At 43.2% G+C, this 60,948-nt stretch overlaps 1 protein-coding gene and 1 non-coding gene across 2 annotated transcripts; one reads left to right on the forward strand and one right to left on the reverse strand.

Annotated features, from left to right (window-relative positions):
- The first annotated feature begins 28,481 nt into the window (after window positions 1-28,481).
- Window positions 28,482-60,727, forward strand: CNMD (chondromodulin). The gene is made up of 7 exons (XM_023551237.2): window positions 28,482-28,553; window positions 29,089-29,229; window positions 35,428-35,568; window positions 45,153-45,266; window positions 49,481-49,634; window positions 52,938-53,101; window positions 60,084-60,727. The coding sequence occupies exons 1-7, from the start codon at window positions 28,482-28,484 to the stop codon at window positions 60,297-60,299; spliced, it is 1,002 nt and encodes a 333-aa protein (XP_023407005.2). The 3' UTR covers window positions 60,300-60,727.
- Window positions 44,865-44,935, reverse strand: TRNAR-UCU (transfer RNA arginine (anticodon UCU)). Its single transcript has one exon. It is a non-coding gene; the product is annotated as a tRNA-Arg (tRNA).
- Window positions 60,728-60,948: the final 221 nt, after the last annotated feature.

The raw sequence follows: 60,948 nt of genomic DNA on the forward strand, positions 1-60,948 counted from the left end.
GATGAGGCTTATTATCTGGGGAAGACAAGGTTCACTCTTTGGAGAGGATGAACAAGTGAGGCATTGGGCTCAGGGACTTAGGCACAGGGGAAGAGACGGCAAGGTAAGATGCTACTAAGAACAGGAGAATTAAAGAAAATTACGTGGGCCGAATGAGAGAATCTTCAGCCACCTTCTTTTTTTGCTCCCAGAAAGCTGGAAATAGGCTTATACCCTCAAGACAAGAGTAGATAGAAATTGCTCTCAGAGAACTGACAAGCCCAAGAAAAAGAGCCACACATAAAGACATTGGGTGTCTCCAACGAAAAGTCAAATCCCCACCTACTGACCATACCAGGTCATAGCCTGCCCAAGCCTAAGGAGATTTTGTTTAGTTTTCCCATACCTCACACTTCAACATGGATGACAGTCAAGGATCACAGACATGTGAGGAAAACCGTGACAAGAAAAGAGAGAGGCCAAACAAAACCCAGGAAAAACTCACCTGGAAGACATAAAGACAATGCAGGGAATAGAAGAAAACTTCTTTTAAAACCGTAGTTAATATCCTCACAGATATAACAGAAGGTGTTACATCAACAAAGCTAGAACAAAATGCTATTCTTAAGAAACATTTAAGAACAAGAAATAGAGCAGAGATAAAAATTGAATAGAAGAGGTGGAATATGAAATTGCAAAAAGCTCACATAAATTAGAACTTTTTAAAATGGAAAATAAGAGATAAAAAGTGAATGCCCATTCAAAAAATAGTCCCCAAAGTGAAAACCTGGTGGAAGAAATGGTCAGAAAAAATAGTACAAGAAAAAATTCCAGAACTAAAGGATATGCATTTCCCTTTGATGAAGGTAGGATGTGAAAACTAATACAAATGGGAACAATAAATAAAATAAAATAAAATAAAAATAATAAAAGAGCTACTATTTAGCAAGGGTTTGACTTATGCCAGGTTACTTGCTGTGTTTTATATACTTTATATCTCATTTAATCTTCATGATAATCCTGTGAAGTAGATACTATTATTTTCCCCAACTGCAGATGAAAAAACTAAGACTCAAAGAAATTAAGTAACTTTAGGGGCTGTGATTCAACCCAAGACTGTCTGATCTCAAAGCCTATATCCTCCTAACTATTATGCTATTCTACCTTTTGTCTGTTAATACTAACTGGGTGTGTGCATATACATACGGCACACACACACACATACACATTTGCTTTTACTTTTGGGGTAACTGCTAACAACTTTTGTTATTTGCTTTTTTTTATTTTAGTTTTCAGAAAGACTTAGTCCTTTGTGCCACTTCATACTCTCAATTTTTAACTAAGTTGACGATTTTCTGCTTTTCAATTGGGAACCTTGCACACAGAAATGTGAAAAATAGATCAGTCCTTGGGTCTGCATACCACCTCATCTCGCCCTTTAACCTCGCAGCCATTCTTTGGAAGTCAAAATCTCCTAGAAAAGAAAAATCTTCCTTTTTGTCCATTTGATTAGGTAAGAATCTGCTGAAGAAGGACTTTGCAGAGATGCAAAAGAATACAAGTGCTTGTACCTCGCATCTCCTGTGAAATAGACTAGTTTGGGAGCCAATATTGATAGATCTTGAGATAGGAACAAGACTGCCTTTCACCAAGGAATGTTTTATTTGAAATTGCAAAGATTATGTCAACAGTGTCTGTCTTTGAGCTTCTCTCTAATGAAAGAGTATGTATTCAGCTGGGCTGAGCCAACCCTTTCTGAAGAAAGGTAATGACAGAAACTTTGAAGGCATGTTGTCTTTTATGTGAACACTATTGTACATTGGTGCTGAAAAGCATCGAGAAGCTCATAAAGTCGCTCAAAATCTACCATGTGGCTGAATAGAAAGAAGGGAGCTTTTTTCAAAGATGCACATTTATGCAGTTTCTTAAGTTCCGTCTATCTATCTAGGTGCTCTTGATGCGTCTGTCTCCATAGAGTCTCTGAAGCTCCCCTCCCACTCTGAGGATTCAGCATAAGCAGTGCCCAGCTTCTAGCACAGACCATCTCTTTGGTATTTGCAAAGGGTGAAAAGAGCAATGAAGGAAATATACGTCTGGCCTATGCTCCAAACTGATCTTTCTATTTCACAGGAGATGGGAGCATGGGCCAGACATACACTGCTGAAACCAACAAAAGCAAGTTTAGAAAACAAGGAAGATATAAATTACAAAGAAGAGAACAGGCAGGTACAAGGAAAGACCAACTTTCAAGATGGGGTTGTCCTGAGAAGTTGTTAAAAACAGCTCTGTGGTAACATAAGACTATGACTTGCTTAAGCCACTAAAATATAATTATGTTTTTGACTATTTAAGGGATTATTAGAACTTGGGAGATCACCCGTTGATTGATTTAACAAATGGCAACATTCAACAAAAGATAGATATGCAGATGGATGGACGAACGGACGGACGGATGGACAGGCAGACAGGCAGACAGATAGCTGCCGTCAAGGCAACTCCGACTCATGACCTTATGTACCACAGACTGAAATGTTCCTCGATTCTGTGTCACTCTCAGGATAACCAGCATGTTCGAGTCCATTGTCGTGGCTATTGTGCCAATCTACCTCACTGAGGATCTCCCTTACACTTCCTGGCCCTCTGCTCCACCAAACATGATGTCCTCTTCCAGCAATTGATCCCTCCTGGTGATATGTCCAAAGCAAGCAATTTGGGCAATGTTCTGTTGTGAGTCATAGTATTTTCATTGGGTAGTTTTCAGAAGTAGATGGTCAGGCCTTTCTTTCTAGTCTGTCTTAGTCTGGAAGCTCTACTGACACCTGCCCACCATGGGTGATCCTGCTGGTATTTGAAATACCGGTGGCATAGCTTCCAGTATCACAGCAACATGCAAGCCACCACAGTACAACAAACTGACAGGTGGGCAGTGGCAACAATGTACAGAAACTATTCAATTATCTGAAAGTGGATAATCCTGAAGGCATTTCACTGTGGACATTTTTAATTAAGTTGAAAATTGCTAAGATAATAAAGTGTTCTGCGGCTTACCCAGTGTCTTCACAGTATTTCATTTTGAGCTTTAAGATGCCTTTATTAAGTGGATAGGCCTGCCATGACTCTTCCCATTTTACTGAGAAGGAAAGTAAGGCTCAGGGAAGTCAAGAGATTTGTCCAAGGTCACACAATTATTAAAAATAATGCAAAATTAGTATAGTTTACAATATACAAAGCACTTTCAAATACATCATACCCCATGTAACCCTCCTAACAGCTCTATGAGACTAATGGTGCTAGTAGGCCCATTTCTCAGAAGTAAACTGAGGCTCTAGAAGGGGAGAGTGTTTTCCTTTTTAAGGTGAAATTGTTGACAAGAGTAGTCCATACCAGATCCATGTTTTCAGATTCCAAATCTCAGCCTTTTTCCACTTGAATTTGGACCCAGGTCCACTGACTACGAATCCATTGGACTTTTTGCTAAACCACCCACCCTTGAAGAGAACAGAGAAATAAGTCCTCTTCCTCCTTGACTAGCATTTGTTGAGCCAGATATTTTGAGAGCCTTCCCATGCTTGGGCCATTGGTTGATTTTTTTTCAGCTTATTGGGCATGGGAACAATTTAAAAAAAAAAAAGGTTGCTGTCGAGTCGACTCCAGCTCATGGCGACCCCACGTGTATCAGAGTAGAACTGTGCTTCTGAAGATTTTCAATGGCTGAATTTTTAGAAGTAGATAGCCAGGCCTTTCTTCCAAAGTACCTCTGGGTGGCTCAAACTATTAACCTTTCAGTTAGCAGCGGAGCATGTTAAACATCTGCACCACCCAGGGACTCCTGGGTTGGAACCAAAACAGTTAATCTTATCTGATTTGCAACGAGAAGGTGCCAGAGTAACTGCAAAAGTCTTAACAAATCCATAAATAGCACACTATTGAGCATTTTAGTTCCACCCAAGAAAGGCTATAGACTCAAGACCTATGTGTGTCTTGGTGTGCCGTCACTAAGCCCTCCACCACGCCAATGTACTGAAATGGAGGTGTGTGGGTAATGTAGCGTCAAACTCCATGATTCTCAAGTGGGCACCTACAAAATGTCCAGTTGTCCCATGTACTCTTAGATCCCCCTCTGGCAGTAATGTCCATCAGGGTCTGGTGTGGGAGACAAGAAGACATCTGCTAACAAAGTCCAAAGGTTATTTATTAGTCTTCACTTGGCATTTTGTCACTTTTCTTATTTTTTCATTCAAATTAACTTTATTTTGGCATTGATTTTGGTGTCTAGTACAATTCCATTTTTCAAGCAGAATTTAAAGACTGTCATTTCCACACACTTGCACCCAATGAGAAACAGCTTGGGTGACAACTTTTTCTATTAAAGTTCCTCATGACCAAACAATCATGCTTCATTCATCTGGCTTGAAAGACAAGATTGTCAGAAAATCTGTAAACTGTTTCCACACAAACTCCCAAGTGCTCTGAATAGTGCCTCTGTCCAATTCATTTCGCAGATCTGGCTGTAGCACAAAACTTGGCTCAGTAGGTTTCATAAAACCAGTCTTCAGATGCCATAAATGCCCAGTGGGTTTTCTGTTGACTCAGAAAATACTGTCTACTGTATTAAATCTTAAGCAACATGCCCATTAGTTTGGTTTCCACATTCCCGAAATATTAGAAGGGTTTTGTTTGCTCAGGGTATATTTTAAGAAATCAAAATGGCTTCCTGCTGTTAAATTCTTGCGCAAAATAATAAGTACCATTTTTATCTCTCAACATTTTTACTTTCCAAAACACATCGAAGGCAGAGGTAAAAGAAAAAAACATACAATTTGGTTGCGAAATTTCAGAGTTATTCTGTTTCAGTTTATCTGATTCTTAGGTAACTATGAAGACATTCTTCGAATTAATACCAAAGTCAATGGAAATCTTGGTCCCAAGAGAACTGCCGGGGATTTAAAACAGAAAAGAGTTCTCGTGACGTATGTAGCTGGCGTAAATCTGAGAAATCAGCTTATTAGGGAGGTTTCCCTTTGAATTCGAGCATGAAAGGCTGATGGAGCCACTGAGACAGCATCTTGACTCAGAGAGAGGAGGCAGAGCAGGAGCTGAGGGTGGTTCTCAGATTACGCATTTGATTTTTTTTTTTTTTTTTTTTTGCAATTAAATAAAAAGTTAGGAGCCTCTTGATTGGTCACGTTTGTTTTTGTTACATCTGCTCCCAGGAGAGACCGTATTTTCACCATCTGTAAATTGCCAGTGATTCCCAGCTTTCCTTTATGATACAGCATATGTTATCAACAGTTTTCTGTTCCTCATGTACTTCCTATGCTCCTTTAAATCCCTATTTAAAATTGACTTTTGCTGCAGGTGCTTCTATGTGTCAACCCAAACCCAAGTTTGCCTTGGTCTGTTGCGAGTGTGTGTCTCTATTTCTCTGGCTACCATTAAATTCAGCACCTGCTATGTGTCTGCCACTTTATCTGGGCAGTTTCTATAGATGTGTTAGCCCATTTCCACGCCCACAACAACCTTCTGGAATAGGTTTGATGACCCAGTATGATAGATGATTAAACCGAGGCTCAGAGAGGTAAACTAAAGCGCCCCCAGTCACAAAGCTAACGAGTGGTAGAATTGGGCTTTGGCCACAGAGCTATCTGACTCCAGGCCTGGCCTATCCACCCCGTGTGTTGGTGTTCTTGTTGTTAGCTGCCATGGTGAGCCCAGGCACAACAGAACAAAACACTGACTGGTACTGCACCATCCCCATGATGGGCTGCAGATCAAACCATTATGATCTATAAGGTTTCCATTAGCTGATTTTCAGAAGTAGTTCACCAGGTCTTTCTTCCTGATCTGTCTTAGTCAGGAAGTGCCACTGAAACCAGTTCAGCATCATAGCAACACACAAGCTTCCACAGACAGAGAGATGGTGGCCATGCCTGAGGGGCAACTGTGGTGTTTCTTACATTATGTATGGTATCTCCTTGGAGCAGGAAAAGAGTTATGAACAACTAAGAGCCTCAACTGTGTAAAGAGGTCACGTGGATCATGCATTAGGCTCATAGAGTCAGCAGGCCTTCAGGATCATCTAGTTTGAACTTCTACCCAATCAGCAACTCCTTCTACAACATTCCGAGTAAATGGTTTCCCAGCCTGTGCTTGAGCTGTCTCTAAAAGAAAAAACGTGGTAAATGGCTGTGAATACGATTGTCTTTGCATACAAATATTTATCCTGTGGTTGAGCTTCTGCAGCAACATACTATTTGGGAGCAATTGTGCAAACAGCCGTGCTCAAGCTGGTGCAGAGTATTCCCACCAGCAAAACTAGGCACCCAGGAGAGTCCCAGCAACAAGACATAATCAGGAATTGCAGTCCTTGTTGATGTTTATGTGCTTTCCTGGGACTGACAACCTTCAAAGTGGTCCCCACAAGGGCTGAACAGCCTCCTTTGAAAACTGTACAAACAACATGAGAAACACAACACAAATTCAAGAGAAGAAATCACTCCCAATCCCACCAGCCTAACTAATCATCTGTTTCCATTCTTGCCTCTTGTTCGGTCTTGCCCACATGTAAACATGATTTTTAGGGTTGTAATCAAGTATACACGCAGTTTGGTACTCCACATCTCATGCTTCACATTATATCTTAAGCATTTTTATGTTGCTACACAATCTGCATAATTATAATTTTTAGTCACTGTAGGACATTTCGTCAAATTGGTGTAACGTAATTTACTGAACTACGCGCTATTACATTATTCTAGTTTTTCTTTATTATAAATTATTCCACAGAGATCATCTTTATTTTTACTAGTTTTTCCCTTTTTTTGGTTTATTTCCCTTCTTTTGGATTATTTCCTTAGAGTCAAACAATTGGTATACTCTTTAAAAATTAAAGTAAGTTCAAATGGATTCTCTCTTGAATTTTGTGACATACAAAAAATCCAAGTTGTTAGTAGAATCAACATCATGGGTGGTTATTCTTTCACATATTACTTAGTATTTAGAGGTCTAGAAGTTTGTGGAGTTTTGGATGGTGCGAACGCTCGACTGCTAACTTAAAGGTTGGAGGTTCGAGTCCACCAAATGTACCTTGAAAGAAAGGCCTGGCAACTACCTCCAAAAAATCAGCCATTGAAGATCCTAGGGAGCACAGTTCTACTCTGACACACAGAACCGCCATGGGTTGGAATTGACTCAATGGCAACTGGTATGTGTGTAACAGATTTGTATCACAAAAAGCTAAAATCTTATTCTCAATGAGCTTATGTTCTAAAATAAAGAAAAAGAGAATTTAAAAAAAAAAAAGAAAAGAATTTTCAAGTCTTCCCCCAAAAAAGGGTTTTTGACTTTTGTTCTCATTTCCTATTTTAAGTCTTCCACATTCACCTCTTACAGCTTCTCAAACATGAGTTTTCAAGCAAGAGGTTGTTGTCATTGTATTTGTTCTTCCAGCAGATCACCTTGGCCCCAACAGTGGAGGTGGACTGGACAGGGAAGAGGCAAAGCAAGGTGTCCAGTCAGGAAACCACAGCAACAGTCCAGGCAGGAGAGAATGAGGCTCTGAAGTATGGCAGTGAGAATGGAGATGGTCTACCAGTTGCCATCAAGTTGATTTTGATTCATGACAACCCCATATGTGTCAGAGTAGAACTGTGCTCCATAGGGTTTTCAGTGGCTGATTTTTTGGAAATAGATTGCCAAGTCTTTTTTTCCAAGGTCATTCCAGGTGGATTCAAACCTCCAAACTTTTCATTAGCAGCTAAGCTCGTTAACCACTTGCACCACCCAGGGACTCAGGAGGGGAAGATCAATTAGGTGTGTGAATTAGATGAGTTCACTTGTTTGCCAGCTCTTTGAGGCTTTTCAGAAGAATGGTCCTGCCCCAGCCTTAGGTGCATGTAAGATACACACCGGCCAACGTGAGGTCATTTGCGGTACTCCAAAATCTCTGATCTCACCTGCTGGGAAGGACGCCACAGGAGTCATTCAAGTTGGCATTCTATCTCTCCATGAGGCTCCAGTTATGATGCAACCTGCCTAACATGAAACCCATGTTAAGACATTATCCACAATGTGGTACTGAGGAAGGACAATTGGGCTAGAGAGTCAGAGGACTTGAGTCTTAGACCTTGCTGCGTGATTTTGCCAAGCCTCAGTTTATTTGTATGTAAAATGAGGATAATCATCGTTATTCTGCCTGTTTCACAAGTTGGTTTTGAGCATGGTGTGAAATAATGTATGTGAATTCTCTTTATAAATTCTGATTACTACACAGATGTTGGAGGGGTTGGGGAGCAGAAGCAGGGAGCAGAAAGTTGTCCCTGAATGATAGAAAGCAGAACCCTAAATGAATGAGACCCAGAATAGGTGGATTTTGATGAGTGAGCCTGATGGGTTAGTTTTGGAGGACTGAGCAGTGATAGGAATAGACCTGAATAGGATGCTGATAAGTCTTCTGAGCATCTGACACAAAAGGATGCCTGAGGGAGGGAGAAGAAGGTTGACAGAGGAGAGAAACAACCAGTGAATGAAAGTGTGAATTTTGGCTCTGTCTACTTCTAGAGCTGTGCAACCTTGGAACAAGTTACTTTGCCAAACTCAACCACATCTAAAATGGAGATTCATTCATCCACCAAATATTTTATTGAGCAGCTACTGGGGGTGGAACTGCTCTAGGCACTGGGGATTTAAAGGCAAATAAGACAAAGTCTCTTTGCCCTTGTGAAGCGTGCATCCCCAGGGAATGTTCAGCACGTCAGGTGGGGATCCTCTGAGGAGCAGCAAACGTAATCCGTGTATTACTCGGCACCGTGGCTGTGCCTAATCGGTGCTCTAGAATTGTTAGCTGCTATTATCATCTGTTTCACCATTTTTCCTGGGGCTGGTCCTGTTAAGATGCTATATGAATAGAACAAATGAATAGAAATCAAGGATATTAACCCAGAGGTCTATTCATACATCGCATCTGTTTGTATTTGCTGTTGTGGATAGAAATTCCAGGGTCATCCTGCACCGCTCATCTCACTGGGTAGCCAGTAACCGTGCTGTTTAACCATTCTCTGGGCTCCCTTCTCCAATGAGTCCAGAAGGGCATTGCTTATTTAGGAAATGACATGTTCTGCGTTATTAATACATTTCAATATTAAAATTTCACTCGAAGCACTGGGAAAATCATGGCAGGACGGTAATTTAGGGAGGCCAGGTGGCTAATGAATGCTTGGTGCCCAGGAATATCTTGATTCCTCTGCCCTTCTCTCCCAATTAACAAAAGCGCTGATGATCTCAGGGCTGTTTCTGGCCAGCTGGGATAAATCAGCCTGCTGGCAGCTGCTCAAATGATGTATTTTAAGGGCACAGGCCATGTGGCTCTCTATTGCAAAGCAATTGGGGTCACTGTGTTTGCATATGGATTAACTCACTGTGCTGGGATCCTACCCACTTACTGCACCCGCTGTGGGATGACACTCAATAGCTATTCAGCAATGATAAAGAGGAGGCAGACCTAACGACCCTTCAGAATGCTCCCCATCTTCATTTCTCTCCACTCCTGTTTTCATTACTTTCCACAAAGAGCCTTCAGTTGGCTTTCCCTACATACTTTCATAGTCCCTATTCTATAGGATCGCTATGAGTCGGAATCAACTCGATGGCAACAGATTTTTGTTCTTCTGAGAAGAAGTTTCATTCAATTGACAGATAAAGGTATCTGGGTGAGCATGGAGGGAGAAAACCGTACAGATCCATAGAGATGGGATTTGAAAATCATCGGCTTCACCCATTTTCCTTAGTGATTCCAAGGCCAAGATACATTAAGGTTACGCTCATTCCGAATAAACTATTAATTGGATGAACTGTTCTCTGGGGAAATTCAGGGTAAATCCCAGGTGGTAATTGCTCTGGTGTGAACAATCTCTAGAAGAAGTTCTTGAATATTCTGTCCTCATTCCCCTGGGCTACAAACACAGAGTGACTGACTTAGCCTCTATTCAGCCACTGAACAAACTTTCATGCTGAAGACACCACAATAAACACTGGAGAGGTCCAAAGATGTACTAGATGGTCCCTGACTGACAGGAACTTGTCTAATCAGAGGGATTGAGCATTCCCAAAATAATGTCAAAGGTGACATTTTAGGTGCCAACTGTTCCATGATCATTGTGATCTGCGATCTTAAAAAAAAAAAAAAACACAAACCGGTTGTCATGGAGTCCACTCTAACTCATGGCAACCACATGTGTTTCAGAGTAGAACTGTGCTCCATAAGGATTCACTGGCTGATTTTTCACAAGTAGATCACCTGGTCTTCCTTCCAAGGTACTTCTGGGTGGATTAGAACTGTCAATATTTCTTTCAGTTAGTGGCCGAGCTTGTTAACCGTTTGTTCCACTCGGGGACTCTTATGTTATTAGAGACCCTGGATTTTCTGGGCTTGTTCTAATACTTCATTGTCCATGCCATTATCCCCAAAAATCATTGGATTCCAACAGTCAGAATCCAAATTACATTTCTCAGCCTACCTCTTATATCTGGAAGCAAGACAAAATCTTCTGTCAAACCACTAGTTCTGACTTTTATCGAAAAACATATAGCCACTGTTATGAATTGAACTGTGCCTCCAAAAAATACGTTTTGTAAATCCTAACCCCTAAAGATGTGGTTATAATCCCATTTGGAAATAGGTTTTCTTTGTTAAAAAGAGCACTAATGGCACAGTGGTTAAGCCTTTGGCTGCTAACTGAAAGGTCACTGGTTCAAACCCACCAGCCACTCTGCAGGAGAAAGATGTGGCAGTGTGCTTCTGTAAAGATTCCAAACCAAAACCCACACTCGTTGCCATTGAGTCGATTCTGACTCATAGCAACCCCATAGGACAGAGAAGAACTGCCCCAGGTTTTCCAAGGCTGTAATCTTTATGGAAGCAGACTGCCACATCTTTCTCCCATGGAGTTGCTGGTGAGTTTGAACTGTAGATGTTGTGGTTAGTAGCCAAGGGCTTAACCACTGCACCATCAGGGCTCCTTCCATAAAGATTACAGCCTTGGAAATCCTATAGGGCAATTCTATACTGTCCTATAGGGTAGCTGTCTTAGGCTGCATTTTCCAGAGAAGAAAAACCAGTGAAGCTTACGAATATGTGATAGTTGTGTGTCGCCTTTACTGGGCCATGACTCTCAGTATTCATATGTGATCACTCCCATGATATAATCTGCTGCGAGTAGCCAATCTGTTGAATGGGAGTTTCCTTGGGCACGTGGTTTGCATCCAAATATAAGCAGACTTTCTGCTTTTTGCTTGCTTTGGATCCTGCAGCTGCCTCCTGTGCACCTGACCTCCGGTTCTTGGAACTTTAGCTATCAGCTTATCTGCCGATCTTGGGATTCACTGATCTTCACAGCCTGTGAGTGGGAGCCCTGCCCTCTGACCTGCTGATCTTGGGTTCACTAGCCCCTGCAGCTACATGAATCAGAAAAAGCCTTGCAGTCTTGCCTGCCAATCTTGGAATTCATCAATCTTCACAGTCTATGAGCAAGAGCCTTGCTCTCCAACCTGCCAATCTTGGGTTCACCAGCCCCTGCAGCTACAGGAATCAAGAGAAGCCTCTATCCTGACTCACGGACTTTGGACATTCCAGTCTCTACAATCCTGTGAGCCATTTCCTTGGGATAAATCTCTCTCTCTCTCTCTCTCTTAGGCTAGGTTCTTTAAAGAAGCAAAACCAGTAAAGCATATAAGTATGTATATAGAGAGAGATTTATCTCTAGGAAATGGCTCATGCAGTTTGTAGAGGTTGGTAAGTTCCAAGTCCGTGAATCAGGCTTCAGGCTGGAGGCTTGTCCTGACTCACATAGCTGCAAGAGCTGACGAACCAAGATCAGCAGGTCAGACGGCAGACCACTGGCTCACGGGCTATGGAGGATGACAAATCCCAAGATTGTGTTGTGTCTCCAGGTGGGAGCATTCCTCCCTTTGGAACTAAAACCTCTAGACCTGCAGAGCATAGGGTCACAGGGATAGGAAGCAAAAATTTTGCGAGTGGGTCACTAGAGGTAATAGTGAGTAGTACCACTCCCATTAAACCCCTCGATTCCTGGAACCATGAATTCTGGCTATGGGAGAAAGAGCACCATATATTGGACACTGGTTTAGAGCATATATAGCTTCTTGGAGACACTATCCCAACCCTGCAAAGTATTGACACCTAGCTGGTACTGTAATTGTGTCTTTAGAATGCCATTCCATTCTTCTGTTAAGCCATCTGCTTCAGGATAATGGAGAACATGGTAAGACCAGTGAACTCCATGAGCACAGAACCATTGCCATACTTCATTTGCTGTGAAGTGAGTCCCTTGATCTGAGGTGATGTTATGTGTGATACCATGACAGTAGATAAAGCATTTTGTGAGTCCACCAATGGTAGTTTTGGCAGAAGCACTGCATGCAGGGAAGGCAAATCCATAGCCACAGTGAGCGTCTACCCCAGCAAGAACAAAATGCTGTCCCTTCTATGATGGAAGCTGTCTTGGTTATCTAGTGCTACTGTAACAGAAATACCACAAGTGGATGGCTTTAACAAACAAAAATTTATTCTCTTACAGTCTGGTAGGCTACAAGTCCAAATTCAGGGCGTCAGCTCCAGGGGAAGGCTTTCTCTCTCTGTTGGCTCTGGAGGAAGGTCCGTGTCATCAATCTTCCCCTGTTTAAGGAGTTTTTCCACGCAAGAACCCCAGGTCCAAAGAATGCCCTCTGCTCCTCATGCTGCTTTCCTGGTGGTATGAGGTCCCTCTGTCTCACTGCTTGCTTCTCTCTTTTACATCTCAAAAGAGACTGGCTCAAGGCACAATCCAATTTTGTAGATTGAGTCCTGCTTCATTAACATAAGTGCTGTCTATCCCACTTCATTAACATCACAGAGGTAGGATTTACAAGACATAGGAAAATCACATCAGATGACAAAATGGTGGACAATCACAGAATACTAGGAATCATGACATAGCTTAATTGATATACGTATTTTTCGTGGACAAATTTAATCCATGACAGAAGCTATCCAATGTAATCAATCTGCCACCAGGCTGCTGGTTGATCATCTGGAGGAATGGTGCCATATTGGGGACCCAGTGTTGGCCTCTCCTGCTGGCAAACTGGGCACTCGGTAGTGGCTGTAGCCAAGTCGGCCTTGGTGAGTGGAAGTACATGTTGCTGAGCCCATGCATAGCCCACATCCCTGCCACCATGGTCACTTTGTTCATGAACTCTTTGGGTAATGACGAGAGTGGCTGGAGAAAGAGCATGACTGTTTCCACTGATCAAGTCATCCTAACCATTTGATTGTTAAAATCCTCCTCTGCCAAGGTCACCCTTTGGTGAACATTTACAGGAGACACAAATATCTTTAGTTCTTTGGTCCATTCAGAGAGGCGTATCCATATACTCTTCTTCATACCTCCTTGTCTCCAATTTTCCAGTCGTGCTCCTTCCAAGTCCTTGACCATCTGGCCAACACATTGACTACAGCCCAGGAATCACTATACTATTACACATCTTGCCATTTCTTCTTCCAAGCACAGTGAACAATCAGGTGCACTGCTTGAAGTTCTCCCCATTAGGAGGATTTTCCTTCACCACTATCCTTCAAGGAGGTCCCAGAAAGGGGCTACAGTGCTGCTGCCATACACTTTCAAGTGGTGGCTGTGTTTTGCACAGAATCATCTGTAAACCAGGCACGAGCTTTCTCTTCCTCAGCCACAAGGAACTCTCCAGGAGGCCAACTGTGCAGATTGGGAGAGGGCAGGTAATGTGACAGAAGTGGAGACCATGGACATTTGGGCCTTCCTCATGCAACATACTTGTGCCTTCCGGTCCTGTTCGGGCCTAATCTCGTATATACCACTTTCATTTAACGATAGAGTGATGCTGTGCATGTTTGATTTTATGGCTCTGTTGGTCAGACAACATCCAGTTCCTGATGAGCAGCTCCCAGACCACATGATGACTTGGTGGCTCATGGTTAAGCGTTCAGTCTCTACTAAGGCCCAGTAACAAGCCAAAAGCTGGTTCTCAGAAGGAGAGTAGTTATCTGCAGAGGATGGCAGGGCTTTGCTCCAAAATTCTGAGGGTCTGCACTGTGTTTCACCAATAGGGGCCTGCCAAAGACTCCAAACAGTATCTCTATCTGCCACTGACATGTCAAGTGCCATTGGATCAGCCAGATCATATGGCCCAAGTGGCAGAGAGGCTTACACGGCAGCCCGAACCTGCCGCACAGACTTCTCTTGTTCTGGCAGCTTTTCAAGTCACTTGGTAAATAGGCTAGATAGCATACTTAAATGAGGCACACATTGTCTCCAAAATCCAAAAAGGCCCACAAGGCATTGTACCTCCTTTTTAGTTGTAGGAGGGGCCAGAATCAACAATTCATCCTTCACTTTAGAAGGAATATCTCAACTTGTCTGAAATTACTGGATTCCTAGAAATCTCACCAAGGCACCTGAATTTTTGTGGGATTAACTTCCCACCCTCTAGCATGCAAATGTTTTACCAATAAGTCCAGAGCCATTGGCACTTCTTCTTTCCTAGGTCCAGTTAACAGAACATCATCAATGTAATGGACCAACATGACGCCTCACGGAAGGGAAAGGTGATCAAGTTCCCTTCGGACTAAATTATGACAAAGGGCTGGAAAGTAGATATGCCCCTGAGGTAGAACAGTGAAGGTGTATTTCTGGCCATGCCAGCTGAAGACAGACCGCTTCTGGTGTGCCTTCAAAACCAGAATCAAGAAAAATGCACTAGCTAGATCAATAGCTTCATACCTAGATCAATAGCTTCATACCAGGTACCAGGAGATGTATTAATTTGCTCAAGCAACAAAAACCTGGTTAAGTTTATGATAATCCACTGTCATTCTCCAAGATCCATCTGTTTTTTACACAGGTCAAATAGGCAAGCTGAATGGAGATGTGGTGGGAATCACCACTCCTGCATCCTTCAGGTCCTTGATGGTAGCAATAATCTCTGCAATCCCTCTAGGAATTCAGTATTGCTTTTGGTTTACTCTTTTCCTAGGTAGGGGCAGTTCTAATGGCTTCCATTTGGCTTTTTCTGCCATAATAGCCCATATGCCACATGTCATGGACCCAATGTGGCGGCTTTGCCAGTTGCTAAGTGTTTCTATTCCAATTATGCATTCTGAAATTGAGGAAATCACTACAGGATGAGCTCAGAGACTCACTGAATACCCTGTGAGATGAACCTGAGCTAAGACTTCTTTAATAACCTGACTGCTATATACCCCTACTCTGACTGGTGGGCCACAGCAATATTTGGGGTCTCCTGGAATCAGTTTCAGTTCAGAACCAGTATCCAGTAATCTCTGAAAACTGATTATTTCCTTTTTCCTGATGTACAGCCACTCTCATAAAAGGTCATAGATCCCTTTGAAGAAGGCTAGAAGAAAGATTAAGAGTATAAATTTTTGGCAGTGTAGTAGGGACCTTTCTCACTGGGACCCAGCCGCCCCTTCTTCATTCAAGGGGCTGTGGGTCTGTAAACTGGATCAAGCCTGGGACTTGGCTGAGGGGCTGCAACTCTCTTTTCTGGTGATTCGAGTTAGACTCCCATTCCCTTGACCTAAAATTCTTCCGCTGGTACAGTTCAAGTAAATACTTAGTAGATTTCCCATCTATTTCATTCCTAGGGACACCATGACTAAGTAGGCAATGCAATAAGTCTGTATGACTCAGACTATTCTGATTACTGCTTTGACTCCACTGTCCATTATGGTAACCACACCCACCTTGTCTTTGTCAGTTGGGTGCCACCATTTGGCCCTACTACCACGGGGTCCAATCAGTCCCGTTGTAGTTAGGTGTCTTAATTCAGTTAGGGCAGTTCCCACTGTCACGTCTGACTTACATAAAACAGCAAGCACAGCAGTCTTCAAGGATGCTGGGGCTCCCTTTACAAATTTGTTCCTCACTGTTGTGGTAAAAGATGTGTCCTCTGGGTACTCCATGGGTGGGTCAGTGGGTCTAACTTGATAATTCCACTCTATCATGCCAATTTCCCTAAGCCTTTTTGAATACTTTCTTCTACAGTATACCAAGACAGGTCTGGTACATCAATTTGATTTAGTGTAGGCCACCACCCAATTAATGCTTCAGCAAACCAACTGAATAAACTATTAGATCCTTTCTTAACCTCTCAAGCTGAAACACTGAATGAAAAATCTGTGCTTAGTGGTCCCGTATGAATAAACACAGACTGATCCAACTTTATGTTGCTTGCACCATTATCCCACACCCTTAATAGATATTCTGACAATATTCTGCAGGTTTCTGTTTGTACATATTAGAAAAGTCAAGCAGTTCTTTTGGATCATAGCTGGGTTCTCCTGGGTCACACTTTGTATTTTACCTTTTGGGGCTCACTGGGGCTTAAGTCTAGTTATAGATCCAGAAGTAATAATGGGTGGTGAGGGTGGGTCCTGGAAACACTCAGTAGTGTCTTGTAAGGCATCTACCTCAGGCAATACCCCAGGCATCACTTCAGGTGATATTTCAGACAAGGACTCTTCAGGCACAGCTGAGCTGCTCATCAGATGGGGATGGAAGGGATAACAGTTCTACTGTAGGGTGGCTTAGCAGACAAGATTGAATGAGCTCTTCAGATGGGAGTAAGAGGGCTGGTTCTGTTGGCAGGAGTGATTCAATGGAATTTAGGGACTCAGTGTCCCCAGCTTCCTGATTATCTGCCCATATGTCCCCATCCCAAGTTAGACGATCCCCTTTCTTCCCAATCAATGCCCTTACTTTAACTTCATACACCATTCTAGGTTGGAAATTCAATTGGCGCTGTAATTCAGCCACTCTTACGATATGACTCTGCATTTGGTTTTTGACAATATCAGCTCTATAATTACAAGAAATAAGGCTTTCTTTCAGGCAATGAGTGGCAACTTAGAGGTCTTTATGTGGCACTTGAACTGTGACTCTGAAGCCCTGAATTCATCCTTTCTTTCACCACTTCGTCTAGCAAAAGTAGGAACAACCAACCAGCTGCCCTATACTTCTCATTCTGGCAAAATTGTAGAAAAGTACCAAATATGCAATCATCCAGAGCCTCGCTTCTCACCGATGCTTGATCTACTGGTGATGACATTTTGCATATTAAGATCACCACTTCACATCATGGATTAGCAGCACCTGCTTTACTACTGGAGACAGAGTCATCAGCACCTTTAAAACTAGTCAGACCCGAGAACCAATTTAGAAAACTCATCCTTATGATTTTGTTTCTCTAGAAGCATTCTTGGTACAAAATGTCTTAGGCTGTTTTCTCTAGAGAAGAAAAACCAGTGAAGCATGCATGTATATATATATATATATATATACACAGAGAGAGAGAAATTTATCTTAAAGAAATGGCTCACATGGTTGCAGAGGATGGCAAGTCCCAAGTCTGTGGGCCAGGCATCAGGCTGGAAGCTATCCCGACTCATGTACCTGCAGGGCTGATGAACCCAAGATCAGCGTGTTTGCCAGCAGGCTGCTGGCTCAAGTCCAAAGAACCAGAGGTTAAACAATGTCAAGCCAGATACAGGATCCAGAGCAAGCAAGTGGGTTTTGCCACAATGTCCATATATATTGGATGCAGGCCACACCCCCAAGGAAACTCCTCTTACAGCTGATTAGCTAACCATATCAGTCACATAGTAAAGGATGACTACATCATCACATAACTCCCAAACCACCGAGAATCATAGGCCAGCCAAGTTGACACACAACCTTAACCATCACAGTTGCTATGAGTTGGAATCAACTTGATGGCAATGGGTTCTTTGGTTTTTTGTGTTATGTTAATGAGGCAATATTAGTGTAAAGTATGTCTTGAGTCAATCTCTTTTGAGATATAAAAGGAGAAGATTAAGCAAGCAGAGATGGGGGAAGATAGATACCACACTACATAAAGATCACCAAGGAACCAAGGAACAAGAAACTTCCCCCAGAGCCAATAGAGAGAGAAAGCCTTCCCTTAGAGCTGGCGCCCTGAATTCAGGCTCTAGCCTCCCAAACTGTGAGAAAATAAATATCTGTTCATCAAAGCCACCTACTTGTGGTATTTCTGTTATCGCTACACAAGATAACTGAGGCAGCCACTAAAGACACGAGTAGCTCATACCATAAGGTGACAGCATTCATAATTCTGCAATGGCAATTAGCAAGGTGCAAGGTTTTCTGAACGATGACTTTGCAAGTGTTTTCAATTACCCCCACACTGCTTTTCTTTTTCATTTGTTAATTTAGTAGGCATCCATCCAATAAATAAACCCATTGCCGTCAAGTCGATTCTGACTTATAGCAACCCTGTTGGCAGAGTAGAACTGCCCCATAGAGTTTCCAAGGAGTGCCTGGTGGATTCAAACTGCCAACTTTTGGTTAGCAGCCATAGCACTTAACCACTCTGCCACCAGGGTTTCCATCGAATAAATAGCAGTGAATAAGACACACTCCTGACTTTCTGGAGCTTACATGGCAGTCTGGTGAGGAAAGCAGACAAATGAACAGAGAAAGAGGCAACTGGGGAAGTGACCAGAGCCTCATACGTGCTTTAAAGGAGTTTGGACTTTACTGTGATGGCACCGAGAGCCACTGCAGAGCCTTATGCGGAGGCATGAGGGGATCTGATTTGCACTTGAGAATAACTCTCGCTACAACACAAAGAGAGGAAATGGGGCGAGACTGGAGGGAGGGAGGCAGACAGCTAGGAGGTTCTTGAGTCATTCCAAGGATTACTGTCACGTAAAGCTCCATTGAGAAGGATTTAAGTCATTAAGAGTGGAAGCATGAGACAGAGCTGACAAGCCAAGAAATAACCACTTGCAGGGAAAAAATAAAGTATGCTGCAGCTTGAAAATTAACTTGCCTATAGGGTTGCTGTGAGTCAGAATTGACTCGATGGCAGTGGGTTTGTTTTTTGGGTTTTAAGTGGACCTGTAAGGAGCTCTGGTGGTGCGGTGGTTAAACACTCAGCTGCTAACTGAAAGATTGGGGGGTTGAACTCACCAGCTTCTCCACAGGGAGAAAGATGTCATAGTCTGCTTCCATAAAGATTACAGATTTGGAAACCTTATGGGGAAGTTCTACTCTGCCTATAGGGTCGCTATGCATCAGAATCCACTCCACAGCAATAGGTTTGGTTTTGGACATCGATGTAAGTAAACTAAAAAGACTCAAAATTGGCTAAGTTAAAGAGAAAAGGGAGGCAGTGGTGGTTCAGTGATAGAAATCTCACCTTCCACGCAAGAGACGCAGGTTCAATTTCTGGTCAGTGCACCTCAGTGGAGGCTTACATGTTGCTATGATGCACAATAGATTTCAATGAAGCTTCCAGACCTACGGTAAACAGAGAGAAAGGCCTGGAGATTTACTTCCCAAAATCAACCAATTAAAACCCTATAGATCACAACAGTCCAATCCACAACCAATGATGGCGATGGTGCAGGACCAGGCAACATTTAGTTCCAATGTGCATGGGGTCACCATGAGTCTGGAGCCAAGTCGATGGCAACTGACAGCAACAACAACAAAGGGGAAAAACCCTGATTTGATAATCCCAAAAGGCAAAATAATAAATTGATCCCTGTATTTAGCTTTGGAATGTGCCTTTGTTTTTCTGGAGAGTATTTGCCATCCATGTAATATGTTTTTGATTTTGCCAGTATACAAATGTTCCCTGAATTAACATCAAATTGGCTGGACACTGGGCGGTGGGAAAAGAAAAGCAAATGGAACCCAAGAGCCAGTGCCTGAGCAGCAGGGGGATGTAGAAATTAGGGAATACGCACCAAAAGTGAACTGCCTGCGAAAACCGTACAGAAATGCCCTCTTAGTCCTCTTAGGTGGAGGACATCAGTGTCGCCATCAGAAAGTTGTAGAGAGGCTCTGCCTGAGAGGAATAATCATGTGTTAGTGACACCAGGGAATCCCCTGAAAAGCTCTCCTTTATCTTTAACCACTTGTCCCTAAACTGCCCCAATTCTCCTCATATAAGCATCACAGGGTATAGAAAAACAGTAGCAACATAAAGCTTTATATATTGTGGCTATTAGCTGCTTTCAAGTTGGCCCCAAATTCATGGTGACCCCATGTACTACAGGATCAGATCATTGTGATCCATTGACTGATTTTTGGAATTATATCACCAGCTCTTTCTTCCTAGGCTGTCTTAGTAGAGAAGCTGCACTGAAACCTGTTGAACATCATAGCAACACCCGAGCCTCCACTGATAGACAGGTGATAGTTGCCCATGAGGTTCATTCGCCAGGAATTGAACCCAGGCTCCTGCACAGAGGGCAAAAATTCTAGCACTGAACTACCACTGCACTCAAAGCTTTATATAAAAGTAGCTAAAATAAAGGTAAAAATAATTGGAGCTCTATGCTGCCCTTTCATCCCTCTATTGGAAGAGAAGGCTCTGTGTTATTCCCTGGAGACAAAAGTCTGTTTCTGGTTTTCCACTGTCCATTCCACTGCCCCCACTCAACAAAATCTCATCTTTTATAGTTCATGCATCCATTCAAACCATCTTCTTCACTCCTTCACCTCAGGCTAGGAAGTTTCATGCAAAACTTTGTCCCACTTTCCTTAACAATTTCTGCAAATCCCTATGGTTTTTCTTTCCATCACATCCCCATCATGCCCACTGCAACTTCAAAACCCAAACTGACCCCAACACCCTGATTTCAACATCATCTACTACTCCTAAAAGTGTGGTCATCTCCAATCCATCTCATCAGTGAACCCACACATTAAAGCATGTTTCTGTACAGAACCAGTTCACCTCTGAGATCTCCAACTCTGGGTTCTCCTCTCTGACTCCAACTTCATAGCTTTTCCTTCTCCTGTTGCATCATTCCATCGTCATGATTCCAATCCTTCTTTCTCCTAGCTCGTTAGCTCCTCCTCACTTGACCAGCTTCCCTTCCCAGCCTATATATATCCTGGAGTCACCCAACCCATGAACTTCTGCCCTTCCCAAGTTCACCTTCGATACTCAATTACCCCCAACATCATCCAGTGTCCTCTAACTGGCTCTCATTTTGCTGCATGCTGACAAAGAATCTTGGCACCTTCATGTTCTCTGGCTCCAAATTGGTCACTGCTCTCGTATTCTCCATATTGTATTCCTCATACAACTGCTGTGAACTTCTCCCACACTCCTCAAGCCCTGCCTGGTCTACCACCTCTCCGTCTCAGTAGATGGCCTTCTCTGCTTCTTTTTTGGCAGTGTCAGGTTTGACATCTTCACTTGAATGTTCATAGCTCTTAAACTCAACACGTCCAAAACGCAGTCAATGCCCTTTCCATCTACCCAGTTGTTTGTGCCTGAAACATGGGGGTCAATCCTGACTCTTCCTTTCTCACATAACTCATAATCAACTAATCTCCAAATCCTGTGGATTCTACCTCCAAAATAGTTCTCAAATCTATTTATTCCCTTGCATCTCCATCATTTATAACTATCCTAGTTTTGACCATCATCTCTTGCATGGACCACTGTGAAAGCCTAAGGAATCTACTCCTTTCACCCTTAACCAAAAACCAAACTGTCGATTTGACTCCAAATCATGGCAACCCCATGTGTGCAGAGTAGAACTGTGCTCCATAGGGCTTTCAATGGCTGTAATCTTTCAGAAGTAGATCACCAGACCTGTCTTCCTAGGTGCCTCTGGGTAGATTCGAACCACCAACCTTTCAGTTAATAGCCAAGTGCTTTAATGTTTGCATCACCCAGGGACTTCTTTCACTCTTGCCCCATCCAACTTAATTATCCTACTCCACAGTGGCCGGTGCAAACCCGATCATGCAGTTCCACTGCTTCAAACCCATTGATGGTTTCCCGTTACTAAGAGGAAAGCTTTTAAATTTTTAACATGGCCCAGAAAACGTCCCTCTCTCTGTAGTCTCATGTTTTGTCATTCTTTCTTTTATTCTCTACAATTCATCCTTTTCTTCTTCTTTCAAATGCCTAACTCCTTAGCACCTCATGACCTTCTAACTTGCTTGGAACCCTCTCCCCACTCCTCCACATTTCTCATACCTCTTGTGATGGTTAATGTTATGTGTCAACTTGGTTAGGCTAATTCTCAGTGGTTCGGCAGATGCTATGTAACCACCTTTCATTTTGTGACCTGATTTGAGTAGCTAATCAGTTGGAAATGGAGTTTCCTTGGGGGTGCAGCCTGCCTCCAGTATAGAAATGGATGTTCTGCCAAAGCTTGCTCTCTTTTCCCGATCCTGCACTCTTCTCATTGCCTGACCTCCAGGTCTTGGGACATAAGCCAGCAGAAGTCTCTGGCCTGCCACCTGACCTACAGATTTTGGATTTGCCAACCTTGCAACCCTGTGAGCCAGCAGAGGCCTCCAGCCTGTTGTTACCTGACCCACAGATTTGGGACTTGCCAGTCCCCACAATTGTGTGAGACATTTCCTTGAAGTAAATTTCTCACTATATATATTTATATGCACTTCACCGGTTTTGCTCCTCTAGGGAACACAGACTAAAACCCTTCCACTCTATCTCCACCAGAAAATTTCTATTCATTTTTAAGCTCTCAGCTTAAATGTCCCTTCCTCAGGTGCCCCTCCCCCACCACCCAATGTAGATTAGATGTTATATGATCTTAGGCTACCTCTGTACATTTCCTACATACAATTTATCACAAATGCAATGACACCATTATTTTGTGATTACCTGTTTAACGATTTTATTTTCCACTACTCTGTAAGCTCCTCAAAGGTGAAGGCCACTTCTCATTTCTCATTGCTGTATCCCCAAACCTAGCAAGAGGGCAGAGTTAGGTTCTAACCTCCAGGGAATGAGCCTATGGATTGGGCTCCACAGGAGAGTGGGCAGAGGGGAGGAAGCCTATGACCCCCTGTCTTGCTTCCTTGCTGCTTCTTCTAGTGTTTTCTCATCACTCTTAACCATCAACAAGTAAACGTGTTACCTTAAAATTGGTGGAAATAGGTCACTTTAGTAGGTGAATGTGCTCAGAGGATGCAACTGGTTCCCCTACCCCCCAATCGGCAACTTTTCTGTGTTCCACCTGGCACGTGGTGCATTATTTTGTTGTAGGAAGGAGGCAAAGTCCTGCATCCCACTCCTCATCCCCTCCTCAGTGTCCCCAACACATCTAAATCATCTTTATTCCCTCCAGCTCTCTCCCCTCTCTAGGTTAACCTTCTTGCTTGCCTTGGATCCATTCCCTCCTGTCACCATCTTCTGTCATCCCTGCCCCTTTCCCTTTAGCCTTCAAATGTATCATTCGAGCCTTAGGGGGGGGAAAAAATTCCTGGGCCCTCCAACCCCTTTGATCTATCCTCCTTACTTTCTTCTTCTCCTTAATGCAAAGTTATCTCTATTTGCAGTATTTACTTCCTCCATACCTACTTACTGTTTATTTTTTTATTCATTCGTTTGTTGAATAGTTAATACATGTGCACAGTGTATGTCTTAGGGTTCTCTAGAGAAATAGAACCAATGAGAGAGCTAGAGATAGATAGGTGGGTAGGTAGACAGACAGACAGACAGATAATTTACTTCAAGGGATAAAATCCAAAAACCAGACCCATTGCCATCGAGTTGATTCTGAGTCATAGTGACCCTATAGGACAGGGTAGAACTGCTCCATTGGGTTTCCAAGGCGCAATCTTTGTGGATGCAGACTGCCACATCTCTCTCCCATGGAGCGGCTGGTGGGTTTACACTGTCAATCTTTCAGTTAGCAGCTGAGTGCTTAACCATTACACCACCAGAGCTCCTTCTTCAAAGGTTAGGCTCGTGCAATTGTGGCAGCTGGAAAGTGCAGAATCCACAGGTCAGGCATCAGGCTGGAGGCTTCTGCTCGCTCACAGGATGGGGTGGTTGTGGGGGCGGGGGCAAGTCCAAAATCTGTAGGTCAGGCAAATCAGAAAACATTTGCCCGTTCAGACACCTACAGGCTTGTGTCCCAAGATCCATAGGTCAGGAAATGAGAAGAGCACAGAGTCCAGAGAGAGAGAGAAAGCAAGTTCTGCCAAAGTATCTATTTACAGTCTGAAGACAGTCCACACCCTGAGAAACTCCCTTTTCAGCTGACTGATTGCATTACAGTAGATTACATTATGGGAGGTGATTACATTACACTGCTTTAGATTACACTATAGAACATCAGCTAGTCTAGTGTTTGGCAAAATCACTGGGAACCATAATCTAGCCAAGTGGATACATAAAATTAACCATCACAGTACAGAATTCAAACTTTCCAAAAGATACAGTGAAACACCTTCCTCCCACCAGTCTCCCCATGCCCCACAGTTCTCCTCAGGGGCAACCTCAGTGACATCTTATATATCTTTCCAGAAAGCATGTGTGTAGCTATATATTCTTGTTTGTATTTTCTGTACAAATGAAGGCATTTATATGTATTTTCTACCCTTTGCTTTTTCTATTTAGAATATCTTGGAAAGTGTTTCATATCAATTTTTTCAAAACAGCCTCATTCTTTTAAATGGCTGCCAGGACTCCACCATAAACTGTTTAACCAGCTTTCTACCGTGGATGTTGCAGAGGTTTCTCACAAACACACTGCAGAGTACCCTCGCACATATGGGATTTTGCACACATGGGAGTGCATATATAGGTTAAGTTCACAGATATGGAATTGTATTTTGCATTTTGGTATTAAATTGCTCTCCATAGAAACCGTACCAATTCACCCTCCCACAGCAAAGTGTTGAAGGACCTCGTTTCCCCTCATACTCTCCAACAGATTGTCTTAACAATTTTTTTTTTTTTTTTTTTGGCCAGTCTGCTAGGTGAAAAAGTATACATTAAATTTGCTTTTCCTTTTATGAATGTGACCAAGCATTTTTCTTACATGTAACAGTCATTTGTATTTCTTCTTCTGTGAATTGTCTGTTACTATATTTTTCCCATTTTTCTTTTGTATTATTGGCCTTTTAATAATTCCTAGGAACTTTCTATATAAGAAAATTAGTTCCTTGTCTGTGATATGAGTGGCAAATATTTTAATCACTCTGTATGTATCCCTTTGCAATAGGCTTTTTGTGCCCAATAAAGCAAATGAAACTCCCGTGTTTTCGTTTCTCATGCCCCATGAATTGTGAAATCCAAGGGCTTTTCTGTGTACTCATTCTCCCGTTTCCTTCAGCATTTGGCAGTGCTGACCTATACTTTTTTTTGTTGTTGTTGCAGGTGTTCTTTTCCCTGGAAGTTTTTTTTTTTTTTAAATCATGCTTTAAGTGAAAATTTACGAATCAAGTCAGTCTCTCATACAATACCTTAATATACACCTCGCTATATATTCCTAGTTTCTCTCCCCCTAATGAGACGGCACATTCCTTCTCTCCACCCTGTGTTTCCGTGTCCATTCAGCCAGCTCCTGTTCCCCTCGGCCTTCACATCTCCCCTCCAGACAGGAGCTGCCCAGATAGTCTCATGTGTCTCCTTGATCCAAGAAGTCGACTCCTCACCAGTATCATTTTCTGTCTTGTAGTCCAGTCCAATCCCTGTCTGGAGAATTGGCTTCAAGAATGGTTCCTGTCTTGGGCTAATAAAAGGTCTGGGGACCATGACCCCTGGGGTCCCTCTGGTCTCAGTCAGACCATTAAGTCTGGACTTTTTATTAGAATTTGGGGTCCGCATCCCACTGCTCTCCTGCTCCTCCAGGGATTCTCTATTGTGGTCCCTGTCATGAGAGTCATGGATTTAGCTGGGCACCATCTAGTTCTTCTGGTCTCAGGCTGATGTAGTCTTTGATTTATGTGTGACCTATCCTTCTTGAACTCTCCTTTTGTTTTTTTGGTTTTTTTTATTGTGTGCACTGTTTTATCTTCCACCACTTGTTTGTCAGTTATACTATGGTGGCTTGGTTGTTGCTATGATGCTGAAAGCTATGACACTGGTATTTCAAATAGCAGCAGGGTTACCCATGGTGGCCAGGTTTTAGCAGAGCTTTCGGGCTAAGACAGACTATGAAGAAAGTCCTGGAGATCTACTTCTGAAAATCACCCAACAAAAACTCTATGGATCACAACAGAACATTGTTCAGTATGGTGCTAGAAGATAAGCTCCCTAGGTTGGAAGGCACTAGAAATACCTCTAAGAGATGTGGGTCCTAGGGGCTATCTCCAAGACCTTATTCCATGCTCCAGTCCCAGGGCTGTCCAGCAATGTCAGACCAGGGTAAAGGTGGCATAACCCGTTGCCATTCTGACTCAGTGATTCCATGTATTACAGAGTAGAACTGCTCTATAGGGTTTTCTTGGCTGTAATCTTTATGGAAGCAGACCAACAATGGACTTGAGTATACCAACAATTGTGAAGATGATGCAGGATCAGGCAACATTTTATTCTGTTATGCATGGGGTCACCACGGGTCAGAGCCAACTCAAAGCAACTAACAACTTTATCTTGGATCTTCTCTCCTTTCTCTGACTGTTACTTCTCTTATTCTTTGCCTGACTTCATGTTGTAGATGCCTTGGGAAAGGAGGTCTTTAAACTCTGCCATGGCAGTGCCCTGGGATGTGCCCTTCCTGGAGTTCTTGGTGGAGGTTCTCCTACTACCTTCAGTCTAACTAGCTGTGCAGACTGGTATTGCCATGTCTGAATCCAAGGCAGGCTCAGGACTTTTCCCGCTGACTATTCTTTTTCATTCCCACATCAAACTCAAACCAAAACACCAAACCAGCTGCTATCTAGACATTCTGACTCACGGGGTGTCAGAGTAGAACTGTGTTCCATAGGGTTTTTGGAAGAAAATCAGCAGGACTTTCTTCCAAGGCACCTCTGGGTGGACTTGAACCTTCAACCTTTCAGTTAGCAGCCGAGTGTTAACCGTTTGCACCACCCAGGAACTCCGTATCATACTCAACAAGTCTAAAATCACTCTTACCACATCTGCTCCCTCAAAACCACTCCTCTCTGTTGTGTTCCTACCACTCTCCCAATTCTCCCACACCTGAAGCCTCGGTCTTCACCACCTTGATCAGTTGCCAGAGACTCTTCTGTGGGAGTCCCTTCCTCTCTTCACATCCTTGTCCTTCTTACCCTCCCCCCATAATTGTCTCTTCTTCCACGAGTCTGTCGACACACTTTCTCCAGCTGCAGTCCTCCCCATTGGACGATTTGATCTCTCTCTGCTCAGGAATCCTCAGTCCTTCTCATGTACTGCCCCATCCCCTGCACAAAGCTGGAGCCCCATGATAATTAACAAATCCATCTAAATGCAGTGCTATGTCATCCGAGGTCTTCCTAGTACTGGCAGATGGCATTTCCAAAAATCCTTCCTTTTTCAACTTTTTTTTTTTTTTTAGTATAGACTTTAGTTGTCCCTTTGGACACATCAGTGTTTGTTCTGCCATTTTTTTTTTTTTAACCTATTTTTTCAACCACTCAGAATGCACTCCTGTTCTGGTCTCCCCAATTCCTTGCCTCCCGCCCCTTCGGCTTGGCTTTTGCTCTTGCTGCAGTTACGCCCTCCTCTTAGAGAAACAGGACCCAGGGGCTTTCCCCCAGACCCTATTCCATGCTCCGGTCCCAGGGTCATCCAGCAATGCCAGGCCAGTGTAAAGGTGATATAACCTGTTGCCATGGAGTCCATTCTGACTCCTGGCGACCCCATGTGTTACAGGGTAGAACTGCTCCATAGGGCTTTCTTGGCTGTAATCTTTACAGAAGCAAATCGTCAGGCCTTTCTTACGTGGCACCACTGTTCGGATTCAAACCTCCAACCTTTAGGTTAGTAGTCCAGCCCAAACCATTTTGTGCCACCTAGGGAATCTTCAAGGAGCCCCCAGTGGTGCAGCGGTTAAGCACCTGGCTGCTAACCAAAAGGGCGGCAGTTCGAAACCACGAGATGCTCCACAGGAGAAAGATGTGGCAGTCTGCTTCCATAAAGATTACAGCCTTGGAAACCCTGTGGGGCAGTCCTACTCTGTCCTATAGGGTTGCTATGAATAGGAATCCACTCCACAGTACACAACAACAAAAGGGACCTTCGAAGGGTTGAAATTACCTCCAACCAGGTGTCAACAGCAGAAGCCCTAACAGAGCCTTGGATGATGGAAAGAGCCTTGGAAATTTAGCATATCTTGGGGTCCCAGAACTCAGCAATCCTGTTCTACCCCAAGAGAACTAGTCCTCCACACTGGTTTGCCCGGATGTTATTTGGGGGCCTGTACACCTGAGAGAGCGAGGACGAGCGACCGGAAAGCAGAGCCGGCTAATAATGCTGCTCCCGAGCGGGAGGGAGAAGGGAGGGGAAAGGAGAGGCGCTGGAAGGGGTGGGGACCTCTGGGCTGGCCCAGGCGGGACGGTGCCCGGTGTGTATGCGCGCTTGTGTGCGCAGCACTGAAGTGCCCAGCACGTCGGGGAGGCAGGACAGAGGCCAGGGAGCGCGCAGAGGCTCCAGGTGTCTCGCACATCCAGCCCGCAGCCATGGTAGAGAACTCCGAAAAAGTTCCCATCGCCCTGGTGGGGCCTGAGGACGTCGAGTTTTGCAGTCCTCCGGTGAGTACAGCCCCGGACCCCCAGGCTGGCTGCGGACCACACAGGGCAGCGACTGCTCGTGGGGGTCCAAATCCACTGTCGAGGGCCAGGGATTTGTGCAACCGAACGTGTCGGGGGTGGGAGGGGGAGGAGGGAATGTGCGCGCAAATTCGCATGCCAAAATGGTGCGTGGGGTGGCGCCCTTTGTGAGTGGGTGCAGCGGGCTCAGGATCCACATAGACGGGTGAAGAGGGGAAGGTGGAACAGGCGTCAGGAGGGGGCATCTTGTGTCCGGCTGAGTGCGCAGATCGGCGGGGGCAGTGGCCCTGCACCGGGAAAAGTTTGTTTGCGGCACATCCACGCACATCCACAAGGGAGCTGGGGAAGGGGCTGTTGGAGGAGGCCTTAACGAAAGGGGGCGCCCTAAGGAGCTCAGGGTGAGCTGTCTCCCACTCTCCTCGATTTACTGGGGCACTGCGCCGGGCCGGGGTAGGCGCGGGGTGGGCGGGGTGCGGGAGACGTAGACGTAACCGCAGCTCTCCGGCCGGGTCCGCAGGTGTACGCCACGGTGACCGTGAAGCCCTCCAGCCCCGCGCGGCTGCTCAAGGTGGGAGCCGTGGTCCTCATTTCCGGGGCGGTGCTGCTGCTCTTTGGGGCAATCGGAGCCTTCTACTTCTGGAAGGGGAGTGACAATCACGTAAGTTCAGAGGGCGGCCTGCGGGGCCGAGAGGAGCACAGGGTGGCGGGGTCCTCTCTGTCACCGCTATGGTCCCCCTAGGCTGGTCGCTGGTCGGCGCCGAGGCCCGGGCTCCCCGGACGGCTCTCCGCTGGCCCTGGCCGCTTGCCCTCTCCGCCACGGTTTCTGCACCTCTCTCCACCCTCTCCCCGCACCTTTGGCCTTCTTCCATCCTACTCTGCTACCCTGTATTCTGCTCTTAGGCGGCTTTGTAGAAACGCAGGTCGGGATTTAAAAGGATGACATGAAGACACAGAGTAGCGGAAAATACCCCGGACTGTTGGAGGAAAACCATTCTAAGCCAATCTCGGCCCAGAGCTTCCACTGAGCAGTCGTGTGACCGTGGCCAAGGCAGGGCATCTCCCTGGCCCCGGGTTACTCATCCTTAAAAGAAGAAGTGGAACTAAATAGTCTCAAAGGCCTCTCCCAGCCGAGAAAGGCTGTGAGTGTAAGAATCCGGGATAAAGATAAATCCCAAACCCATTGTCCATCCCAACTCATGGAGACCCCACGCGCATCAGAGTAGAACTGCGCTGCACAGCGTTTTCTGGGCTGTAATCTTAGGAAAGCAGATCCCCAAGCCTTTCTTCGGCGGTGCCGCTGGATGGATTCAAACCACCAACCTTTCCGTTAGAAGGCAAACAAAAAACCCCAAACTCGCTCCGGTGGAGTCAATTCTGACTCATAGTGACCCTATAGCTAGGAGCTGAGACTAAACCATTGGCGCCGCCCGGGGACCCGAGGACAAAGATAAAAAAAAAAAAAAAAAAAAGATAGTGGAGGAATATTCAGATCCAGTAATTGGAGAGCAATTTGATCTTTCAGGAAGTTTTTGTTTGTTCGTTTGTTTGTTTTGTGACCTCTCCATCAACGCTCCCTTCTTTCTTGCCGAAAAAAAAACAAAAAAGGTGTACCTTCCTTAAAGGTGGCAAATCTCGTTTCAGAATCCCTTCCGGCCTAGTCACATGTAATTCAGTGGTAAATGTTTCACTCACTGCTGTGCTCCTTTCTTTGCATGCAACTATTTATTTTAAAACTCTACGGACTCTCAAGAAGTATAAAAACTGCTTCTACCTTTACTGGGCAGAATTCTAGTGTGTTCTCGAAATACCCCACATTTTGTGTGTAGCAGGGACATTCTATCTTGATCACCACTTGCCAGGTCTGGTATAAGCTTATTTCTACTAATGGAAAAGAATTCCATCTCCAGGGTGCACACAAAGGGCTGTTTCTTAATCACTGCCCTCGGAGGATCGGAGGATCGGTAGCTGCTCTTTTCTTCTCCCTCTTTCTCTCCCACCATGAAATTCAAAGCATGAACAAATTCCAGTACTTAGAGAAAATGGTGCTGAAAGCAATTCAACCATTTTACACATCACATCTTCCACAGTCACTGCATAATCTGTATTTTTAACTTAAATGCCTGATGTAGATAAGCATGCCATTTAGCACACTAAGTCTGGTTTGGAGACTATATCAAATTTGCAAGCACCGATTTGTAAGATCAGAATTGCACAGTATTTTGTGTGTATTTGAGAAGTGCCTTAATGTATTTGTATTTTAAATATAGAAGCCGGGCCAGATGCTCATATTTGAAAGCAGCCAATCTGAACATGAGAACCGATGTCAATATCTACATCTCCATTAATAGTGGCATTTAGATTGTCATCCGTTTGGGACATTTTATGGCATTGGAATGCAAATGCTGTCTTTCAGATGACAATGGTACATGCCGGTTGAGCACAAAAATTCTTTGCTTTTTGGGGGAGTAAGGATTTTGGTCATAATATATATTAAAATAAATACCATGTGGCATTTAACTATTCAAGGCAAACAGAGCTAACTGACAAGCTTCTAGAAGGAGAGATTGAACGATCACACTAAATAAGTGGGACTCCCTTCTTTGGTATTAAATTCTAAGAATACAGAGGAATAGTGAATCACGTTTTATTGCTGACAATTGAAGCCTTTGGTGTACAAGCAGAAGAACGAATAGTGTCCCCCCCAAAAATCTTCGATGCTGATTCATAATATTTAAGTCTGAAAAACATATCAGAAAACACCAAATAGAGTAAATTTGGCACTACCTATGCATGCATGGTCTGCTTTTCCTGAATACAAATCTAAAAAACCCAAGTAAAACATAATCAAAAAAGGTAAGTCTGTCAAACAGAAAGACATCTCCAAACAGAATGGATTATCCATTCTTTTGGGATTATCTGTGCATCTGGTCCTTATAGTGGTTTATAGAGGACAACCAGCACTAATTCACCTCCTATCCCTTTCATATGGGTAAATCCCCCTGGGACTCGTTTGCTTGAATTTAGTTGGAAGACTATGAAGCATCAGGGTGCTAATAATTGGGGTACAAATGACTGGGCCCAAATATTGAGGCCATTCCTCATCCATGTTACTGTAAATGGAACAAGGCATTGAAATTTAGGAAATTCCCACCAATCTGAAATAACTGACAACCCTACCCTGTGCAGTGAGGGAATGAGATTATTGCCTGTGGCCTTCCTTCTCAGATGGATTTTTCTAGACATTTTCCCCAAACATTCTGTAATTAATCATATAGAACCAGGCATTATTAAAAACTCATTAGCAAATGTCCTTGGTTGTAAAAGGCACCATACGGAGCAGAGTTTTGGCAACTATAAATGTCATTGTATTTGGATAGCCTTAGGTGCCAACTGTTCCATCAGCTGAGAGTAGGTAGATAATGGGATTGCTGCTCCACCAGCCCAGCCTCCTCCTGAGCTCTCCAAGCCCAGTAATTTGGAAGCGACTACCAACTGGCCACCCGTTGCTTCAGGAGGGCACAAACTTCTCACTGCTGCCCCCTCCAGACGCTGAGCACTGCTATCAAAGTTGGCCTGAAGCTACATTACAAAGGCGGCAACACCTAGTCAGGGAGCCTTCGCTTGAGGGCAGAGGGGTAGTTCCTGGGTGGTGCAAATGGTGAATACACTCGGCTGCTAACCGAAAGGTTGGAGGTTCCAGTCCACCCAGAGGTGCCTTGGAAGAAAGGCCTGGTGATCTACATCAAAGAAATCAGCCACTGAAATGCCTGGGGAGCACAGTTCTACTCTGACACACACGGGGTTGCTATGAGTCAGAGCCAACTCAATGGCAACTGGCACTGGTTTTTTAGGGGGAGGTGGTGAAGGGTGGTGGTAGTGAGAAGTATAATTGGAACCACAGGCCACTCTTTTAGAGTTACAATCTCATGCGAGGAATTTGGAATCGTTCATTTCTTAAATTTTGCACAGCTTTCCTAGTAAATGCTTATGTGCAATGCTTCCAGAAGAGCCTCTTGCCTTCTGAGTGAAGGACGCCTGGGCCAGCAGGAACTCGCAGTCTGTCTGCCATGCTCCTTTTGACCGTTGCAATTATCCCCTGTGAACAGTGGCCTTTCAGAGTATGGGCACAGAACAGAGCCTGCTTTCTAAATCCTACCTGCAGAAAGCATGGCTCAGCCAAAGAAAGCACGTTTTCCAAGCTTCTGTGATCGTTAGGACCACCTGAGGTGCAAAGAGAAAACAGATTGGTGGCTTCTGCTCCAGCCCTACTAAATCAGAACTCCCGAAGTGGTTCTGATGATCAGGCAAGGTTGTGGACAGGGAATTACAGGAATCTAAGTTCATCAGACAGGAGTCCTGGTGGTGCAGTGGTTAAGCGCTCAGCTGCTAACTGAAAGGTCGGCCATTCAAACCCACCAGCCACCCCACAGAAGAAAGATGTGGCTGTCAACTTCTGTAAAGATTACTGCCTTGGAAACTCTGAGGGCAGCTCTCTGTCCTACAGACTTGCTGTGAGTCAGAATTAACTTGAATGGCAGTAGGTCTGGTTTGGTTTCCTGGAAGTTCATCAGAAGGAGAGGAGGAGAGGCAGTGGGAGATGTTTGAGCAGAAATAACCAGCTGCCATCGGGTCGACTCGGACTCATGCTGACCTCACGTGTATCAGAGTAAACTGTGCTCCACAGAGTTTTCAGTGGCTGACTTTTCAGAAGTAGACCACCAGGACTTTTTTCTGAGGTGTCTCTGGGTAGACTCGAACCTCCAAACTTTAGGTTAACCATTTATACCATCTAGGGACTCCCTGAGCAGAAATAGGATGTCATTATTTTCTATTCTGCTGAATGAATGCTGGTGCTTAAAAGGGTACTGGAGAGCAAAGCCATTTCTACATCTCTGCCGAGAAAATAAAATAGGGTTTTGTGGATCTTGTAATAACGAGTTTTCTGCAAGTAATGATCCGGTAACAGACACTTTTTCTACTGTTTGTCTGTGTAGCAGCCATTCTTCACAATGAGGGAGAAAAATAAGATTTGAATTAAATCTGAGCTATTTGCAGCTCTGGCCTACTGACCTGACATTGAGGGGCCACTGTCTTCCACCAGTTCTTATTCCTCCTCCTTTAAAGATCTGTACACCTCTAAGCCAGGGGTGGGAAGGAAAGAAAAGATACTCGCCCAATACCCCTACAACACAGAAAGATCTAGCAGGCAGCATACTATCCCCTATTGCCTTCTGCAGTTGGCAGCATACAAAAAAACATTTTTTTTTTTTTTAACCAGTGCCCTAACAAGATGTCTAAGCTAGGAGAGACCCTTGGAATCATCTAATTTAGTGGTAAACTTAAAAATAAATTAAGTGACCAGATCTTTTTTTCTAACACAATCTTAACTCAGAAATCCAGCACACAGAACAGACGAAAAGCAGAGTAGCTGTGGTTGGACTGTGTGTGGACAGGGGAAAAAGGAGCCTCCCAGCGCCTCCTGCCCTCTTCCCCACCCGCACCTCTGGGCCACCCGGTGAAACCTCAGAGCTCTGGGGACATAGACGAAAACCACCTATGAGGTCCGACATCTTCATTGTCTACTCGAGGCAACTCCCCAGACCCAGGGGTTTAAGTGGCATGACCGAGTGGTCTTCTGATTCCTGGACCAGCGCACTCTCTGCAATGCTAATCCTGCCCCCCCTTCTCCCCCCCACCCCCGCCTAACACGTCTCATTATAACAAAATGTCCTATCACACAATACGCCTGTCTCATACCAAAAAAACAAACCCATTGCTCTTGAGTCAGTTCCAACTCATAGCGACCCTATAGGCCAGAGTCGAACTCCCCCAAGGGTTTCCAAGGCTGAAATCTTTACGGAAGCAGACTGCTACATGTTTCTCATGTGGAAAGGCTGATGGTTTGAACTGCAGACCTCTTGGTTAGCAGCTGAGTGCTTCGCCACAGCACCAGCAGGGCTCCTGGCCTGTCCCATAAAACCCATAGAGTCATTAAAACGAGAAACTGCTCATTTTGAGCTGGAACAGACCTCGCTCTCTACAAACGCTGCTCAGCATCAGGTAGGTCAGCGTCCTCTGGAGTCTTTACTATAGCCACGCTCTGTGCTTATTCCGGACCAAACGATTAAAAAACTTTCCAAACTAAGGTGCCACTGCAGTCTTGTTCAGTTAACAGCCCAGTAAACCCTCTGCCTCCCCGGTTTCTGTTTACCTATCAGCGATTCACACCCTGGCTGCAGAGTAGAATTGAGCTTTAGAAAAGAAATACCTATTCCCAAGTCCCATCACCACCCCCCCCCTAAAAATTAATCAAGTCAGTTCCACCTCATGGCGACCCCATGTTAGAACCGCACTTCATAGGATTTTCAATGGCTGTGACCTTTTGGAAGTAGATCTTCAGGCCTTTCTTCCGAAGCACCTCTGGGTGGTGGTGCTTCTGGGTGGATTCAAACTGCCAGCCTTTCAGTTAGTAGCTGCACTTAAGTGTTTGTGCTACTTAGGGACTCCAGTCCTACCCCCAGAGGGTTTTGATTGGTCCAGGGTGACGAAGCCCAGGCATCATCACTGAAAATTCTACCCAGAAGCTTCTAATGCGCACCCAGGATTGCGAGTCACTGATTTACTTGAATACGTATCAGACAGTACCAAAGGTTCTACTTTTAAGGTATTTTTTTTAAATCCCTGTATTAAATGATTGGTATATGGAAGAAGTCCTAGTATATTAATATATTACTATTAAGGATGCTTCAGCGTATCTCTGAAAAATATGAAAGCTGTCTCCTATACTGCAGCTCTAAAGATAAGCCTCGAATTGCTCAAAAAAGAAAGCATCACTTACTCTTATGCTCCCTTCCAGATTTACAATGTCCATTACAGCATGAGTATCAATGGGAAATTACAAGATGGGTCAATGGAAATAGATGCTGGGAACAACTTGGAGACCTTTAAAATGGGAAGTGGAGCCGAAGAAGCAATTGAAGTTAATGACTTCCAAAATGTAAGTCTATTTCATGCATTTAGAGAATTTAATCAGGCAAGCCTGGGGGACTTTTCTATGTCAGGGAGAAGCGGCATTCTTCACACACCTCCATGGCATTGAAAAGAGCAGGTTCTTTTTTGGAATTATATAAAGCCTTGGCAGAATGACTTCCAATCTGTTTTTTCTAATGCTGTGAATAAAATGCTCAAATGATCCTGGGATATTGCAAGGTCTGAACGTTGAACTTCCAGAGAGGAGAGAAATCTTAATGACCAGATAATCTCATCAACAACAGGTAGGATCTGTTTACGTTTCTCAATTCTTCTGATTTCCCATTTAATCCAGAAAATCAGCATGGAGAAATTTCCTTATCATATCATACGTTTTCTGACCATGGCCTATTATAGATAAAACATTTCCTGTGGAAAGGGCAAATATGTTTTGTTTTGTTTTTTTACACAAATTCAATTTACAGGCAATTTGAGGCATTAAGTTGTGTATCTGTGCTTCAGTGTACATCTGCAAACTAAAGTATCACCCAGGCCTTGTTTACTATCGGCCCACCAACCAAACCAACCAGTTACCGTCAAGTTGACTCCAACTCCTAGTGACCCCATGTGTGTCAGAGTAGAACTGTGCTCCACAGGGTTTTCAATGGCTGATTTTTCAGAGGTAGATCATCAGACCTTTCTTCTGAGGAGCCTCTGGGTGGACTCGAACCTCTAGCCTTTTGGTTAGCAGCCAAGCGGGGTGTTATCCGTTTGACCCACCCAAGGACTCCTTGTTGGCACGTAAGTATCTTATTCTTCTTCATGTTTTAAGATGAGGAAGGGCATTACTATTTGTGTCCTCATGTTAAATCTGTAGATGGAGTAGGAAAGACTTCATATGAAAAAAGGCCCCTGAAAACTACGTCCCTTCTGATTGGCCTACAAACATTGTATCGACCTGTCTACCTCCAACAGATGGGAAAAACTAGGGATACCTTTCATGTGAATGAAAGAACTTCTCTTATTGGTATGAAAACACACTTCACAAGTCCTTTTGAATACTAAACAGATTCTAACATTAGAGCATTGGTGATATCCGGTAGTATTTGATGATGGACAGTCTGGCCATGTTCAGAGTGGTCTCTGGCCTGGGGACAGACTCTGCAGTCCTGTACGCATCCGCTGCACCTACTTTAGTCAGAGCTTTGCAATTGGTTCAGGTCAGTGCACAAGTACAATTCTCTGGACCTCTTAAAGGCTTTCACTGCAAAACCCAGGGTAGAACACAATCAGTTTTTTTTTTCTTTGTACTGTTCAATATAAACTCATACAAGGTGACTCCCCACACCTCATTCATTCCAGGACAAAACCGAATACCTACGACATGCCACAGCATCAGATATGTAAAGGGAGCTGCAAAGATTTAAAAAAAAAAAAAGGTCCATTCCTCTCAAGATGTTCACGTATCAGGAATAAATACACTTAAAATATTTTAATCCCAGACCTATATTTCTGTTTTATAATCCTTTGGTTCTTTCTAATAATGGTATTGATTGTGTTTTATTCTCAGAGGCCAGCAGGGCCACAAATATAAACTGATCAATTCTCTTTGATAGCTTCCACATTTCTCCAAGTCAGGACTGCTAAGTAGAACTTTTTTTTGATGGATAGAGCCTGTTATGGGTTTAAACAAGCCTGGGCCTTTGAAAACACATGAATCAGTCACCACAGTACTTGTGCTATTACTTGTTCCTGTATTTTAAGTCATCGAATTCAAGAAGCATTTTATTGAGGCCTACTGTGTGTAAGGGACATTGCTAAAGAAGGGGGATGCAAAGATAGCTGACACCGGTACTCTGACCTCAAGAGCCTTACAGTCCAGTGCAGGAGAGGAACATGCACACGGAGGTGGGTTCAGGTTGGCCTGGGAAGCCGCTGCAATGGAGGGGTGAACAGAGTACCCTGGAGGCATGGAGAGGAGGCACCAAATAGGACGCTCCAGATTATTTTACAGAGGTGGTAGCAATTGAATCAAGTCTTGAAGAATGATTAGGATTTCACCCGGCAGAGACAGGAGACAGGGCATTGCAAGTCCAGGGAAGAATAATGAATACACATACACAGGCCTAGTGAAGGGTCCTAGGTAGCCCGCTGTGGCTGGATGTGGGTGTGTTTGTTTCCTAGGGCCGGTGGTGCAACAATTAAGCACTCAGGTGCTAACCAAAAAAAAGGTTGGCGATTTGAACCCACCAAGTGGCTCTGTGGGAGAAAGACCTGGCAATCTGTCCCCATAAAGATTACAGCCAAAAAAAAACCCCATGGGGCATGTCTACTCCGCCACGTGAGGTTGCAATGAGTCGGAATCAACTCGACGGCATCTAACAACAATAACAGGGCTGCCGTAACAAAGTGAGAGCCTTAAAACAACAGAAGTTTATTGTCTCTCAATTCTAGAGGCTCAAAGTCCAAATTCAGGGTGTTGGCAAGGCTGTTGGAAACCCTGGTGGCGTAGTGGTTAAGAGCTATGTCTGCTAATTGAAAGATGGGCAGTTCAAGTCCACCACACGCTCCTTGGAAACTCTATGGGCAGTTCTACTCTGATCTGCAGGGCTGCTATGAGTCGAAATTGACTCAATGGCAATGAGTTTGGAGTTTTGGCAAGGCTGTCATCTTTCCGGTCTCTAGGGTAAGATCTTTTCTTGTCTCTCCCAGCTTCTGGCAGCCCCAACCATTCCTTGGCTTTTAGATGCATCTTTACATGGCCATCCTTCCTTTCTCTCTTCTCTTTTATAAGGACACCCACCACTCAGATGGGATTAAGACCTTCCCTGCTCCAGCGTGACCTCATGCTAACTGAGGTCACATTCAAACAAGGTCACATTCATAGGTACCAGGGGTTAGGACTTAAACGTATCTTTTTCGGGGACACAATTTAATCCATAACAGTGGGGAAGAAGAGATGGGGAGGTAGGGCCAGATTATGAAAGGCTCTGAATTGCAAGTGAACAATCTCCTCTGTTAACCCAAAACCCCACCAAAATTTCCGTAGAGCCCAATGGAAAAAGGACTTCCTGAGGGAGAATAGCACTAAGCCACATGCTCCATACTCTATACTTTGAGAAATTAGAAAAAACTAGGTCAGTTCATAGAGTGTGCGTTACATTCCAGAGGGTCATACCTTCCCAAGCATCAGTGCCATCAGACCTACCAGTACCAGTTGCCATGGAGATGATTTCACCTCATGGCAGTCCCACGTGTCAGAGTAGAACTGTGCTCCTTACAGTTTTCAGAAGTAGATCGCCAGGACTTTTTCCGAGGCACCCGAGTGGACTCGAGCCTCCAAACTTTTGGTTAGCAGCTGAGCTTGTTAACTGTACCATCCAGGGACTCCTGTCAGACCTAACACTCCATTTATATAACAAAAACTGTGATTTGAAATTAAAAGAATAGATGGAAAAATGTGGAAATGGATAAATGGTGATGGTTGAATGTGATAAACATAATTAATGTCACTGAATTGTATATGTAAAAAATGTTGAAATTGCAACTCTTTTGTTTCATATACACTCATCACAATAAAAAAAATGAGGAAAAATAATAAACTGGTGGGCATATGGGTGTTCATGGTACAGTTCTTTTAGCTTTTTAAATGTTTAACAATGTTAAACTGGAGGAAAAAAAGGATAGCATCTAGTAGATAGGTTAAGTTATTGATTTCAAAAATCAATATAGTCCCCAACTATCATGTAAAGGAAAAATAAAATGAAAGTCATTCATAGTAAAATATGGACTTCAATATGTAAACACCCAGCATGACACACTAGAAGACCTAATGAAGTCATACACTTACGGCATAGTTCAATCACTCTCAGTGCCCCAGCCCAACATGCAGACTGGCACATGTATGTGCAGGCAAATAAATACCACAGGATTTTCCTCAAACAGTGAACAATTCTTGGAAAAATTCCAGACAAAGCAAAGTACCATTTTCTCTCAATTTTCACAGTAATTGCATTCCTAGAAAATTCATTTGTCAAATAAATCTGGACTTAGGTAGGGAGAGGCTTTATTTAGAAAGAAAGACTATTCCAAGGGAGTTGGGGAAGACTACTGCAACAGGGGGAGGAGTCTACTGAAATAGGGAGTTCGCTCTGACCCTAAGATCAGTGAGCCTCTCAAGAGTTGGGCAGAAAGGGTTTTTCTTTTATACAGACAAAAGTAAACAAGGCTAGAAAAAGCCAGGTGTGGAGAAGTGGGATGAGAGGGTGAAGTGATCTAACAGTAGACCAGAGAAGGTTTTAAGCTGAGGTCAGCCCATTCTCCGAGTGGGGCCCTTGAGGAGGTGTAGCGCGCTAGCTCATGAGAGAGGGCCAAAGTTCAGGACTTGGGTGAAGGGGAAGCTTAACCACAGTTTGGTTAACAAACACTTTGTTTCTGACTGACCAGTGGGGACAAGCAATTCAATTGTTTCTGAGGCACCAAAAAAATAAAACAAAAAACCCATTGCCATTGAGTTGATTGCGACTCATAGCAAGGAATGGGAATTTGGAGGGTCTGTGTCTGGCCCTGGAACAGGTAAACAAGGGGGCATCTGTGAGTCTTATCTATGTCATGTAAGGGTGATTCTTTGCAGTAAGACGTTTTCCTGAACACAAAGGCGGGAGCGGGGGGCAGGGGACAGTTCTTTAACCACTGCTGTTTCCCAGGATCAGAGGGTTCAGGTAAAATTAGCACTGTTACATTATACATTAAACCTACGCCAAAAAATCATTACCTTTTTATACGCAAAACAGTGTCAGGTTCTTGGTGCAGATAATTATAAATAGGTTTTTCATGCAGGACCCAAGACGGCTGATTCTTTGAGACTGCCCAAGGTTTGGGGGACCTGGCATCCCTGGGTCCCACCCAATAAAGGCCAAGAGAGCCCTCAGTCTGTGTGACAACAGGAAACTTCCCTCCCCCGCCCCCAGAGATTTCTAAAGTGCCTCCTTTGGGGCTGGACCCTCTGCCCATCTTAGGAACCTCTGGTTTAAGCCAGGGAACTAGATGAGCTACCCCAGTACCAGTGCCAGTTGTTGAGTCAGCTCCAACTCAGGGTGACCCCATGTGTGTCAGAGTAGAACTGTACTCCATAGTTTTCAGCGTAGAGTTTTTTTTGAAGTAGACTGGCCTTTCTTCCAAGGGGCCTCTGGGTGGACTCGCACTGGCAATCTTTCAGGTAGTAGCTGAGTACATTAACCATTTGCACCACCCAGGGACTCCAGGGTGAGACTACGAGGCTCTTTTGATGAAAGAATATTGGATCATTGGTATCTTCACCCATTGCCTTTGTTAGCAAATTTCTTCATTATCACCAGCTTCTAAAGCCTTGTTTGATTTTAAAAACACTAGGTTTGCTTGGCTTTCTGGTGCTTCTTTTATTTCCCTCTTTTTAATCTCTTAATACATCTGGCTGCTTGATGTGAATTTGTAGCTAGACAGGGTAGGGAAAAGGTATGAATTCCTCCCTCCAGGTTCCATCCCTCTGGGGCTTCAGTTCTCTCTGCAGTGTGTAGGCCCTCAGAACTAACTCAATACTAGATTCGTATTTGGGGCTCACAGCCTTCTACTGAAGCCTTCCTTCAATAGAATCAATTGTCTCCTTTGGGGATATGGCGATGGTTATAGCTGTTTTCCTCCCTCACATCTCACGTTGAGGGGATATGAGGGTTTGAAGTTAAGAGAACATATCACTCGGAGGAGCAGTTACCTCCCTCCCCTGCTTTCTGATTGTCAAACCAGGAGTCCTAGATTTACATCAGAATAAAAGCGGCAGCTCTTCCGGAGACAGCAGAGTACAGAGTGGTGGTTCTCCAGATGTGCTCCTCAGGCCACTGAGGCAGCAGTACCTGGGAGCTTTTTAAAAATGAAAATTTTGGCGCCACTCCAGACCTCCTGGATCATAAACTCTGGGGGGTGGGATCCAGCATTCTGTTTTATTTAACCAGCTCCGGGTGATTCAGGAGTGCCTGGGTGGTGAAAATGATTAATGTGGTCAACTGCCAGTTGAAAGGTTGGAGGTTCAAGTCCACCCAGAGGCACCTTGGAAGAAAGGCCCCTGCTGACCTACTTGTAAAAAATCAGTCATTGAAAACCTTATGGAGCACAGTTCTACTTGGACACACATAGGATTGCCATGAGTCTAAACTCAATGGCAACTGCTTTGCAGATGATTCTGATGCAAGGTCAAGCTTGTGAACAATGTATAGAAGAGTGGGGCACTACAGTTGAGATTAGACACTTGGTCTAATGGCTAGTTCAGTCATTTGAAAGCTCTGTAACCCTGAACAAATTCCTTTTCTTCCTAAACTGGTGGTCTCAACCCTAGGTGTACACTATGAACACCTGGGGAGCTTTTAAGACTACCAATGCCTGGGCCCCACCCCAGGCCAATTACATGGGGAAAAGCCCCGGTGTCTAACATCTCTCCAGGTGATGCACAGTGAGAGCTCAGAACCTCTGCAGTAAGCTTTGGTGTTTCTCTTCCATAAAGTGGGAGTAACGTCACTCCTCTTACTGGTCTTGGGAGAAGTAAATGAAATGAGTGATCTAGGTGTATGTGGCGAATTAGGCCGCAAAGCAAATAACGTGGAGCTTTAGAAAAAATGTGCTTTTCCTTCTCTCTTCTCCAGCCTGTTACCCATTGAGTTTCTGTAGGGCTCCTGGGCCTGACATTACATATGGTATACCTTTCCATGAATATCCTGAAGCATGACTTACATCTAACTTCATCCTTCACTTAACAGTGTTGAATTATGAGCCAGGAACCCAAGATTTCTAAGCGCTTCCTGCCCCCACCTTGCCCCCCATCCCTTAGCTCTGACCCTTGATCCAGTTCTGCATCTTCCCAACATTTGTCTCAACCCAACATAAGATTGACAAGGTTCAAAATTGTGTTGGTGTCTTCATTATTATTCCATAGAATTTGTAGGCCTCGAATACCATCTTTGGCTGTTCACTAGTCATGAAACTAACCTGCAGGGGGATATTAAATACTCTTTAGACAGAACCTACTGTTATTCCTGATGCCCTCTGTGGCTAAAACCAGTGTCAAGCCTTGCAGTTGATATTTTCCTTGAGGTTGGTCCCTAGGCAGAAGAGAAGCAGACACTGTTAATGTCTCACAGGGAACAAAGACAAAGCATCCAAGCCCTTAAGTAAGGTCTAGGAGCAGAGTTAAGCTCCTGGTGCTGTAGAAAGCTTTATTATTCACTCTAAGCTTGGAAATGTTAAGAAAATTCCGAGTTCATGGAATTAGTTAATTTGACCAACATTTTTAAAGAACATTTGTGGGATAGGGAGGAAGGGAGAGGGGGAGGAAGGAAGGGCTCAGATACTGATCTTGAGAAACTATAATCGAGTAAGGAGATGACATTCATAAGCAACTGTAATGCAGGCAATGTAGACTGAATGTCAAATGAGTGACAAAGACTGCATGGCTTATAGGAAGTCAGAGGAAGGAGAGCACACTTAGACTGAGACGGTCAGAGAAAACTGCATAGAAAATGTGGCATTTCCAGAATTTCAAATTCTCAATGGAATCCAGAGGCCACTGCCTTTGTCAGCACTTAGAACACCCTCACTTTATATTTTATCTATTTTTTATTATTGGCAAATTGTTGCCCTGAGATAATCTTTAAACCTCAAACCTAAAATATAACAACAACAACAAAAAAAAGACCTGACTGAATGGTCTGAGACTGGAGGAACCCTAGAAAACACAGCCCCCATACTCTGTTAACCCAGAACTAAAACCATTCCTGAAGCCAACTCTTCAGACAAACAATAGACTGGACTATAAGACATAAAATGATACTCGTGAAGACTGTGCTTCTTAGCTCAAGTAGATAAGATGAGACTAAATGGGCAGCTCCTGTCTGGAGGTGATATGAGAAGGCAGAGAGAGAGATGAGCCGGTTGAATGGACACGGGAAATCCAAGGTGGAAAGGAAAATGTGCCGTCACATCATAGGGAGAGCAACTAGAGTCACACAACATGTGTATAAATTTTTGCAGGAGAAACTAACTTGAGCTGTAAAGTTTCACCTAGAGCACAATTAAAAAATAAATACATATATATATATATATATCCCCTGAAGTCTTCTTAAAACCAAACAATAGTTTAGCTTAACTAGTAAAGAAGGTCTGCCTTGAGCATTGTGCTCTTTTAAGATCTATTTATATGAGATCAAATTGACAACAGCAACTGGTAAGATTAGATAGGAACCTTAGGGAGTAGTACGTTTAGATCAATGGGCAACAACTCAGAAAAGGAGGGTGAGAATGGTTGCACAACTCAATGAATATAATCAATGTCACCAAATTGTATGTATAGAAACTGTTGAATTGGTGTCCATTTTTGCTGTGTATATTCTCAACAAGAAATAAAATTACATGTTAAAAAAAAAAAGTGACATTTCATCTAGACTCTCAGGTATAAACTCTCAGGCCTCAGCTCAAATGTCCCCTCCTTCTAGAAGGCCTTCCCTGACCACAATATCTAAAGTAGCATCCCCTGTCATTCCTATCTTTGTCTTATTTTTCTTCAATAGCTCTTATCACAGTTGTTACTGTTAGCCACCATTGAGTTGGTCCCCCACTCATGGCAATCTCATACACAATGGAGTGAAATGCTGCCCAGTTCTGTAAACAGTTGCAGATTGAACCATGGTGATTCATAGGGTTTTTTTTTTTTTTTTTTTGGTGAACATATACATAGTCATACGCCATTTCAACAATTTCTACATGTACCACTCAGTGACATTGATTACATTCTTCAAGATAGCCAGATATCCTCGCCATCCTTCTCCAAATTGCCCCACCACTCTGACTTCGACTCACTGCTCCCTAAGCTTCTCAACTAACCTTTTGAGTTGCTGTTATCAATTTTTATCTCATTAGATAATTCTTTAAAATAGCACAATTCTCAAAACAGACATACTTATTAAGATAAACTATTTTTTGGTTCAAAGAAGATTTCAGAGGATAGTTTTGGTTTTAAGTTTAAAGATCATCTCAGGGCAAGAGTTTTGGGGGTTCATCTAGCCTCAACGGCTCTATAAAGTCTGGATTCCACTGACAATTTGAAATCCTGTTCTGTATTCTTCTCCCTTTTGATCATGATTCTGCAAGTGATCCATTGGGTTTTCACTGGCTGATGTTCAGAAGTAGGTCATCATGTCTTTCCTCTTAGTTCATCTCAGTCTGGAAGCTCTCCTGAAACCTGTTCAGCATCATAGCAACATGCAAGCCTCCACTGACAAGATTGCTTTTGGCTGCACGAGTTGCACTGGCTAGGAATCGAACCCAGGTCTCCCACATAGAAGGCGAGAATCCTACCACTGAACCACCACTGCCCACACCAGCACTTAGCGTTACCTTGACTTCATATTTTATCTATTTTTTGTTATTGGCAAATAATGTTGAAATTTAAGTTCCATGAGGGTGGGGATTTCATTTGTATTGTTCATTCATAAACAAAACACCTGAACCAGTGCCTGGCACACAGTAGACCCTCAATAAGTTGAATAAATGGAAGGATGATAAATGGATGGATCTACTTTTATTTCATAGGGCATCACAGGAATCCGTTTTGCTGGAGGAGAGAAGTGCTACATCAAAGCCCAAGTGAAGGCTCGTATTCCTGAGGTGGACACCGTGACCAAGCAGAGCATCTCCTCTGAACTGGTGGGTACCAGCATGCCAGAGACTGCGAGAGGGTTGGTAGACATCCTTTGAAGGCACGACCCCTTTGGTCTCTAGTTACCAGATAGGTGTGTGTCCATAACAGAACTTCTGTTTCTCCTCTGCCAAAGGAGTGTAAACTGTTTTTGTCCTGTTGTTGTTAGGTGCTATCAAGTCAATTCTTACTCATACTGATTCCACACGACAGAGTAGAACTGCCCCATAGGGTTTTCTTGGCTGTAATCTTTAGGGAAACAGGTTGCCAGGTCTTCCTCCCTTGGAGCTGCTGTGGATTGGAATCACCAACCTTTTGGTTAGCAGCCAAGTGCTTAACTGTTTGTGCCACCAGGGCTCCTTGTTTTTATCCTACTGGTTCAAAAACTCTATTTCCAAAGGATTATTCTTACATGATACAGTATTTTTTAGCATTTTGAGAAACTACATTTTAAAGTGCATAAAGGGGCGTGGTCCTCATATGGCCCTTGTTTGCCTAACGTCAGCGAAGTTTCTGACCAGTTATTCAGACAACAGAAAGGACTCCACATGATAGAATCTTCCTTCCAGGCTGGGTCCCACTCAGTGTGGGAATTCCTACTGCACAAGCCCTTGATGCAGACTGCCCAGCCTCTGCTGAACTCTGCCAGCAACAGGGCCCCTGCTCCCTGTGTCGCCACCATCATGGGAGTAGTTCTCCTTTGTTCTACATTGAGCTGGATGGCTCCCTCTACGGGCTCTCCCCATTGGTTCGAGTTTAGCCCAACAAGCTACACAGGTAGTCCTTGACTTACAACAGGGTTCCATCTTGATGACTTTGTTGTCAGTTCTGAAGTAGTCGAATACTGTTTATTTTTTTTGTTTCCATAGCCTGCTGTATGGCAGTGTCTTGAACAATAAATCATAACACTGAACATCTGTGAGTGAACATCTGAGGATAACATCAGCAAACTACGTGCTATAACATTGTATGTAGTATATATTCCTAAAGATAAGATGTACAAAAGATGGTTGTCAGTGCAGTTTGTCGTAACTCAAATATGTTGGTAAGTCAGGGACAACCCGTACTTCCTTTTCCATATATCAAACCTGTGAGGTTTTTTTGCTTTACATAATTCATTATTATTTTCTTTGAACTTGATTTTTTAAACATTTAAGAACTGCACCCAATTCTACAGACACATTTGACAATAATACCTTACATTTTTATGATACTTTATTATTTACAAACTGGTCATATTCCTTATCTTCTTCCATCTGAATTGTGGCAGGGCATGACAGAAAGAAAACGGACTTTGGAGTCAGAAAAACAGGGGCTCAAATTCCACCTCTGACACTTGCTGTGGATGTGGCTTGAACTCTTTGAACCTCAGTTTTGTCACCTGCAAACTGGGGGTATGCCTTCTGTCTTCATGGCCCTAGAACCTGATAAAGGATGAATAAATGGTAGTTTCTATCATTATTGTTTCTTTTATTATGATCACCTTTGATCCTTCCAGCATCACTAAGAGGGAGGTGAAGTATCAGCTCCCTCAAGGCAAAAAGAGGAAAAATTTGAGTAAACAAACATGAGTGTTTGCCTCCATAGCAGCAACAGCAGAAGGTGTCTCAAAACAAAAACTAAAAACAAACCTGGGAGGTGTTTTTAAGCTGGCTATGGTGCCCTATTTCCTCTTCTCTACTGTTTCCCCAACCATTCCTCCTATGAGGTGGTTTCCAGATCTGCCTGTTCCGGTCCCTCGCCTCTGATCACGTGCCTATTTATGGCTGTTCTTCAGGAGCTACGCCACTCAGAACAGCACGCCATAGTCTGTGTGAACTTAACAATAACGCACTGCTGTTGAGTCCATTCCGACTCATAGGGACCCTACAGGACAGAGTAGAACTGTCCCATAAGGTTTCCAAGGCTGTTTTCTTTACAGAAGCAGACTGCCACATCTTTCTCCCGCACCGTGGCTGGTGGGTTCCAACCGCTGATGTTTCAGTTAGCAGCCGAGCACTTAACCACTGGGACCAAGGCCTCCTTTATTCTGACCTTAGAACTTCTCTTACTGCAGTTGTATCACTTGGTTACTGTTATGACACTTTGTGAGCTTTAATCCTTTACATTTTCCTCTTAACTGGCCATTGAGGTAGTTCTCCTCTCTCTTCCCAAATGGACCTGTTTCCCAACCATAGCTGACAGAGATCTAACCACAGGTTTGCAGCACAGAGTCTGTATTTTTAATCCTTTTTTTCCGATTTTAAAAAACAATACATTGTCATTGCAGAAAATCGAGGAACTACGTGAAAGTATAGAGAAGAAAATCACTCTCAATTGCATAACTCACAGATAACAAATGTTAACATTTTGGCCAATTTACTTTGTGTGTGTGTCAGAGAAAGAGAGAGATGCTCTTTTTATAACTGTTGGACAGTCTTATTGTTTTCACTTAACCTTAGTTCTTCTAAAAGAGATTGTAATGAAAGTATTACGTATCATCATACGACCCTACCACAATTTTAACAGCCTTTTTATTCTTAAACATTCAGTTATCTTCATTTTTTTTCACTATCTCAAATAACACTGTGGTGAATATTCTTGTATTTAAATCTTTGTCTGCATCTGATTCCTTTTTTTGGGCCTCAGTAAGTAGATTATTTTTCCTGTTTTAGATGTTTATATTGTACATGATGGACCCTCTGGTGGACAAAAACAAATTCAGACGATACATGCGTGTGAATGAGAAATGTATTTGGCTGTGAGTAGCAGAAAGCTAAACTTAGAGTGGCGTAAACAAATAGGGCTTTGTTGTTCTCCACTGTAAGCAACGTGAAGGGACACGGCCGTAGGCACCTATCTGTTCAGTGGCCAGCATCTCTGTGATACCCTCAGCCTTTCCTTCCTGCTCCAAACATAAACCACACATTCAAATAAGGGCGTCAGGGAGAGGCTGAGCAGTGCCAACCATGACTTCCCCTTAAATCAGGAGAAGCAGAAGATGCCCCAGCTTCCCCCCACCCCACCCCCACCCCCACCCCCGCCACAACATACTTCAGCTTGGATCTTGTTGGCTAGAACCTATCATACACAGGTACCCCTAGCTGCTGGAGTCTCAGAAAGCAAGTGTCTCTCCTGAGGCTGGGCACATTGCTGCCTCAACAAAATCAAGATTTCCTTGCAAGGAAGAGAAGGGGAAGGAGATTGGGTAGGCGACCCCAAGTATGCACCCGTAAAATATAACATTCCTACCTTGCCAGCTGCATATATATATATGCATTATGCTAATCACCTCACTCTTTCCTACACACTTTAGATTATGATGGGGGTAGATTTATGTACCACTTGCTCTCATAAATTTTTCATCAGTTTTGTATAACTTTAAAAAACTACTATACCCAAAGAACATTCATTTCCTGGATGGAGCCATTTAATTTAAGGTAAACAACTGGATTACTTGAGTGTTTGCTTCCTCCAGTAACTTTAAGTTGTTTTAATGCAGCTATAAGCCTGAGGCAGAAAGCATAAATGAAGTGTTACTTTTAGCTAAAAATGAGAAAACATTTTAATTTCTCCAACCAATCGCAAACTAATAAATACATGAAAGGAACAACCTGGCAAAATAAATTTGTCTCCTGGGTTATCACACTATTCTCAGCATCTCGCCGTAGAAGAAAATCAAGGCCTAGCTTTGAAATCTCAGGGGCATGCTTGATGTGAGGAACAGTTGAAATATTGTTTTGTGAGAGCTGGGAAATGTAGAAATGGTTTATGTTAAACAACACTTTGAACTAAAGACATTAAAGAACCAATCGCTTGCTTTTTCCATTGTTGCTCAGAAGCTGTGGTACAAAGCCCCAAAGGATTTTCACTTCAAGTGAAGGGTTTCTCTATCCTTTATGAGATTCCGGAGTCCGCTAAACTGCTTTTCCTCAAAAACATCTTTGATCAAAAACATCAGATTAACCTAAACCTCAAAGTTGGTATCAAGTAATTTTCACTTCAGCCCAGGACACTCCTATTCACACATTACAGTTATCCAAAGGCAGGGCAGATGAGGAGGCACGCTGAACACCGTGAAGACAGCCACAAAGAGACGAGAACTTTAAAGTGGTAGGTGCCCACACACACACACAGAATTCTCCTTTTTTATAAGGCAAAATAATCTTTTAGCGGCACCTGAATCTTAAGATGCGCATATTGTCCTCTTTGCTCAATGTGTTTCATTTTTACTTACTTACAGGAGGGCAAGATCATGCCAATTAAGTTTGAAGAAAATTCTCTGATCTGGGTGGCTGTAGACCAGCCCGTGAAGGACAACAGCTTCTTGAGTTCTAAAGTCTTAGAGCTCTGTGGTGACCTTCCCATCTTCTGGCTTAAGCCCACGTATCCAAAAGGTAATATTTTAAATTATCTTAATGCTACCTGGGTTCAGTGGTAGAATTCTCACTTTCCATAAGGGAGACCCAGGTTCGATTCCTGTGCAGTGCACCTGATGTACAGCCAACACCCATCTGCCAGTTGAGGCTGGCATGTTGCCATGATACTCAACAGGCTTCAGGGGAGTTTTCAAACTAAGACAGACTAGAGAGAAAGGCCTGGCGATCTACTTTTGAAAACCGGCCAGTGAAAACCCCATGGATCACATCAGTCTGATCCACAACTGACCACAGGGATGGTGCAGGACTGGGCGGCATTTCATTCTGTTGAGCGTGTGCCACTGCCATCAGTTGGAGGCCAAGTTGATGGCAGCTAACAACAATACAACGCTGCCCGGAATTCTCCCTGTTTCGTGTGAGGTTCCCGTGAGCCCCTCCACATGCCACTCACAAGCCTGAGCAAGTAACAAGGAAATCAGGATGCACTTTACAGTGTTTCCTGATTAGCATGACAGATAAAAGAAAAGGAGAATGACAGCACTTGAATGTTTTGCAGAAGGGAGGAAGTAACAGGTTAACAGGAGGCAGAGCAGGGAGACAGAGCACCATGCTTTACCCGAGGTTATTTATGACACGTCCCCTTCTTTCCGCTCTGCCCCTTAATCTCAGTTGTTTGCAGCTTCCAATTTTACTTCTTTTTTATTCCTAAGGCATAGAACCAAGGGACGAAGAAGCTGTCATATGGCTGGATCTTTATTATGTTCAAACCTAGAATTATGGGACAGCCAAAAGCTGCTTTGAGTATAGCTTGAGATTCCTCAAGTTCAAGGCTTGAGGGCCAGCTTCCAAGTTTCAGTGAAAATAAAGGGGTCCCTGGGGTTCAGGGCTAGGTTGGAGGATGCCTGTGAGCTATTTAAAGGTGGTGAACCTGATGGGTTTTGTTGTCCTCTGAGTTTCTCCTGTCCCCAGGTGTTCTCTCACTCTTGATTTCCATTGCAGTCACCACACTGGGTCCCCAAAGGCCTATTTTATAGCTCTGGCTCAAGTGTGGAAAAAGGGGCCTTTCTCCTAGCACAGCTGAGACAGGCTACACTTTCTGAAATATTTTACTGAACATGAAGAGAAAGCAGCATGGACATGAAGAAAACACAGACACTGAAACCACTAGACTCAGAAAAGTCAGTTTTTTGATTCTGCCATGGCCAATTTATTCCTATAGTTCACAAGTCCTATTGTGTTCCAAAGCCTAGATAAGAATGTTATTCTCCAGCCCAGGTAAAGCAAATAGGATAAAAACTATAAGCCACTAACAATGGCTGCCTGAACACTTGGGTTTAGAAAGATTCTGAGGCCTATGCAGGCTCCGTGAGAAATACCATGATCAGAAGCAGTGTCTGTCACAATTGCAGGGACTGGTGAGGGAGGTGCCAAATGGGCAGTGTCTTTGCCATTCCTGCTCCATGCTCCAGTGAGAGGCTGCAACTCAGAATCCTATAGCCCCTTGCCAAGTTCTTGCTTACATTTCCCCACCTGCCTTCCCATGGCGTGGCCCTTCTTGTTTTCCACTAACCAGGAACTACCTCTGCAAGTCCTTGTCACCTCTTCCAAAGACAAGAGACTCCAATCCTGCTCCCATGGAAAACTCTCCCTCATCACTTTCTATGAGGACAAGCCTCTTACAGGGTTCATTCACTCATTCAACAAACCTTTACTTAAGGCCTATTATGTGCCTACTCTTGCTCTAGGCACTTGGGATGCACAGGTGAACAGAATAGACAAGCCCCCAATCCCGCTTCAGGCTCCAGCACTCCTTGCCCTTGGTTCCTTAAGCCTGCCAGGTCATCAGTCACACAGACCCTGTGAATGACAGCTAGACACAGGCAGAAGGGAATGGAAAGAACTGATGTCTGTTGAGCCCTGACTGTGTGCCAGGCAGTGCTAGGGCTTGTACATGCTGTCCTCATTTAATCTTTATCAAAAACTGTCAAGGTAACTACTAATATTCCCACTTTTCAGATGAAGGAACTAAGGTTCAGAGATTTAAGTAATCTGCCTGAGGTCATTCAGCTACTTAAAAGAGGTGAAGATGTGAATTGAATTCAGGTCTCCCTGATGCTTCTACCCTGCTTCAGAAACCAAGAAGCTGTCTGTGGAAGCTATTTATGGCTTTAACGCACATCTAACTTCTCATAAGTAACAAAGAATGATGATATAATCATCACCTAACATCTGAGCACTTATTATATGCCAACATTGTGTAAAACCTTTAAACACCAATTCTCATTAACCCTATCACTACGCTGTGAATTAGATATGATTATTATCCCCACTTTACAGATGAGGAAACTGAGGCTCAGAGGTGCCAAAGCCCATGCCATGTGGTACTTTAAACCTTGGTTACTTAGCAGCCATAGGTCATGCTGCAAGATCAATGAGGCAGTGTGCTGAAATAGAGCACTGAGCTGGAAACTAAAAAAAAAAATCACATTCTACTCCTAGTTTGGCCACCCATTCTATGGTCCTGGCCAAGTCATTTGGTCTTTCTTAGCCTCGATGCCCTCGTGTATAGAAACATCTGCTTTTTACATCCCATAGAATTGTTTGAGAGTCTCAACCAAGATAACATATTCCTTGAAAACTGTAACACTTTATACACAGTCATTAGGAATGCACAGGACTGCAAGTAACAGACTACCTGATCAACAGTGGTTTAAACAAACAGGAGTTAATTTTTTATATATAATCAGAAGTCTAGCAGTACGGGGCTTTTTCTGATACTTAATACCATCAACTCTCTTTGTAGCTTATCACTCACTTCGTTACTTATCATCCCTATGCCTATCACTTCATGGGCCCAAGTTGGCTCCAGATAATACATCTACTCTCAAGAAAGACAGTTTAACTCATATCTGTCCCCTATTACCAAGAAAGCAGATGCTTTCCTAGAAACCACACCAGCACACCGTACGTCTCACCAGCCAGAAATATGTCACCTAATTGCATAGGAGGCTGGCAAAGTAAGTAGTATTCTACTTTCTTGGCCTAAGAACAGAGGCAAAGAAAAAGCGAGTTGGGAATGGATGTTTGCTAGCCATCTCACAATGCCTGTTTCAGTTAGTATTATAAAACCAGACTCCGGTTATCTATGTTTTACTACTACCAAGACTCTAAAACATGCTTTATTATTTAAAAAAAAAAGTATAAAACTAAATAGTATCTGGTCATGTATATGATACCCTTTTCTTAGTTCTTCTCCCTGATATACACAACACTGTTTTCCTTAACTATTAAAATAAATTAATTTATGACAATTTTTTGCAGAAATTCAGAGAGAGAGAAGAGAAGTGATAAGAAAAATTGTTCGGACCACCACAAGAAGACCAAGCAGTACACCACAAGGCAACCCAGGCCCTGGAAGACTGAATAATGAAACCAGACCCAGTGTTCAAGATTTGGAACCCTTCAACCCAGACAATCCTTATCACGTGAGTACTGTTGTTCTTCTGACATACTTGAACTAATTCATTCAACAGAGTACAGACATGGTGGTATTTCTACTTGAGGTTTCAAATGAGCATTTAGTATTCAGCTGAGACTTTTGCTCAATTATTGTATAAATACATGTTAATTTTTTTGTTCAAGGTTCACAATCGCGGCTAAGAACACATAGGTGTTGCCGCGGCAGTGTAGAATCCTGATTAGCTGTCAGCCCTATTCAGAGTTGTTTTTTTGGCCTCTCCTTTTATTTTTGGTCACAGGCAAATCCATGCAAACAAATACTTGTCAGGAATTTGATTATTTAAAACTCTTTCTCTGACTGTGCCCTGGAGTCAACACATGGACTAAGAATATTCTCTTTCCCCCCTTATAACCACTTTATTCGATCTATTCATCAAACACTTGTTGACTGTGTTCTCTTTCCCAGGCAGAGCTTCTGCCCTCAGGGGTTCTCAGTCCACTGACTCATACACAGAAAAATACTCTTTACACTGAGAAACACTGAGATGGTGTTTGTAATGACACTGAAGTGCTAAAAACTTCTCAAACCTTCAATGAAATATTACATTACTAAACTTTCCAGAGTGAAAGTAGAATAATACTTATTTGTACCTAGTTTAGTTGAAAAAAATAACATGCATTTTTTAAAAGCAGTACAAAACGCCATACAATAAAACGCAAACTTCCCTTCCATCCCAGACATCCTCTCCAGAGCAATCTATTAACAATGACCAGTCACTCAATTTCTCTGCACAAGCAAACACGCATTTTTTTTTTTTTTTAACACAAATGAGAACATACAGAACTTCTGCACTTTGCTTTCTTTCCTAGTTCAGTCTTTTGGAGATTGTTCTAGGTCTTCCACATAGATCTACTTCATTCATTATTATGGCTACACAGTGTTTCTAGTATTTCATTGTATGGATAACCCATTAACCCACTGCAGTAGACCACTCATACTGACCCTATACCACAGAGTAGAACTGCCCCAAAGTGTTTCCAAGGAGCAGCTGGTGGACTTGAACTGCCAACCCTTTGGTTAGCAGGCGTAGCTCTTAACCACTGTGCCTCTATACTGAAATTTAACTAGTTATGCTTCGATGGGCATTTATTTCCCTTTCTTTTGAGCTGTAAATACTGTTATAGTATACAACCTTGTACATACTTCACAGGGTTACAGGAAGGATTAAACGAGTTATCGTACACGAAGCTTTTAGCACAATACCTGGCACAGGGTATGCACGCACTCACACGTTGTTGTTGTTAGGTGCTGTCGAGTCGGTTCCGACTCATAGTGATCCTACGCAAAACAGAACGAAACACTGCCTGGTCCTACGCCATCCTCACAATCGTTGTTATGCTTGAGCCCATTGCTGCAGTCACTGTGTCAATCCACCTCGTTGAGGATCTTCCTCTTTTCCGCTGACCCTGTACTTTGCCAAGCATGATGTCCTTCTCCAGAGACTGATCCCTCCTGACAACATGTCCAAAGTGTGTAAGATGCAGTCTCACCATCCTTGCCTCTAAGGAGCATTCTGGTTGTACTTCTTCCAAGACAGGTTTATTCGTTCTTCTGGTAGTCCATGGTATATTCAATATTCTTCACCAATACCACAATTCAAAGACATCAATTCTTCTTCCATCTTCCTTATTCATTGTCCAGCTTTCACATGCATACGATGTGATTGAAAATACCATGGCTTGGGTCAGGCGCACCTTAGTCTTCAGGGTGACATTTTTGCTCTTCAATGCTTTGAAGAGGTCCTTTGCAGCAGATTTGCCCAATGCAATACGTCTTTTGATTTCTTGACTGCTGCTTCCATGGCTGTTGATTGTGGATCCAAGTAAAATTAAATCCTCGACAACTTCAATCTTTTCTCCATTTATCATGATGTTGCTCACTAGTCCAGTTGTTCGGATTTTTATGTTGAGGTGCAATCCATACTGAAGGGTGTGGTCTTTGATCTTCATTAGTAAGTGCTTCAAGTCCTCTTCACTTTCAGCAAGCAAGGTTGTGTCATCTGCATAACGCAGGTTGTTAATGAGTCTTCCTCCAATCCTGATGCCGTTCTTCTTCATATAGTCCAGCTTCTTGGATTATTTGTTCAGCATACAGATTAAATAGGTATGGTGAAAGAATACAACCCTGATGCACACCTTTCCTGACTTTAAACCAATCAGTATCCCTTTGTTCTGCCTGAACAACTGCCTCTTGAGCACAACTAAGTGTTCTGGAATTCCCATTCTTCGCAGTGTTATCCATAGTTTGTTATGATCCACACAGTCGAATGCCTTTGCATAGTCAATAAGACACAGGTAAACATCCCTCTGGTATTCTCTGCTTTCAGCCAGGATCCATCTGACATCAGCAATGATATCCCTGGTTCCATGTCCTCTTCTGAAACTGGCCTGAATTTCTGGGAGTTCCCTGTCAATATACTGCTGCAGCTGTTTTTGAATGATCTTCAGCAAAATTTTGCTTGCGTGTGATATTGTTCTATAATTTCCACATTCAGTTGGATCACCTTTCTTGGGAATAGGCATAAATATGAATCTCTTCCAGGTAGTTGCCCAGGAAGCAGTCTTCCAAATTTCTTGGCATAGACAAGTGAGCACCTCCAGCACTGGATCTGTTTGTTGAAACATCTCAATTGATATTCCATCAATTCCTGGAACCTTGTTTTTCTCTAATGCCTTCAGAGCAGCTTGGACTTCTTCCTTCAGTACCATCGGTTCCTGATCCTATGCCATCTCTTGAAATGGTTGAATACTAATTCTTTTGGATTTAAGGACTCTGTGTATTCCTTCCATCTTCTTTTGATGCTTCCTGCCTCGTTTAATATTCTCCCCATGGAATCCTTCACTAATGCAACTCAAGTCTTGACTTTTTTCTTCAGTTCTTTCAGCTTAAACAAACACCGAGCCTGTTCTCCCCTTTTGGTTTTCCATCTCCAGCTCTTTGCACACGTCTTTATAATACTTTACATTGTCTTCTCGAGAGGCCCTTTGAAATCTTCTGTTCAGTTCTTTTACTTCATCAATTCTTCCTTTTGCTTTAGCTGCTCGACATTCGAGAGCAAGTTTCAGAGTCTCCTCTGACATCCATCTTGCTCTTTTCTTTCTTTCCTGTCTTTTCAGTGACCTCTTGGTTTCTTCATGGATGATGTCCTTGATGTCATTCCACAACTCGTCTGGTCTTCGGTCACTAGTGTTCAATGCGTGAAATCTATTCCTGAGATGGTCTCTAAATTCAGGTGGGATATACTGAAGATCATATTTCTGCTCTTGTGGACTTGCTCTGATTTTCTTCAGTTTCAGCTTGAACTTGCGTAAGAGCAAGTGATGGCCTGATCCACGGTCGGCCCCTGGCCTTGTTCTGACTGGTGATATTGAACTTTTCCATTGTCTTTCTACAGATGTAGTCAATTTGATTTCTGTGCGTTCCATCTGGCAAGGTCCATGTGTATAGTCGCTGTTTATGTTGGTGAAAGAAGGTACTTGCAATGAAGTCGTTGATCGTGCAAAATTATATCATTCAATCTCTGGCATTGTTTCTGTCACCAAGGCCGTATTTTCCAACTACTGATCCTTCTTCATTTCCAACTTTCACATTCCAGTCGCCAGTAATTATCAATGCATCTTGATTGCATGTGCAATCAATTTCAGACTGCAGCAGCTGATAAAAATCTTCTATTTCTTCATCTTTGGCCCTAGTGGTTGGTGCGTAAATTTGAACAAGTCGTATTAACTGGTCCTCCCTTTAGGTGTACAGATATTATCCTATCATTGACAGCGTTGTACTTCAGGACAGACCTTGAAACATTCTTTTTGACGATGAATGCAACACCATTCCTCTTCCAGTTGTCATTCCCAGTAGACTACATGTTTGTCTGATTCAAAATGGCCAACACCAGTCCATTTCAGCTCACTAATTACCTAGGTTATCAATGTTTATGCATTCCATTTCATTTTTGACGATTTCCAGTTTTCCTAGATTCATACTTCGTACATTCCAGGTTCCGATTATTAATGAATGTTTGCAGCTGTTTCTTCTCATTTTGAGTCAGGCCACATCAGCAAATGAAGGTCCCGAGAGCTTTACTCCATCCATGTCATTAAGGTCAACTCTACTTTGAGGAGGCAGCTCTTCCCTAGTCATCTTTTGAGTGCCTTCCAGCCTGGGGGGCTCATCTTCCAGCTCTGTATCAGACAATGCTCTGCTGCTGTTCATAAGGTTTTCACTGGCTGATGCTTTTCAGAAGTAGACTGCTGGGTCCTTCTTCCTAGTCTTAGTCTGGAAGCTCAGCTGAAACCTGTCCTCCATGGGTGACCCTGCTGGTATCTGAATACTGGTGGCATAGCTTCCAGCATCACACCAACACACAAGCCCCCACAGTAGCACAAACTGACAGACATGTGGGGGACTCACACATTACCTATTATGCCTCTGGTACATATGTGGAAGTGTATTCTTAGAATAAATACTGAAGCACAGGTGTGCTCGGTCAAAGTAGACAGGAATTTTACATTCTAATGCAGGATGGCAAATCGCCTTCCAAGGAGTTACATCAGGTACACACCTGCAAATGGTAATAAAGACCCATTTATTATCAAACTGTATCTTTGCCAATCTCTTGGGTGTAAAATTGTATCTTCTGGTTGTTTTATCTTGCCTGCCTTTAATTACGTGTATGGTTGAGCATCTGTTCCTACACTGATAAATCATTTGTATATTTTTTCTGTGTAGTCTGTTCAGTCCTACACCGTCTGTCATGTGTTACAAATGTATTTTCTAGTTTATCGTTTGAGACTAATATATTTTAGAAAGATTTAGGGCAAAAAGTATTTTCCAACTAACCCAAGACTTCTCAGAAATTCAGGACACCACAGTACTTCATTCCCTAAGCTCAGAGAGTAAGAAAAAAAGAAAATCTGACTAGGCAAACAGAATATTTAATATAGTTTATTCCCCACGTGGTTGGGCTCGCTGACTCTGGTTCAAGGGATGAAGGCATCAGCCCCTTGAGAGGGGCAGGATGTGACTTTGTCCGCCCTGGTTCCAGACATGAGTAATCCATATCCCTTGAAAAACTCCTATTACATTCATTTATTCCCCCCTCATGATCGAAGTCCTTCACATATCCACCTGAGATTTCCTCCCAACTTTTTCATCCTAACGCATCCTTGTCAAGAGCCGAGGAAATGCCTCCACCAACAGGCCAGACTCCCCTGCCCCCGAGAAGTCAGCTATAATTAATGTGGTTATAATGTTGCTTTCCTAGATGAACCCAATTCAAGAAATAAGAGAAAAATCTGAATAAAAAATGGTCTAAGAGTCAGACAATAAGTGATATTTTGGTGACAAGGGAAATTTGAACGTAAACTTTATCAGATAGTGTTAGGGAACTGTTAATTTTGTTGGGTGTGATTATGGCAGTGTGGTGTAGGACAAACATCCTCATATTTTGGAGATACATTCTAATGTATTTGTGTGTGATATATCACAATTGCCTTCCAATCCTCTTTAAATTCACTTCAGAATTTAAAACTTTGGCCAAAAAAAATAAGGTAACAATAGCATAATCTACAGGTTTATCTATGTTCAGTATACCACTTCAATTTCAATGTTTTAAATTTTTCCCCCCTCCAATTAAGACTAATTAGGCTTTTTTTCTGTATACTGATCCACTGTAGCTCCCTGGGTGGTGCAAATGGTTTACACTCAGCTATCACCAACTGAAAGGTGGGTGGTTAGAACTCACTCAGAGGCATTGCAGAAGAAAGACCTGGTGATCTGCTTCCGTAAAGATTACAGTCAAGAAAACCCTATGGAGCTCAGTTCTACTCTGTAATACACAGGGCTGCCATGAGTCAGAATTGATTTGACTGCATTGGGTTTGGCGTTTTTTGGGTTTCTTTTATGTTTAGTGCTGCCATCTCCTCACATTCAGAAAAGGGGCTTAAATTGATGCAAGGGTTTATATTAAAGAGCTTCTTGGCAACGTGGTCCAATACCATAATAAAGAGGATACAGAATCTATACTCCCAGAAATATGTGAAAAGGAAAACCAGATATGCGAACTGGGCAAGAGGCAAGTTCCTTCCAGCCCTGTGATCTCTCTGGCAGTGAAAATGGAGATTTTTGTAGGTGATTTTTACTTCAGCAACACAATTCTCTGTTTATGTAACTAAGTACAGCACATGTAAACTAGGAGGGTAAAGTTTAAGGTCTTGAATTCTTATTTTTATGGCATCTTTTCTTCTGAGTGTTACAAACCCCATGTCCCCATTGGGATAACATCCCGTTCTGTGGCAGGCAGGAGAAACGAAATGACTTGACAGTGTTCTCAGGGTCAATACAACTGGAATTGAAATCTGTTGTTAGCCTAGGTCTATATATTCCAGTGCAGTAGAGTCGATCCCGACTCATAGCGACCCTATAGAACAGAGCAGAACTGCCCCATAGAGTTTCCAAGGAGCGTAGATCAGTGAGTTTTAAAATATGCTCCCAAGTGCACTAGAAGCCATACAACAAAGCAACACAGATTTCCACTGACTTAAAATTAGCAGAGGGAGAAATGCTATTTCTGAATCATAAGGCTTGTTTTGCTATTGTAGTGGCAGAAATGCCACTTCTGAATCATAATGCTTCCTTTTAATTTTGCTATTTAAAACAAGTTGAGTCACTACTGAGAGGTAACCATGGCACTCAGTAAAGGCATGCAGCAACTTCAGGATATCATTTAAACACACAAACTTCCTGCCAGTGACAGATCAGGCAGGTGAAAGTTTCATGAACTCAGAATAATTCTAAATGAGGGCAGATTACAAGACTGAATACTTCTCAAGCAGGTTATGCTTATTTCTTGCAGCACTGAAAAACTCAAGATCTTATTTAAAAACAATGTGCATACTATTAAGACTTCTCATTATGCAGAACACTCAAATAATTCTCTTTCACTGTCACAGCAGCAGGAAGGTGAAAGCATGACATTCGACCCTAGGCTGGATCATGAAGGAATCTGCTGTATAGAGTGTAGACGGAGCTACACACACTGCCAGAGGATCTGTGAACCGCTGGGGGGCTACAACCCATGGCCTTATAATTACCAAGGCTGCCGTTCAGCTTGCAGAGTCATCATGCCATGTAGCTGGTGGGTGGCCCGCATCTTGGGCATGGTGTGAAATTATTTCATATACCAGGTGCTGTGAAATAAAAATTAGCTTGAGAAAACTAAAGAAGCATGAGGCAACTTGATGCTGAAGGACCACAAAGTACTTTATACTCAATCAGAGGGAGATTACCCTAGACACCTTTAAAAAAAATACTTCTCAACTGCTTAATTTTATCTAGTATGTGCCAATGTACTGAAAAGGTAGTCTAAGTCGAATCTTTTCATTATTTGCTGTTTCTTTATTCTTTGCTTTGCCAATAAATGCCTGCTTATGTTTTCCCAACCTATTTTGAAATAAACATGAAAAATTACTTAAAATTAGTCAAAGATCTCAATTGTACACGAGTTCTTTTTAATCCAGTCACTAAAAGAATTAAGCCATTCTCTGCTGTTTTAAGTACATAATTCCTCAACTGTTCCTAACCTTTATTATTCTTTCCCTGCAAATGTGCCCCAGAGTTTGCAGACAAGAACACAAACGAAAGGGATAAAACAAGGAATTATAATGGAATCTCATACTATAGGGTCGCTATTAGTCAGAATCGACTCACTGGCAACAGGTTTGGTTTTTTTTTTGGTTTAATGAAATCTACTTCAAAGTAAACACTATGAGCCTCACTGTGGTGGCTCCTGGGAAATTCTTTATAGGTAGTATGTGC

The sequence above is a fragment of the Loxodonta africana genome, chromosome 17, assembly GCF_030014295.1.
Source record: "Loxodonta africana isolate mLoxAfr1 chromosome 17, mLoxAfr1.hap2, whole genome shotgun sequence".
Classification (NCBI taxonomy): domain Eukaryota; kingdom Metazoa; phylum Chordata; class Mammalia; order Proboscidea; family Elephantidae; genus Loxodonta; species Loxodonta africana.

Excerpts from the sequence above, each read along its gene's own strand:
- CNMD (XM_023551237.2), top strand. The coding sequence starts at position 28,482 with ATGGTAGAGAACTCCGAAAAAGTTCCCATCGCCCTGGTGGGGCCTGAG. Across the intron at positions 45,267-49,480 it reads AGAGCATCTCCTCTGAACTG|GAGGGCAAGATCATGCCAAT; the intron begins GTGGGTACCAGC and ends ACTTACTTACAG. Across the intron at positions 49,635-52,937 it reads TAAGCCCACGTATCCAAAAG|AAATTCAGAGAGAGAGAAGA; the intron begins GTAATATTTTAA and ends AATTTTTTGCAG.